Genomic DNA, 72,089 nt, shown 5'->3' with positions numbered 1-72,089 from the left:
CTACTAATGCATTTGCGTCTTTATATTTCACTTATACCTTATCATACAAACATGGACAACAATACAACATCAATAGAAACCTTTTGCGTGGATCAATATTTGAGAATGTTTCTATTATGTTTCTGTTATATAACACACTTCACATCACTAGGAATATGGGATCAAAACATATTACAAACAATCCATTGTTATGCTCGACATTCGCATGACATTCCGCGATAAATAGAAACAGGATCCGAAATGATTGCTAGTGGTCAGGGGTTCGAATTGTTATTTCCCTTTGAAACGAACTTTTTAATCTGAATCACATATGTATAATCTGTAAGAATACAGACATGTTACCTGCTGATGTTTTGGGTTAAAATTGATCTTCAGTAACCCATGCTTGTCGTAAGAGGCGACTGATGGGATCGGGTGGTCAGGCTCGCTGACTTAAATTGGTTGATGCATGTCATCATTTTCCTATTGCGTTGATCGATCCTCACCATGTCAGTCACTGGATTGTCTTGTCCAGACTTGATTAAATAATCGCCGTCATAAAGCTGAACTAACAAAACAGATATGTTCATATCACTATGTCCGAGGACTATTTGCCATTGTTTTGATAACATAATATTGGAAATGATTTTACATTATTTACCACCAATAAGCGTTATTCTCTCCCATGTCACAGCGTATATAAATGCAGTAGAAAAGCATAATTTTTGCAGTCGTGCTTGGCAATGAAGACAATAAAGGGAAACCTCTCTAATCTGGATTGTAGCAGCGAAGTTGTCCGGATTTAACGAATTAGGGACACGTGACTATATCCCATTAATACGATATAATTGATTCCAGCTGTACATGTCCACCATGACGAAATCCGGACTCACGAGGTTACATTGTACCACGAAATTTCAGCCATAACGTGCATGTATAAATCACCTGTGGAATTTTGGAGATGGATTCTTAAAATGCAATGATTAACGTAAACGCCGCTGAAAATCACAATCTGCTGTCTTTTATTTATTTCATATGGTAAATAGCTACATTCCGGCAACATTCCAGCAACATTCACGCAATACCACTGAGGGGTACATCATGGGCTTTACACATTCTACTAACGTGGAGAGTCGAACACAGGTCTTCAGCAATACGAGCGAAGACCCTAATTATCAGGCTGCCCCAATTCGGCCAGAACAAAAACCTAAACACATATGGCTATATCTTTAACACATATGCTATTTGCAAAACTATTCATTTGTTCATTCCTTTTACATTATTGCGTTCACTGCTTTCAAATAAGCAAGCCACAGCGTATATAAATCAAGTAGAAAAGCATAATTTTGTACATGTAAATATATGTTATCATATAAAAGTATGAAAATAGGTATATTTTAGCCTCGTATATGCGACCTCTCAGTGTACATATATAACGTCGACACCAGAAATAACCAGTCTCGATTATGCACTGAAAAGATTCCATTGGACACTACAGAAAATAGAAGTGAAAATTATATGACCACCGAAAACCAGAAATTCGTCCCAGCTGATGTGCACAAGCCACCAATGTCTCAGGAGGAGCTAAATCAGAATGCACGAAATCTCATTGACAATGATTACTTATCTTGTAAACAGATGATGGTGATCAATAGAACTCATTTAATCTAGTCTGCAATAAAACTAAAGTACTTCAACAGTTGATGGACAATCGATGGACAGTTTAATGACTGGCTTGGAAATCAGATTATTACTTGTCAACATATACAATTTTGTATAATTTTTCTATCCAAAATATACAATTTTAATTATTTTGAATATCCAAAAGATACACAAGGTTTGTTTATGTGGATAGATTTAACATTACTTCATTCAGGTCTTTTTACGTTAGTTAAAGATTATTTGGTTACGCACAGTATGTGGTTGATTGTTTTTTTCATAAATAACTTCTTTGAAAATGTCACCGATAATTACGTACCGGGCAATATTCTTGTTTATTACCCAATGGTGAAGATACAGGTGGTAAGATACTAAATCCGTACGACACACGTGTGTCATTCAAGGTTGACCTCGACTTATTCGTTTTGATTGGATAACCGCGACGCCTGTCACACCGGGACTACTTTTTAATTCACAAACAATCGCGAGACGTCAGTCATTTTGCAACTACAAGGCAGAACTGAAGCAATCTCAAGAGAGCGAGAGATATTTATAAACGCTTAATTAAACCAAACAAAATAGTCACTCGCATCAAACTCGGTTCGCATTCAATATAAGTTATGCATACAGACATTATATAATTGAGCTACAATGTATATCCATTTACAATGTACGACTACCGATCAAGAGATTAGGGTCCCCATGAGCGTGACGCACCCGAACACTTTCGCAACTTTCAATTTGATTTAACGTAAAGGGATAAGCGTGGTAAAATGAAGTCAGTTTAAACTATCTGGACAGATATCTAGACATACTTGGGATGATCCGGTTGTGTCATCAGTGTCCCCTTCGGGACACTGTTTCGGGAGTTGTTTGTTCACGACTGCACGACCAGATCACTCAAAGTGAACATTTCCGGTATAAATCATTCGAAAACTCCGTAGAAGTGTGTCTGACTTCTGATTATGTGGCCCAAAATATCCCAAATGTGAACAATAACATTCCCTGTCACTAGCTAAAACGTTGGGAGTAGATCAGGGTTGTCTTTTCTTATTCCGACCTTGCCCTTCATTCGAAGCTGTCACTGACATGCAAGCAGACTTGAGTTTGTTGATTTCCACGTCTCCAGTATAAGGTCGTACAGATAACATGAACGTCTTTGACGAACATTCTGATTTCCCTCTTCCAAAATGGTACGGACATGATATAAAGGTCAAGGAAACCGAACCATTTTGATTCCACAGCCGGGACCCCGACTGTTGGTCCAATATTCGAAGCGCGGCGCTCATGTGGCTTTTCATATTTTCTTGTTTGTGTCCTGAGTAGAAAGAACATGGCGCTTGAATTACCATTAGTTGAAGAAATTCTTCAAAAAGGATGTGCAAACACAACTGCTGGCGCATGCTGTTAATGCATATGCATAAAAATGTCAACAATGCCCATATTTGGGCATATATCAATATTCATGCGCAACCAGATTTTGCAACCGGTTTCAATTCAGTCTGTCAACGAACGAAAGTTGTTATGTATTTACACTTAAATATATATTTAACGTGGGTAATAAATAAAATACCACACTTATTCTCGTTAGATACCATTTTTACGAAACTCGGGAATTTTCTATGGTATCTGATCTTATTTTCGCTCGGTCAGATACCATAAAAAGTCCACTCGTTTCGTAAAAATGGTATCTAAAGAGAATGAGTGTAGTATTCTCTATGTACGTGACAATAATATTTTAATACTTTTTTCATTTTCAGGCCATTTTATTTAAACCATCACAAAAGAAGAAGAAAAATATTGTATTTACATGTACGTGTCACATATAAAAAGCAAACAATGCAATATCCAGCCGCAGGGACTATAAGAACGAACATTCACTATTTACATTTCTTTAGAAAAACATAATTGAGCAATGTAACTTGCAGAAAACAGCCGAAATGTGCTTAACATTATATTAATAAGTTTATCATACAGGGCGCGGAGCGCTTATTGGATGATTTACAACTTCTTCATACACCTGCTGCGCTACACGCTTATTAGAAGAAGAAAAAGAAAAATAGTTTATTATTGTGTCACATATTATATGTTAATGATGTGCAACAATAGAGGACAAAATTAAAAAAATTGATAAAATATACAACATCCGGCCAACAGGCATATGAGACACACAGCACAATACAGTGCATAATAAAATGAAAAAAATAAAGACGATACATACAAAGACCTAATCGCAGTACAATCTGTAATATGATACTAATATAATGGATATATAAGGCAAATATTACCTGCTAAGGCTACTCCTACGGCGCTGGTACATTTGCCTTCTAGGGCGGCTAGGGGTTTAATAAACGTCTTTCTTTGTAAAAGGAACACGGCCTGGTTAACAGGAGATAGAGTAATAAACAATAGTTCTGATCTAATTATTTCCAGCCACAAGTCGTACCTTAAATCTGAGTAAAAACTACAACAGATCAAAAAGTGAACTTCATCTTCCACACAATCAATATTACAAAACTTACATGTCCTATTTTGCAGTGGTGTCTTAGGGCTAGTAAATCTACCAAGTTCTATTTCTAAGGCAAAGTGCCACAGCGTAATTTACCGAGAATACTGCGTTGGGATCTATTCAGTATTGTAGTTACATGTGCTTCAACTGACAAGAAGCTTTTAAAAAGCCTGTAAGTACGGAGTTTATTACCGTTTTCCTTGCCTCTATCATTCCATAGCTCTTTATACCACTCATTCTGATCTGATGAATACAGCCACGACTTTGCACAATTGAAATCATATCCGGATAAATGATAAAGATCGGGAACAGGCAGATGGAGACTGCTTTAGAACGCAAACACTCTGTTATTCCAAGACTTGCGGTAATTAGCCGACCACTTGCTAATGGCATTTAGTATCCTGTCTTGATCAACGGCACACAGCCTGCGCCAAAAACGTAAAGTTTCAATTTTCTGTCCAGTAAATTGTGAAATCCAGCCCATTTCGCCCTGTACTGACAAATTTGGAGCCTTAATACCCACAGCTAAAAAGAAACGAGCGGCTCTATGTTGTACAGCGTTGATACAACTAAACTGTCTGATGCCCCAAATTGCAGAAATAGGCTGGACTAAATTATCAAGGAAATTATTATAAACGTCGTACGGCATACCGCGAACAGATTTGAATTGGCATATCAAAACACCAAGTGCTCTATTAGCAGACTTTGCAATCTCTCTTGCAGTGAAATTCAAATTAAGATGTTCATGCAACCAAATCCCAAGATATTTATAGGACTGCACAGTATCCAGCTGATCTGAATAAATAGAACATATTTATTAGATAATATACAACATCTTCCATACACACAGCGCTAAACGCTTATTGGATAATTTACATCAGCTTCCTCTTACCCAGCGCAGAACACTTAATGGATAATATACAACATCTTTCTCTCACATAGCTTTAGAAGCTTTTTGGAAAATTTACGAAACCTTCCCCTCCCACAGCGCTGAACGCTTTTTAAATAATATACACAATCTTCCCTACACAGCGAAAATCGCTTATTGGACAAAATTCAAAAATCTTTCTCACACACAGCACTGAACGCTTACTGAAATATAATTTACAACATCCTCGCACACATTGCGGAACACTTATTGGGTACAACAACTTTCAAATATACACACTGCGCTTAACGCTTATTGGATAATCATAACTGTAGTAGTGCATGTATTCTATGTTGGAACATGTGTAATATAGAAGCGGCTAGGGGTTTACAGAGCTTCTCACATTGCAGCATAAATATAACCTGATCACTTGGAGATAAATTAGGAAATGATGAATTTAAAATACTAGCTTGATTATACAACTCATACCTAATATCTGAATGCAAAGGCAGATGGTAAGGAGGTGACACCTCGATATCCCTGAGATTATAATATTCACACATCCGTCCCTCGGCAACACAAACATCACATCTTTCTTTTCACACTTTCCGAGTATCTTTATGAATTTACTTTTGGTACGTTGAATTGGAATGAACGATGCGGGACCATTGTCAATATACATTGTCGGATGCCATGCACCACGTGGTATATGGGTACCGATGTATGTCATGGCCCACTTGACATGCCGGTGTCACGTGACAAGCAATTAACCAATTGAATTGCAAAGCCAAGTCCCTTAGCTGATTGCAAATAACCGCATCCACAACAACAATGCGCGGCTTTAAAACCCCTTTCTTATTTATTACCTGTCTGTATATTTTTATTCGACTTTTCTGATACCTTATTTATCATTTATCAAGTCATCTAACTCCAATATTACAAATGCAAAATAAATGTAAAAGTTTTGTAAATTTAACATGGAATAACTGATTAAATCATAAAGAGTTGCTTCAATTATAATACTTATGACCTGATATATCTAAGCTTTGCTCCGTATTACATTTTAAATAAGGGTATATGTATTCTTCTTGTGGCTTAAACATCTATATTTCTATATTTTCATTATCGATGGAATACCGTCCGGGTATACATGGACTTGACAGTCATTACGGTACCAATATCAATAACCAGTAGCTTTTATATTGCATGGGTTCTGAGAGACAAAAAACCCGGCAAATATATTTATACTTATTACAAGCATTCGTAAAACACTAATCCATATGCCAATGTGATTTAAAGATTTAATTTCTAGATAGATAAGATTTTAGTGGACGGGAATCGCTAAATAGGGATGCCCTATTTGGATGTCTCTCCGTTGACAATGTCGTGAAACAGTGAAAAGAGTGTGGTTGTTGTTGCTTTAAGTGTTTATGAGGTCGCCTTCTGCCTTAGCAATTTCGGCTGACCTGTCCCTCTTTCGAATTCATGTGTGTGAGTAGGGTACACATATCTATTGCGAGTTTTGGTATTCATTGAATTTCTGTTTTTGTATTGATATGATATTTCAATTTCCGTATATTTATACAATTCATTTCTCAGAAATAGCGTTAGTTTGGCCTTTGCTATTGTATCTTGCGGCTTTACTGGATCTACGGCAGACAGCGGATCTAACTGCAATTCTTGTTTTAACTGACCCCGGGCTGGAGCATGGTCTTGACATTCCAGTGAGTAATGGAATCAGGTTGATTGCAAGATGGACAAGACTTGTCATAATGCTTTTTGTGACCGAGTCTTAGGCGTGAGATGACAATTTCAACTCACCTTTCATTTGAGTATGAATATGGTTTTGGTGGATCTTTGGTTGAAGGTTGTGTAGCTTTCTGCCGTTCTTACTTGCGTCCCACTCGGCTTGCCATCTTTGTGTGACAGGATCCGATAATTGTATATATTTTCAGAGTTTTATTAGTTTAGATTTTTACTGAATTAAATATTCAGTCAAATATGTTTTAAACATGATATACTTCACACTTCAGCTCTCCTAATTCTCTGTTTCAGCTTACTGCATGAGTACTTTGCCACAGCCTCAATCACCTAGTGCACTATCACACAATAGCCTGCCCAAGCGCGCCCCTCACAGCCCCTTTGTGTTTCAGGTTCTAGCTTACTGTCTCCAGTTTTAAAGGGTTTAGTTTTACTACAGTTTAGAGCACATTTGATGTTACTGTCAAACACACGTATATCATTGGAATTCACAATTTGGACAATTTGGACTAATTGTGGTGTTTGATCTATTGGACATTTTGGAATTCACTTCTAAAGGTTGGTCTTTTGATGATATTTTATTGTTTGTGCGTATTCCTAGGATTTGTAGGTATATTGTGTTTATGCTCTTGATAATTTGGCTGTTTTGGTCATGTTGTAAATATTCGCCAGATCATAGTAATTAGTTGTATTTCTGTATGCATTACAAGTGTTATTATTTACGTAAGGTAAATAATTCAGTAAGTGCTAAGTTTAGGCTTAAAATACTATTTAACTAAATCTTCAATCACTGTGAAGCTGATGTATGAAAGTATGAAGTATGAAAGTAAGAATGTGAAACATATATGTTGCTAGGTAACATATTGGTATAAATGAATGTGTAATGTATGAATGTATAATGTATGAATGAATCAGGGTTTTACTATTATATTTTAGAATTGTTTTAAGTTACTCTGCAATAACACTATGTTTCGGTTTGTAGTAATATTGCTGCTATCAGATTGGTCTGCACAGTGTGTATATATATTCATTTATTTGTCGTGCAGATGTAGCTGTAATACTTGTGCAGAGGTCTGTGTCTGGACTGATGAACCCAGGTCCACACACTTGGTGGGTTTACTAGGTTTTATATATATTCTCATGTATTGCATATTGTATGTACACATAGTAAATGTATCATGTCACGTCTATCTTACTCTATTTATATGATACACATATATAAGTATATATGCGGGTTAAGTAGGTTTATAATATAAGATTAATTAAGTTTTTGATGAGATGTAAGTTTATCAATTAGTAGTTATAGCATTTTGTATATATCATCAAATGTAATGAAATATTTGATGTCAGCATATGTTTATATTTTGTGTAATGAATGTTTTACAATTGTTTCAGGGTTCAAAACATTTATCAGTAATAAACTTGGCTATAATTCGAACAACACCTGCGTCTGTCCTTCATGTCAAGAAGCAGTCCCGGTTTCAATGGAGCCCCCAGTGAGGACTTTAGCCTAGAAAAGACACAGACAGCTACCTATTGACTTCATCGTCCCTTGTCCACTACATGTGCTATGACGTCATTCTGGGAAACATCGTAACATGCCGTTACACGCGTGTGAGACATTTTTTGTGATTTTGAATTATATAGACTCAATATCAACAGCTTATAATGTGCCTCAATCCTCTATTTCATCTGAACTCTGTCAGTGGTTATGCGATCGGACGATATTTCAGCGTTCAGTAATATGACATTACAGAGACGTTTCCGATCTATTCATTATGCATACTGGATCTAGCAATGTAACCTTGTGTTACACGTACCCGGGTTGTGTTGTGCACGTATGCACATAGACCATTTACCATGTTGTAATCTTTGTCAAGTGATATCACTAACATTATAGTTACAAGTTTATTTTCTGGCTTTATAGAGCTTTATTGTACATATGCTTGGGATATTCCTGTGCCTGCGTGCACATATTATTTAGATGTATTGTTTCTTTTAGTGAGCGCTCACACATTTGATATTTAGTTAGTTTAGATCATATGTTTTTTGTGTTACCCTGTGATTGCAAGTACAATGGCTGAGAGTACCATGTTGGTATGATGTGTGTGTGAATAAAGTGAGATAGCTAATCTTACATTTAAACTTTAGCAAATGAATAACTAGGCCTTAATACACCTTTCAAATTTCATCATGTAGGGCTGGTGTTGTGTTCCAAGTTCAGTGGTATTTGTATTATTGTTGTTACTTGTCTTGTGGTAGATCAATACCTTCTTGTTTATTCAGCTGCAGTTATGTCTTCATGTGTGTCAATATGGATTGTATTCGGGTTTTTTTTTTTTTTGCGTTTTGCTGGGTTTATAGTTAACTTTGGTATATAAGCATTCCCCCCAGTCCCATTATATTGTCCCCGCGCGCGTAGATATACACTGTATGTGCACATGAACACAGCTGTTTGCACAACTTTCAACTTTTTTTTCCCTCGGTATCTTCTACACATGTGAAGTAATATGATGTTCTTTATCTTCACGTTTTAGCTTTTTTTGGCCATTTTCTTTCAGGTATTTCTCATACATCTCAGCTTGTTGGTCATTATGCCATGAGCACACACTCATTTGCATAATGTTTTTTGTTGTTCAGGTTATCCTGAACATACAATCATATATTTGTAGTATCACTTGCTTACACAAGGGTATCCTGCGTATGGTTGTTGACACAACATTTATGTTATCCCCTATAATTTCCTTATCACTTGCTCATGTTATTGCATCATGAGTAAACCACTACCTGAAGAGTTCGAGAAACTTATTTCTTCTTTTCAGGCTCTTGGTACCTGGCCTACTGTTGATAATCCAGAAGACCTGGTACAGTGGATGCGAGCATACACTCAGACCAAGGTCAAGGCTGAGGGTGGTTCGTCCATCCCGCCTTCTATCCAAGGTACTCTAGCACCTGTTACATTATCACAGGCACCAAAGGTTCCATCATTTTCTGGTGACAAGAAGGGCGAAACATCTTTTGATGTTTGGAAATATCATGTTGAGTGTTTGTTTCAAAACAAGTCTCTTTCACCACAGGCTGTTGTTAACATAGTCCAACAATCCCTACGTGGTAAGGCAGCAACGGTTGCCATGTGCCTTGGGCCTGAGGCTGATATCAAGCAGCTCATTTCAAAGCTAGAGGCTACGTTTGGAAGTGTAGATAGGGGTCAATCACTACTAGCTAACTTTTATAGCTCACGTCAAGAGGCCACAGAAGAAGTTGCTTTATGGGCATGCAGGTTGGAGCATTCACTCCTCCAAGCAGAAGCACAAGGACCAGTTCCCCAGGCAACCAGGAATGAGATGCTTCGCACACAGTTATGGTCAGGGTCAAGGCCAGAACTTCGGGATCATACAGCTCATATCTATGACCAGGGAAGCACCGTTGATGATCTTCTCAGAGCCCTGCGGAGAGCTGAAGTAGATTTGCAGCTGAGAGGAGCTGGAGCCAAGAAGAAGATTTCAACTCCTAATATGGCTGCTGTAAGCACACAGGACACTGAGATGAAGGAGATAAAGGGAATGTTGAGACAGCTGTCAAGCGAGGTTGCAGATCTGAAGAAGCAACAGATTACTACACTCCCTGTTCCCTCTGTCCCTTGGATGAATAGAAACCCAGGACCTATAGGACCATCACCGAATCTGCAGCCTCCACCTGAACACTATTGGCCACCTCCGCCAGGAACACCATCATGGTACCAGGGCGAGAGAGGGGATTCCAGGAATCAGCGACCCTCTAAGGATTCCATTACTGGAGAGCCCATTTGTTTCAGGTGCAACCAGCCAGGACATCTACAGTACGGCTGCCGTGTAATTCTTGACCACAGGCGCACTTTAAACAGGAAGAAGCCTATGGGACGGGGCAAGCCATAGGCTATAGGAGGAGGCGCCCCATCAATAACCAGCAAGTTGCCAAGCTAGTAGGTCAACCAAATGAAGGCACAGTTTACATTAATGGAGTTAAAGCCACAGCTCTTTTTGATACAGGTTCTACTGTGTCAACTGTTTCCCACAGCTTTTATACAAAGTTTCTCTCAGAACTTCCCATTAAGCCTTTGGATGTATTTTTACAAATTGATTGTGCAGATGGACAGCATCTTCCGTATTATGGCCACATCGAGGTTGAGTTGCAAGATACAGGAGCCATATCTTCACTGCCATGTATCTTACTAGTCGTTCCAGATACACCCTACCACTCAACAGTTCCTGTGTTATTAGGTACAAACATCTTGTCAACTTGTATGGACACCTGCAAACAGCAGTATGGAATTCGTTTTCTCCAAGAGGCAGATATTCATACAGCCTGGTACATGGCTTTCAGGAATATGATGCTGCAGGAGAAACAACTGGCAAGAAACAACTTCTCACTTGGAAGGATAAGAAGCGCTGAGACGGAACGAGTTATAATACCACCCAACACTGAAAGAGTTATTGAAGGTTATATTTTTAAGCCTCTTGTCTATAGGGATACATGTGCCATGGTGCAACCAACTACAGGATCTGCCATACCATCTGACCTCGATATAGCACCAACTATCATCAACTACCATCATGATGACAAGTTTATGGTACAGGTACATGTTGCCAATGTAACAACTAGGACTGTGGCTATTCCATCCCGTTCTGTACTGTGTGAACTCCAGGTCGTTAATGTTGAGGATGTTCCTGAGGGTGAAAGTCAAGGTGAAGGTCAGGATGTTATCAACCTCATGGACTTCAAGGAAGCAGCAGTCACACCTGAACAGTTGAAGATTGGCAAGCAGGTTATCTCACAGTACTTGGATGTATTTTCCAATGGCGAGACAGACTTAGGACATGTCCCTAATGTTAAGCATCGGATTGACCTTGAGGATGAACGACCTTTCAAGCAGAGACATAGAAGGATTGCACCATCAATGTACCAAGAAGTTAAGGAACACCTTCAACAACTGCTTGCATGTGGAGTCATCCGTCACTCATACTCCCCATGGTCATCTAATGTGGTTTTAGTCAGAAAAAAGAATGGGAAACTACGTATGTGTGTCGACTTTAGACAGCTGAATCATCGGACTATCAAAGACTCTTACTCTCTGCCACGGATAGACGAGATGTTCGACGCACTTGCAGGATCAAGATTCTTTAGTACACTGGACATGAAGTCAGGATATCATCAAGTCGAAATTGAGGAATTGCACAAGGAAAGGACAGCTTTCACCGTAGGTCCTTTGGGGTTCTTCGAATACAACCGTATGCCGTTCGGTCTCTGCAACAGCCCTGCAACGTATCAACGGGTGATGAACGAATGCTTCGAAGGACTCCACCTCAAGATTTGCCTTATTTACATGGATGATATCATCGTCTTTTCCAGCTCATTTGAAGAACATTTAGAACGGCTTACCCAAGTACTGCAACGATCCAGAGAGACAGGAATGAAGCTCAGTGCCGACAAGTGTTCTTTCTTCAAGAACAAGATCAAGTTTCTTGGACACATTGTGTCTGAAGATGGTATCGAGACAGATCCGGACAAGATACAGAGGATTTTGGACTGGCCTACACCTGCAAACCCAGATGAGATACGGAAGTTTCTTGGATTTGCAGGTTATTACAGGAAATTTGTCAAGGACTTCGCCAAGATTTCCAAGCCTCTATCAGCTTTGATGCCAGCCACAAAGACCAAGACACGAGGAAGGAACCATCCAGCTAACAAGCCAGACAAGCCATGGCAATGGGGACCACAACAGGAAACTGCGTTCAAGACAATCAAGACATGTTTATCAACACAGCCAGTTCTTGGGTATGCGGATTACACCAAGCCATTCGAAGTCCACACTGATGCAAGTAGCCAAGGACTGGGAGCTGTCTTGTACCAAGAACAGAATGGATTGAAGAAGGTCATCAGTTATGCAAGCCGTGGACTGAGCAAGGCAGAGAGCAACTATTCAGCTCACCGTCTCGAATTTCTAGCTTTGAAATGGGCGGTGACTGAAAAGTTCAAGGATTATCTGTATGGCAATACTTTCAGTGTATATACAGATAATAACCCTCTGACCTATGTACTCAGTTCTGCAAAGTTGGATGCTACAGGTCACCGCTGGCTAGCGGCCTTGTCAGCATACAACTTTGATATAATCTACAGGCCAGGGCTCAACAACGCAGACGCTGATGGACTCTCCAGGCTGCCTGGAATAGAAGCTGAAAGACAACAGATAACATCAGAGTCAATAAGAGCTGTTTGTCACACTTTGCAGGAACATCCTTTGGTACACAGCCTCTGTTGTTCAGCAGCACCAGATTTAGAAAGCCTAGAAGATCATGGAGAGAACCTTAAAGTGATGACAGACAGGGACTGGAGAAAGGCACAAGCTGCAGATGTCATTCTTAGGCCATGGATTAACTTGGTGAGAAGTAACAGGAAGCCAAGACGACAGGATTATCCCCCTTGTCAAGCCAATACCTCCATGCATAGGAACTTTGACAGCATGTTTCTTCAAGAAGGAATCCTTTACAGGAAAGTTAATATTAACGGCCAAGAACGACATCAGCGTGTTTTACCATCAGCCTTGATTGAGGATATGCTCAGAGGACTTCATGATGAAGTGGGACATCCTGGAAGAGAGAGGACACTGTCACTCCTAAGAGATCGGTTCTTTTGGCCAGGCATGACCAACGACGTGGAAGATTGGATCCAAAGATGTGACAGATGTTTGAGAAGGAAATCCCCCGCCAATGCACGTGCTCCTCTGGTCAACATCATCACCACACAGCCCTTAGAGCTCGTCTGTCTGGATTTTCTAACCTTGGAAGCATCAAAGGGAGGTCACCAGAATATTCTAGTCATCACAGACCACTTTACGAGGTATGCACAAGCAATCCCAACAAGGAATCAGACTGCAAAAACAACAGCAGAAGCCTTCTACAAGAACTTTATAATGCACTATGGGATTCCAAAGCGCATCCACAGTGATCAAGGCACCAACTTTGAGAGCCGCCTTATGAAGGAATTGTGCAGCCTCTTGGGAATGGAGAAAAGCCGGACAACATCCTATCACCCTATGGGCAATGGTATGGTTGAACGCTTCAACCGGACACTGCTTAATATGTTGGGAACACTCCAACCAGACCAGAAAGCAGATTGGAAGACCTATGTAGCTCCCCTTGTCCACGCCTATAACAGCATCCGGCATGAATCAACAAACCAGTCTCCATTCTTCCTTATGTTTGGTCGTGAACCTCGTCTGCCTGTAGATCTTGCTTTTGGGATCGAGACCAACAAGAATCATCAGTCTCTGACAGCTTATGCAAAGTCTCTGAAGAAGAAGCTCCAAGAAGCCTATGACCTGGCGTCAAAGGCATCAAAGACTGCCCAAGTCAAACAGAAAGCCAGCTACGACTTGAAGACTAGAGGGGCCACTGTACAGACAGGTGATCGAGTTCTGGTGAAAGCCTTAGCCTTTGATGGTAAGCACAAGTTGGCAGATCGCTGGGAGGAAGATCCTTATGTTGTTCTCTTGCAACCAAACCAGGATATCCCTGTGTTTGTAGTGCAGAGAGAATCTGGTGAAGGGAGGAAGAGGACGTTGCACAGAAACCATCTCCTGCCCATTGGATCAGTACCAGCGATCATGGATAACAGAGTACCAGCAGCCAAGAAGCCAACTCCAAGACCAAGAAAGACAGTGAAGAAGACTATAGAAGAGGATATCCAGGAGGATAAAGAGTCTGACTATGATGCTCCATTCTATTTTCCAGCAGTTGCTGAGGATGCTACCATCATCAGTGAAGACACTGTGGAAGAGAGTGCGGCTACTTCAGAGACAACAGGTGACGATCTACAGTCTCTTGGAGTAGCAGGTGATGCTTCTGGTGGTGACGACCACATACCTGAAGAAGACAGCAGCACAGAAGCAGATCCTGAAGCAGTGCAACCACCAGAAAACACTGAAGAGGAGCCGGAAGACTCAGTCAGAGAAGAGCTACCTCCTCCTGTACCACCTGATACTAATCCCCAACCCATACCTGCACCAAGAAGAACTGGTAGACTAACAAGGAAGCCTGCCTGGCAAACCTCCGGAGATTATGTGATGTGCCAGACTTCTGACCCAGATTGGCAGCAGAGGAGTCGACGCCTGGAACAACTGGCAGCGACCGGCATTTTAGGACACATCAGCACCAGCATCTCCAAGGCATTGCTTTCCCTTGTTGACGAAGAACCGGAATGACGAGGACGCCATTATTCAAGGGAGAGAAGTATGTGACAGGATCCGATAATTGTATATATTTTCAGAGTTTTATTAGTTTAGATTTTTACTGAATTAAATATTCAGTCAAATATGTTTTAAACATGATATACTTCACACTTCAGCTCTCCTAATTCTCTGTTTCAGCTTACTGCATGAGTACTTTGCCACAGCCTCAATCACCTAGTGCACTATCACACAATAGCCTGCCCAAGCGCGCCCCTCACAGCCCCTTTGTGTTTCAGGTTCTAGCTTACTGTCTCCAGTTTTAAAGGGTTTAGTTTTACTACAGTTTAGAGCACATTTGATGTTACTGTCAAACACACGTATATCATTGGAATTCACAATTTGGACAATTTGGACTAATTGTGGTGTTTGATCTATTGGACATTTTGGAATTCACTTCTAAAGGTTGGTCTTTTGATGATATTTTATTGTTTGTGCGTATTCCTAGGATTTGTAGGTATATTGTGTTTATGCTCTTGATAATTTGGCTGTTTTGGTCATGTTGTAAATATTCGCCAGATCATAGTAATTAGTTGTATTTCTGTATGCATTACAAGTGTTATTATTTACGTAAGGTAAATAATTCAGTAAGTGCTAAGTTTAGGCTTAAAATACTATTTAACTAAATCTTCAATCACTGTGAAGCTGATGTATGAAAGTATGAAGTATGAAAGTAAGAATGTGAAACATATATGTTGCTAGGTAACATATTGGTATAAATGAATGTGTAATGTATGAATGTATAATGTATGAATGAATCAGGGTTTTACTATTATATTTTAGAATTGTTTTAAGTTACTCTGCAATAACACTATGTTTCGGTTTGTAGTAATATTGCTGCTATCAGATTGGTCTGCACAGTGTGTATATATATTCATTTATTTGTCGTGCAGATGTAGCTGTAATACTTGTGCAGAGGTCTGTGTCTGGACTGATGAACCCAGGTCCACACACTTGGTGGGTTTACTAGGTTTTATATATATTCTCATGTATTGCATATTGTATGTACACATAGTAAATGTATCATGTCACGTCTATCTTACTCTATTTATATGATACACATATATAAGTATATATGCGGGTTAAGTAGGTTTATAATATAAGATTAATTAAGTTTTTGATGAGATGTAAGTTTATCAATTAGTAGTTATAGCATTTTGTATATATCATCAAATGTAATGAAATATTTGATGTCAGCATATGTTTATATTTTGTGTAATGAATGTTTTACAATTGTTTCAGGGTTCAAAACATTTATCAGTAATAAACTTGGCTATAATTCGAACAACACCTGCGTCTGTCCTTCATGTCAAGAAGCAGTCCCGGTTTCATTTGCATTTTGGGTTATGTGGGCTTTGATTTTGCTTTTGATCTCGTTTACCAATGGAATAGGCTGTGTCACCGCTTTGTCTAGAGTTAGCATCGTCAGTGTGTCTGCTGTTGTCAGAGTATAGAGTGTATATCTCTTGCTCTATTTGCGTTACCGCACAACACCGACTTCATATCATATTGTATAAGTACATATTGCTTCTTGAATGTGGGTTATTTACACATGAGAAGAATAACTGATTGAAACGGTTCCATCTGCAGTAAGGCTGGTTTTTAGTATACTATTCCTACACTATGAAAAATGCACCCCTTACATTATTCGTGGACTAGTCCAAGGTATTTTGTTTGTTATTATTACTTGACTCTCTGTTGAAAAACATGTTGTTGTTTTATATAGTCAACATACCTCAACATATATAGTCTCAACACCCAGTAGATGAAAGGGAAACTCTGTTATTAATCCTTTGAAACAACAGTTGTGTTCATAGTCAAGCTATTGTTCAATAAACCCTATGAGCAGCTAGTGAGCAAGACAGTTAAGGAAAAGATTGAACAAGAATAAGAGGTACTCCAAAATAAGTAGGAGATTAAAATATTTAGTAAGTATTGTGTTACGTTAAGAGTTTTTACAAAAAAATGGGTGCGTTCATAATCAAGCTATTGTTATCTAACTCACATGGGCAGCTAGTGAGCAAGCCAGTTATGCAAAAGATTGAAACAAACACCAAATTGTAAAACATAATAAGCTTAACTTAATGCTTAACAAGATTGGCTTAGCTACTCCATACCCGTAACAGAATATTACATAAAAATTGAAAAAAGTAAATTAATGGTTATGCAGGTTGATGATGGTTAACTCACAGCGTGTCGGAAGATCCGGGGTAGAATAGGTCTTCAGCAACCCATGCTTGCCGTTAAAGGTGACTATGCTTGTCGTAAAAGGCGACTAACGGGATCGGGAGGTCAGGCTCGCTGACTTGGTTCATACATGTCATCGATCCCAATTGCGTGGATCGATGCTCATGATGCCAATCACTGGATTCTCTGGTCCAGACTCGATTATTTTACAGACCGCCGTCATATAGCTGAAATATTGCTGAGTGCGGCGTTAAACAACTAACAAACAAACAAATCATGTTCAAGATTTCGTGTTTAAATTCCTAAACTGCTAACTCATGAAAACTTTTGAATTATGGACGGAAAAGTGTCTACGTAAAGGTATTGCTATCATATTCCCTTTGTTGATAATTTGCATTTGTAACATTTTTATTTATTTTCTTGTGTGTTCTGAAATTAATTTACAGTCGTAGAACACAACTTGATTTCTGTATAGTAATAACAAGCGAAATTCCACGGCCATTGCATCAGAACATGATGACTGTTCACATACAATGTTTTCCGTACAATTAAGCTCAGCACAAACTAAATTCAGCACGTTTAAGTGATAATATTGAAGCTTTCACCGCCTAAGCCTGTGCAATCCACAACGCTGACATTCTGCTATGTGCACAAGAGCATGTTACTTATCACATAGTGGCACACAGTACAAACCAATCCAAGCTAAGCACAAACCAATTTCAACACTTTCATGTGGACAAGGCGTCCGACCTCTGATCAGAAGGTCCGTGGTTCGAATCCCATCACGGGACTCGGAAATTTTATGGCCGCTACATTGGCGCCCAACGTGGGGCTGAGCACGTTCATATTAAATTTTAGCAAAATAAGCCTCATTACCCTACTATGCGGCCCGGGACGTGCCTTCTGTTGACGGGGGAGTATGTAGCAGGGCGTGGAGTTATCCCACAGATGACATCCTTACCTTGTCAGCTTGCTGACGGGGTTAACCTCTTTGGTCATGTGGACAAGGCGTCCGACCTCTGATCAGAAGGTCCGTGGTTTGAATCCCATCACGGGACTCGGAAATTTTATGGCCGCTACACTTACATGAGTCCAAATTGATATGTGTGACACGTTTTCACCAACGAAAACAACAGTGCAAAATGTTAACATAATCAGTTAGATGAGTTCAGGATATTGTTGAAATACGTGTGCACATATACCTATCCAATGACGGTATGAAAGTTATCATCTAGCCAGTTTGATTTAGTGCCAGTTTGAAAACTAACCAAGTATTGAACACACAACGATATAACATTTGTTACATCAACCAAGTATTCTTTGTAATGTGCAATTTCACTACGAGGTAATACAACTTTGCACAGATTCAATAAATATATCACCAAAGGTTCTTTGAATTCAGGAGTCTGGCTTGGAGGTGCTACTCAGTACCGAATAATGATAATGAGTAATGTCATAAAAGTACGAATTAAACATCTCAGCAAATATTTTGCATAAAGAAATTTGAAACCAGGAGTCTAACTTTACCGCGCGACTCAAACGGTACTTGTGAGTACGTTTGTCCGTTTCAGTACAATGGGTGCTCTTCCCGTGTCTTTAACGGAGCTTGCCCATATGTTATGGGTGCTATGCCCAAGGAAAATAATAATCCTTAATTCCGACATCAAAATTCTGAAATGCTGAATACCGCTGTGCTGTTAATTACTTAATACTGACATACAATATACATGTGTGTGGGTGGATAACCCAAGAAAATCCCTAATCTGAATTCAAAGTCCAAGACAATACATTCAATTTTGTACCAAACTGTGCACATTAAAAACTTGTAACGAATGACAAATTTGGTCGTTTAGATTTTTGAAATTACGAGTCTAACTTTCAGGTGTGACTCGATAACCCTGCAGCTTAGGTTTGTCAGGGCCCTAGCTGTATCCATATGTCTGGCGTGGCCTAGAGACATTTCAAAGATTCCCTACACAATAACTTCAAAGATCTAGCTTGACTAAACATGTAATTGGAGTATATTGCACATATAAAAAATAATTTTGGAAAGACACATTTTGGCATTAATATACTGGCTTTGATTAAACATACCTGGTTGCACTTATCAACAGTCACACATCATATATCCTGGATTGAGTCCATGTAAGTAAACACAAATTAGTAAGTCCCAATCAGATATCTTTTACACAGTGTCCATCTTGTAGGTGCCCGTGAGGCGGTTTCTGTATGATCTGCATCATGATGGCTGTGGTCAGGATCACTGTGGGATAGGCGTTTATACTTCCTTGGTCCTGTGTATGAACGGAATCTTGAGAGATTCGGAGAGATTCCTGTTGTTTTCTTCAATCTTGTTTCTTCATGGCTTGCGTTGATGATTGTTCTTCAGGGTGGTAGGCATACAGAGAGGTTACTAGATCGGGAGTTAACTCAAGAGTTACTCCAGCCGGATTCTAACACCAGTTGTCAACGCGCATGTTGACGGGGAATTAGCTCTTGGGGGAATAAAGGACAAAATCGACATCACTGTCCCGGAACGCTTTATGCACAACATGTTAACAATAAACAACAACTGCACAATGAGCGGAATACCTGCTCTGACAACACAAACACAGCGATGAGCGGACCTTCCAGCTCAGGCGTACAAGAGGTGAGCGGAGCTCCAGCTCACCTCAGGGCGTTTCCTACGAGCGGCACATCCTGCTCGAGGTCGTCCCTATGCCAGCACTCGGAATACCAAGCCTGACTAACAGTAGTAACTGTGTAATGGTAGCACATATATAGTAATGAACAACAATGGACAGACAAAGAGACAACGACGTTGCTTTGGACATTGGACATGTGGGCGTGATTAACCAACACAGTTCATGGGATGATCAATTAGGGCAATAAATGCCATACTATAAAAAGCAGTAGTTAAAGGGAAGTGATATGCTAGTCCAGGCTGACTGACAGTCAAAATACAATGAAATGTTGGTGAGGATTAACAACGGGGATTAGTGTCTTATAAATAATGACAATTAAGTTACGGAGACATATACATGTCATGGCTAAAGGGTAATTAGCCTTTGCAATCAAATGTACTTCAGACAATGGTAGTCGTAAATCAGTCGCTATGACAATAATATAGATGTCTGCTAATCTGCTGAGTGCATTAGACAATAATGCTACTCACATACCAAGCAACGCACCAGGAAAAGTACCAGACGCCCTAATCACTAACCTGTCAATATCATTGCAATTATCCCCCACACTTTACTAACATATACAAAGAAACAGATCGATCAACTTAAAACACTGCAATCTGCACATACCTTGCAAAAGTAACGTCAGAAGCCGACATTGATGACCTGCACAGGATCTACGCCAGCATCCCAGGGGAAGCAAATAAACATAAGTAAGAGACATCATGTGTTCGACTATAGACAGTTTGCATCATAAAATATGGCTACATTGGCTATGAATAATGCTGCAGCAAATACGTACAGACGTCCACAAACGTCCGCAAGACGATATTTCCATTCTAGTGGTATCCTGTCTAACGAGCTATAAATAGTATTAAACTGTGAAAAAAGTACCTATATTGAAACATTATTTAAAGTCAACAATAGGATCGAGCCTTGTTCAGAAAATCAAGTGAAAGATCAGACAACCCAGTAACAGAGATTCTACAGCTTATAATTAAAGAGAAACGTTTAAGTAATACGTTCGGGAGCAGTTTTAATGTCTTGCCAAAACACTTCTTTTGTAGTTGACTCATAATTGATAAATGTTGCTGAGCTTATGATGAAGCATCGACCTGGTTCAATGCAAGAGAGTAATCAGTCTCGATTATCTGCCGAGAAAGAGTCGATTGAGCGTAAAGGCAAAAACTAAAATCATAACTGTAAGTTATGTCCATAATAATAACGTTCTGTATTTTTAAATAAATTATATACACGAAGGTCGGAACACGCATGGCTCGGTCTTCTCTACAATGGTAGCGAGTTCCTGTGGGCTGACGGGACCCTGGTACAACATTATCGCTGGAACGTCAACGTCAGTGAACCAGATAAGATAGAAACCGAGAGATGTGCGGTGTTGAAACTAAAGGCGCTTCTTTGGCATTCTAAGCCTTGTACTGAGGAGCACCCTTTACTGTGCGGCCCGTATCCTATCTTAGGTGAGACACGCCCCCTAACATAACCCTAACCCTAACACTTACTGGACATCCCGTAGACTCAACCAAGCGAGACATGACTGTACCATTCCTCATGTGAGACACGTCCGTACCCTTCTACACGTGTGACACGTTCGTACCCTTCCCCAGGTGAGACACGTGCATACCCTTCCCCAGGCGAGACACTTTCGTACGATTCCCCAGGTGAAACACTCTAACATTTATTGTTCTGCTCTCTTCAAACGCAATCATTGAGGCTGCCAACCTCTCCTTCGCTGAATCCTGACTGCCATATATGAGTCTCATCCCTGAATCCCGAGTACTAAATGCACAATGTACTTTTGCATAGAAAAAAAGGGTTCGAAGTCAATTAACTGAAAAAAACCCGCCGAAAAATAGTAATATATAAGGAAAAAAATTATTTGCGCCCCGCCTACACCACTGCTAAGTCGCGAATACCCTCTAAATATGCCCCAAATACCACGTGTGAAAACGGGGTGGCAGCCTCATCAATCCATTGTGGCGTTAAACACACATGTAGCAGTGGCCAAGCTCCGCATCACAGGGATTGTCCGGGCAAGCGAGTAATAATTCTCATTGAATACAAAATTATTTTTAAAAAGTGAAACTTAAAAGTGCCTTGGTTATGTTCGTTCTGTAAATCGAAAGTATCGTCTGTGGGGTAAATACATTTTGTGTTTGTTTTCATATTCGACACCAGAACCTTAGTTAATTTCCTTCAAAAAGTGGCGTGAAAGGGTGGAACTTCTAAGCAATGCCACGTTAATCAAACAGCGGACGTCATCTCGGGCATGTGCAAAGGATTGCTCGAAGCTAAATAACTGTATGTTTTACTCGCTAGGGGGCGCCTGGTGCCAAATGTACAGTGACATCACTTCCTTTTTGACACAGACCAGAATTGGTACTGTGGTGTGGAAGAAGCAACAGTCGCAGTGGACTAAATCCTTGAACCTAGGAACTGACAAAATTGGTGTGATGGTATAGAGATTTTCACCCGAGTTTCTTTTGATATTACACGTTAGTGTCATCACGGTACATTACATGTTATTTGTGATTCATCGACCAATGTAACTTCACTGCAATAGATAACGGCAGTTGCCGTAAATCAATAGTAAACATTTTACATAACTAAATGGGAACGGAAACATGGACATCGATACATTATCAACAGAAACCGTTTGTATGGAGAATTATTGGAAAAGTATTCATTCTATGTATCTGTAAAGCAAGATGTGCCAAATAACACACTTCACATCACAAGGGATAGGTGATCTAAACATGTCATGTACAAGTTTATTGGTATTATTATTGAATAAACGAGACAGTAATCCAAATGCAAGAGTAGTTATGACTCATGAGGACAATAATGAAGTTATGTCTCATAAGGACAATAATGGTTACCGTATTGGACGTAATAAGCGCTCCGCTCTAATAAGCGCCCACGGCGATATTTGCTAATATACTGGCTCGTGAACAATCCCAATTAGCACCCCTTCCGATTGATTAATGTACACAGGACTTATTTATTCGTGTATAATACGTATGTTATTTGCATTCTTAATTATGGGAAATTAAATTCTGGAAAAAATATATCTGTCGTATATAAACATTTCAGGCTCTCAGCATAAACCACGAAATGTACGATCTTTCAACTCTGTTGGTTTTCACCAAAATAATATTCTAATAAGAGCCCCCTATTTCTAAATTTGAGAGCGCCCTGGGGGCTTATTATGTTGAATACGGTATAATTTACCAATGGATCCTAGTGTTTATGTATTTTGAGGAAACGCCCGTTGCCACGTGCATTTCACACCTGCAAGGAGTCATGAAGTACGGGGTCACGGGTGGCCCACTCGTCTAAGGCGCCGCGATTCGCTGTGCAGAGTTGCGTCCCTTGGACACGCCAGAAACCTCTGATTGTGGGTTCGAATTCCGGTTCGCCCCGATTATGTTTCTAAGTTTGTCAGCACCATACCCGTGCTCGTGGGTTTCACAGAAGTGGTAAACGTCTGAGACCTGCATCACTTTGGGCTTTCCCCCCACATTAACCTGTCACGCTGTGATATAACTGGAATAATGTTAAAATCGGCGTTAAACCCAACTCACTCATACAGTACGATCGCAACACAAAGTGCTGTATGTATTTGGGTAGCATGAAAGAATGCTCCATCAAATGAGTATTGTCGGCGAAATATGAGACACACCCTAAGGCCATATCAGACCACCTCCTCCCCGCCCCAGCTTCCGTCCCTATAATAAATGGCGAATCCCTTATTCTGGATACCCCGTCTGTACTGAAACCCCTTTAGTAAGGAATCCCAGTTACTACGACAATCCCGATATTCTGGAAACCCCGTTGGCCTGGAATCTTCTGGATGATTTGATGTGGCAATGTACTGTCCGGAATAAGGGGTGTTCACTCTATATACATCATAATGTCATTACGGTACACTTTGTGTTATTTCTTAGATAGAATGTACAAGCTACAAAAATATTTACCCGTATTAAAATAATGATGACTCCGAGAATACAAACCATTAATGAACAGGGGAGTTACGTTTGGTATCTCCCGGGTATTCTCACAATTTTCACGTCCATGCTATGTACTATACCCTTTTCTCCCAAAACAGATTGGCATATCTCGCCCTCATTTGAATGCGACCGCTCAACTGCGGTTCCCAGCTACATCTATGGGGAACATCTCACAAGCCACTTCTCTCTCAAAAATAACGTTATTCAATTTACAATGTCATCGAGTTTGATTCTCCATAAATACGTCATGGTAGAACAGTGTTTTATCGTGAATTAAACCATGCTTCGTTCTTCACAATCTCAGCAGCTGTATGCAGGTTCTCCCTCGCATACCGTCATGTCATCCCGATGCTTGAGGCTTGACTGATGCTCAGTCGTAATAGTAACATGAGAATCCCCTTAACCCCAAATTTATATTGTGTTAAGGTATGTGCTCTATGTATAGTTTTAGCCGTTACGATCACAATAAATAGTCTGTTGCATGTCTGTGTTTTATTGGCATTATTTACTGATGCATTTGTGTCCTTATATACTGAACCGCAAAAGAAACGTCACACCCCATGTAACATTGCATGAAAGGTTTTCATTTAAATATCTGGGTAATATTTGTCAAAGTGTCTAAAATTTAACAATACCTTGTCCGAAAAAATGAAATTTGATGATAAAAAAACCCTAAGCAGATGACAATAAAACCAATCGCCCAAACGCATCACAGCAACGGCCAGGGTAACCCGATGCACATGAGTTCCGTGCAAATTGAAATGCACATGCGTTCCCCCATTTCTTGCCCTATTAAAAGCTTGACAATCCGCCCGGCAAGTAGCCAATGTATTTCAAGTCCACGTAAGGACCATATACAGACTCCAGCAACGGTACCAGACCACCGACACTACAGATGACCGAGTGGAAGACCAAGGGTCACTACCCGACGTCAGGATCGTCAGATTGTGCGACAGCATCTTCAAGATTGCTTTGTTACTGCTGAGGAAACTGCTTGACAGTCCATGGGGACACACCAGCGACACATCAGTGCGGACACCGTGCGACGACGATTGACGAGCAGACACCTCCACTGTCACAGGCCACACCGAGGACCCATTCTGACACCACGTCATCACCGGGACCGTCTTCAGTGGGCAACACAGCACGAGCATTGGCGCCACCAACAGTGGAGAAGAGTCCTCTTCTCAGACGAGAGCCGTTACTGTATCTAAGCAGCAGCTGGCAGAGAGAGAGTCTGGCAACGCCGTGGGGAACGTTATTCGGTTGCTTGTGTTGTTGAGAGACACTCGTGCGGTGGTCCGAGCATCATGGTGAGGGGTGGAATTGGTCTTGCACAGAGGGTCGGCCCTGTGGTCTTCCAGAACATCGGTCCTGGGAGAGGCAATGGTGTCACAGCAGCTCAGTACATTGATTAAGTCTTGAGACCACACGCCATACCTCATTTGGCACGTCGCCACAACCACGAGTTTTTCAGTATGATAACGCCCGTGTGGCTTTGGCAAAGTTAAGATGTGGCTCACATCGTCTAAAATTAGAAACTGGTAGATACGTGGGCATGCCAAGAAAGCAAAGAATATGTGATATGTGTAGCTGCGGATATGTTTAAAGTGAATACTTTTTAATATTAATATATAGTGCATATGAACACCTACGGCAGTTGTATGTCACCAAGAAGTATTATCTATTTCCTAGTTTACATAAATTTAAGTTTATTTTCTACACGAATAATTTGAGAAAAGAAATGTTAAAAATTGGCTGTAGCACCGTTACAACATGTTATGGGCCGATGGCCTATACTTATTGAATAAATGATGATGAGAACACTGTGTCCGAAGAATCTTTGCCATTGTTTTGATAACATAATATTAGATATAATTTGACATTTTTCACAACCAATAATCATTATTACATAATGTAATGTGCCAGGGGAGACAATACAGTGAAACCTCGCTAATCTGGATTGTAAGATCCATAGGGAAATTGTCCTGATTAACGAATTAAAGACACGTGACTATTTCCTATTCATAAGATATAATTAATTGGATTCCAGCTGTACACGTCCGCAATGACTGAATCCTGCACTGTACCAGGAAATGTCACCCGAACTTGTCATAAATCATCAGTTGCATTCTGAAGATGAACTCTTAAATGCAATTTTTCACATAAACGCCGTCAATGCAAGGAAATAACCAGTCTCGATTATGCACGAAACAGATTCCATTGGACGTACATGGCACAAGCGGTGAAAATTATATGACCACCAAAAACCAGAAATTCCGTCCCAGCTGATGTGCACCAGCCGTCGCTGTCTCAGGAGGAGCTAAATGATAATGCACGAAGTTTCATTGACAATCATTACTTTCCCTGTAAACAGATAATATTCCAATGGTGATAAAAAGTGTTATTTTATATAACTGCAATAAAAATACATATAAAAATCACAGATACTATACAATAGTGACCAATATAGCTAGTGTCTAAAAAAACTTCAATCGTTTGATGGACAATCGATGGACAGCTTAGTGACCGATTTGGAAATCAGACTTATACTTTGTATTTGGACAAATGATTGCAAACACCCCTTTCTCCTAATTTATCGACTAACATCGACTTGTATTTTTCGCGAGTGTGTAGCAACACTCTAGCGACAACACTGCTGGAACATTAGAAATGTTCACACGCCCATTTGGGTATCAAACCTAGGCCTTCAGCAGGACGAGAGAACACCTTCTACCACTGGGCTATCACACCTCCCTCATTCGACTATAAATAACATGAGTTCATTTCTGTTCGGGTGGGTTCATATCACGATAATTTATGAAGGTATATCTCACACAACACGATGCAAATACATTATTTTTTAACTGTTTTGTATTAATCTCTTTATGGTTCATTCGGATCCTGATGCATTTGTTTGCTGGCAAAAATAACATGCGGTACATTTATGATTTAGTCGGTGGTCTACTGCTCACACTTTTTGTCAATTTGTGCATCGCAAATCTCGAAGGTAAACCTTTTTAATTTGGAAAGTGTTCGTGTGATTTCATTAGTGAATGTGTTGATAGAATTAATTATCAGTCTCAGATTTAATAAAAACAAACTTTCAACTATCTAGCAGAAAGCAATCACGTCAAGCAGATCAATCGAACGTAATGCTCGAGACAATCACTTTCTAATCAGTTTATAGATTTTAAAATATAATAAGAAGCTCGGTAATATGCGTGTCTTGCACAAACGAGATTATTTACAGACACGAAAAGGCTGAAAGATTTAGTCACTCACTTGGTAGAGAGTGGAATCAGATATAGCAGGACTCTGCATGAGATAGAGCTGTCTCAAGACGGTATCGATCTGTCGGCGTCTTTTAAGTCAGTTATACTAGCGGGTAGCGGGTGATCAGCACAGATTGTGAAGGTGTGGTGATTGTGACACACACAAGGTGCTCGGTGATATAAGCGGGTAGCGGGTGATCAGCACAGATTGTGAAGGTGTGGTGATTGTGATACACACAAGGTGCTCGGTGATATTAGCGGGTAGCGGGTGATCAGCACAGATTGTGAAGGTGTGGTGGTTGTGACACACACAAGGTGCGCGGTGATATTAGCGGGTAGCGGGTGATCGCCACAGATTGTGAAGGTGTGGTGGTTGTGACACACACAAGGTGCGCGGTGATATTACCCGGGTAGCGGGTGATCGCCACAGATTGTGAAGGTGTGGTGGTTGTGACACACACAAGGTGCTCGGTGATATTATCGGGTAGCAGGTGATCGCCACAGATTGTGAAGGTGTGGTGGTTGTGGCACACACAAGGTGCTCGGTGATGACGGGAGGAGGTGATCGCCACAGATTGTGAAGGTGTGGTGGTTGTGGTACACACAAGGTGCTCGGTGATGACGGGAGCAGGTGATCACCACAGATTGCGAAGGTGTGGTGGTTGTGGTACACACAAGGTGCTCGGTGATGACGGGAGCAGGTGATCACCACAGATTGCGAAGGTGTGGTGGTTGTGGTACACACAAGGTGCTCGGTGATGACGGGAGTAGGTGATCACCACAGATTGCGAAGGTGTGGTGGTTGTGACACACACAAGGTGCGCGGTGATATTATCGGGTAGCAGGTGATCGCCACAGATTGTGAAGGTGTGGTGGTTGTGACACACACAAGGTGCTCGGTGATATTATCGGGTAGCAGGTGATCGCCACAGATTGTGAAGGTGTGGTGGTTGTGGCACACACAAGGTGCTCGGTGATGACGGGAGGAGGTGATCGCCACAGATTGTGAAGGTGTGGTGGTTGTGACACACGCAAGGTGCTCGGTGATACTAGCGGGGAGCGGGTGATCAGCACAGATTGTGAAGGTGTGGTGGTTGTGACACGGTGATGACGGGAGGAGGAGATCCCCGCATGTGGACGTGCTTGGTGTACCTGACTGGACTACTTCCGGCTATTCAAGGTAAACAATTGAATACCTCCCATGTATGAAACCCATTTGCAATTTAATGTAGGAATGAAATTTATGATTGGGATATGAAGAAGAGCAACTTGTGTTGGTTTGTTGTAACAATGTCCAATGGAGGTCTAACAAACTTACAAACAGTAAATAGAAAAGCGTATTATCCAACTAGTCTCCAAGCCTAACCACTCCATCCATTGTTGTGTTCTCTTGCTAGGGCAAATCAGTTAAATGGAGACATATTCTGACCAGGGTGTCCGAGGGTGCAGTAGAGAAACTAACATGCAAACTGGCTCAGTGACGACAGTGCAATTCGTTGATATTATCTTCTTTGAAACCAGTGACGCCAGTTTAAGATTGTGCTGCTCAATGTCAGGACTGTCCGTTATTAGTAATTTGGTCAGGAGAATAAGTGTATCTTTCTGAAAATGTGTCATTTCCAGTTTTGTTTCTAACTTTGGATGAACTCATGTATTCTTTTTTACTACTACTACTAGGGGTGACTGAAACGTTCTGAGCCTACGTATGAAGGATGAATAGTGCACCTTTACCAGTCTGTATGTATTAAGTACAATACTTACCTTGCTTTGAGGCTGCATTTGAACCAAACAGACAAACAGACAGCATATTTGTGCAGGTGTTAAAGTGTATCCTTTGCAGATAAAAATGAACAAATTGGCTTCTGTACTGTCAACAAGTATCTCCAACTGAAAGGGCTAGCTCCAACAGCCATCCATGCAGACATGGTGTCAACTTTAGGGGATGATAATCCTTCCTTTGCCACTGTAAGGAGGTGTTTAGAGGACTAAGAGAGGGCCTCGAAGATGATCCAAGATCAGGAAGACCTGTGAAGAAAATGTTGATAAAATACAAGAAATTGTTATGGTTGATCAACGACTACACTGGGAAAAAAGTCGAGTGAACTTAATTAGTATCTGCGACCTGAAGCTTAAGTAAACAGCGAATTTGCTATCGTGCTTAGTAGATTCCACGCGTTCGCAGCATTGAAGAGACGGCGCCAAGGACTTCGGTCACTGTTCTGCTCGCCATTTTGAGGAAACAATGCGATGATATGACTCAGAGTGCTCGGTATATAATGGCCTTGTAACGTGGTCAATGCTATTTTTTCATGACTGACAAAGTTATGAAGTTTATAGCTTGTACTCTATAATGAAGTGTGGTTAGCGAAGTTTGCAAGTGTAAAATAAGACAATTTTATGTTAATCAATGCATTTAACGTACTTGTGCTTTGGGAGCTTTTCATTCAAAGAAACGAACAGATAGAAAAGAAATTACTCTTATCTGATCAGGGATATATGATTGCTGACAATAAGCTCATATGCTTCTCTGACTAATGGTAGCTATGGTTTGATTATGGAAATGGTCAGTTAAACCCCTCGGCGTTCCCAGCCTTGGGGTTAAACTGACCATTTCAGCGATTAAACATCGGATCTAATATTGACTCTTTACTTAAAATGCAACTGCATTAGTAAACCTACGACAGATTAGTCCTACTAGTCTAATTGGCAAACATTTACTAACTGGATACTAAAGTCTACTAACGTGTTGTTTTGAAGCAGATCAAGCTGACATTGAGTCAAACATTCACCACTATCAGCCATAGACTAAAACACATTTAAAGCAGTGGAATAATTTAACCTCTCCACCGAAAAAGAAGGCAAAGTTTGTTTGAGGTCTAACTGCTACTAGAATGTGAAAAAAGAATACATAAAAAAGTTTATTAAAATCAACAATACAATCAGTGACGACAAAACATATAACGTCAAAACCAGAGAATATTCATGGCACTGAATATATATGTGCATATATTTTTCAATTTTGAAATTTACACCCTCCTGGATTTTGTCCTTTCCCTGTTGTTCTGTTATACATTCTTTTGTCCCATATCCCGCTTTTCCAGAATACTTTATGGAAATCTATATCACTCCAACGATTTCCTTGTTCTGCCTGTGTTTTCCAGTGAATGTGGTCAAATGTCATTCCAGATGATACGGTGTGGGACTGTAAATAGTCGCCGATACAGGCTGTGTACTCAAGGTATTCACACAGTCCCTGGGAGTCTAAACGCCCTTCTCCATGTAGTCGAGATAATATTCTTGAGTTCGCGGAGATCCACTGTGACATTGCAATTTCTTCAGGCTTTAGTTTACTATTCTCTCTCATTATGACAAGTTGGCTACTACCTGACCTGAGCACCGGGTCGGCTGCGTTTTTGTTCTTACCGAGTTAAAACAAAATAAAGCTTTACTCATTATTTAGTGCAATATTCAGTCTCGTTTATTTGCCAAAACAGATTCTGTTCCGTGTAAAACGTAAAATAGCGGTGAAAATAATAAATTTTGCTGAAAAAATATTCATAGGTTACTGAAAATTAATGATAGCAAGAAAAGGGTTCGCATGTCCTGCCCTACCGGAAACACCCGCCATTCACACAATTTGCATAAGAAAGTAAGCGTTTGTCGGTTGGCCAACGCCACAGCAGTACTCCACCTATACAACGGCTGCCTGGAAACAATCGAGTCTTGATCAGACAATCGAGTCTTGATCAGACAATTTTTAATTGCTTTTATTGAAACTACACACGATAAGTACATTTTGAATAACGCCTGCTGTGCACAGGTGCAGAGATTCTACTGCTTATAATTGCAGAGAAACGTTAAGTAAGACGTTAGATTTGCAACACATTAGGGGGCAGTGTTAATGTCTTGCCCAAACACTTCTTTTGTAGTTGACTCGGCATAATTGATAAGTGCTACTGAGCTTATTATGATATATCGAGCCAGTTCAAGGCCAGAGAATATTAAGTCTCGATTATCTGCCGAAAGGAATTCCATTGAGCGTAAAAGGAAGAAGAACATAACTGTAAGTTATGGCCATAATAATAACGTTCTGTATTTTTTAATCATATTCGTGAAGGTCGCAGGTGGCATGGCTGGGTCTTCTCTACAATGGCATCAAGTTGCTGTGGCCTGACGGGACCCCGATACAACGTCACAAATAATGAACCGGATAATATCGAAAACGAGAGGTGTGCGATGGTGAAACAGAAGTTACTCCTTTGGCAGAATAGGGTTTGTAGCAGAGTGTACCCTTCACTGTGCGGCCCGTATCCTATCTTAGGTGAGACACGCCCCTAACTTAACCCTAAAACTTACTGTGCAGCCCGTATCCCATCTCAGGTGTGACACGCCCCTAACTTAACCCTAAAACTTACTGTGCAGCCCGTATCCTATCTCAGTTGTGACACGCCCCTAACTTAACCCTAATCACTTACTGTGCAGTCCGTATCCTGTCTGAGGTGTGACACGCCCCTAACTTAACCCTAAAACTTACTGTGCAGCCTGTATCCCATCTCAGGTGTGACACGCCCCTAACTTAACCCTAAAACTTACTGTGCAGCCCGTATCCTATCTCAGTTGTGACACGCCCCTAACTTAACCCTAACACTTACTGTGCAGTCCGTATCCTGTCTGAGGTGTGACACGCCCCTAACTTAACCCGAAACCTACTGTGTAGCCCGTATCCTGTCTCAGGTGTGACAAGCCCCTAACTTAACCCTAAAACCTACTGTGCAGCCCGTATCCTGTCTAAGGTGTGACACGCCCTTAACTTAACCCTAACACTTACTGTGCAGCCCGTATCCTATCTTAGGTGAGTCCCGCCCCTAACCTAACACTAACACTTACTGTGCAGCCCATATCCTATCTTAGGTGAGACACGCCCCTAACCTAACCCTAACACTTACTGTGCGCCCCGTATCCTTCTTAGGTGAGACGCGCTCCCTACTTAACCCTAAGACTTACTGTGTAGCCGTTTCCTATCTTAGGTGAGACACGCCCCTAACCTAACCCTAACACTTACTGTGCAGCCCGTATCCTGTTTAAGGTGAGACACGTCCCTAACCTAACCCTAACACTCACTGTGCAACCGTCTCCTATCTTAGGTGAGACACGCCCCTAACCTAACCCTAACACTTACTGTGCAGCCCGTATCCTGTTTAAGGTGAGACACGTCCCTAACCTAACCCTAACACTCACTGTGCAACCGTCTCCTATCTTAGGTGAGACACGCCCCTAACCTAACCCTAACACTTACTGTGCAGCACGTAGCCTTAACCAGGTAACACAATCGTGCCCTCTCTCACGTGAGACAAGTGTGAACTCGCAACCTTTCCCCAGGTGAGACACGCCTGTACCTTTTCCAGGTGAGCCACACCCCTAACCTCCCCAAGGTGAGACACGTCCGCACCCTTCCCCAGGTTAGACACACGACTAACCTCACCGTAACGCGTACTGAGAGGCCTTCTTCGAACGCTAACACTCTATTGTGGCGTTAAACACAAAGTTAGCAGTGGCCAGGCTCTGCATCATAGGAATCGTCATGGCAAACGAGTAATAATGCACATCGAATACAAAAAAAAGATTATTTAAAAGTAAAACAATAGGTGCCTTTGTTAAAACCAATAATGTTACATTTATGAGCAAAAGGTACTAAAATAATAACAAAATATTTTTTCTGTAAATCGTTCGCCGATTATCGACAGTTGCGTTTGTTTGGTAAATACAGTTTGTATTTTTTTCAGATTTGACACCGGAACCTAAGTTAATTTCCTTCAGAAAATGGCGAGAAGGGGTTGAACTGCTTACCAATGCTACGTTAATCAAACGACGGACGTCATCTCGGGCATGCGCAAAGGATTGCTCGAAGCTGAATAACTGCATGTTTTACTCGCTAGGGGGCACCTGGTGTCGGATGTACAGTGACATCACATCCTTTCTGACACAGCCCAGCACCGGAACTGTTATGTGGAAGAGAACAATTGCAGTAGACTAAATCCGTGAACCTAGGAACTGACACAAATTCAGTGATGGTATAGCGATTCTCACCCTTGTGTCTGATATTACACGTCAGTGTCATCATGGTCCATTATGTATTGTTTGTTATTCATTGACAAATGTAACCTCACTGCAATAGATAAAAGTGAATTTTGAGATAAACACTGTTTTCAATGTAGAGCTGGGTCATCTGTAGATTATCTGGAAGTAACCTAGCTTTACATTGGAAACTGTTGATCTCCTGGGTGAACATGCCATGTAACTGATGTAAACACAAAGATGAACATCAGTACAATACATAATCAATAGAAACCATTTGCATGGGCCATTAGTGGAGAACTGTTCATATTATGTTTCTGTTAAGCAAGATATCCGTTGGCAGATAACACACTTCAAATCCTCAGGGATATGTGATCCAAACATGTTACATACAATACATTGCTATGCTCGATATCCGCTTAACATTCCATCACAGGATGAGAAATGTTAGTTTTCCAGACACCTTAATTGGCGTCTAGGGATAACATTGTTTGTTGAACGATTATTTCACAATGTTCTTTCTTCAAAGATGATGATGTCATATTAAAACTGGATTACTGAACCGCAAATGAAACGTCACCTTCGATAGATATATGAGAAACCTTATTTGTCCAAACACTGTGAACATACTCTGAGAGATGAAACTTGGCAAAACTGATCATCAAGGTTTAAATTAAAGTGTCAAATGTTCTTAAAGTGAAACTCGACACTTGTCTCTGAGAAGATGGCATCACCAGTCAGTATCTCGTGTGTCCCCCATGTGCATTGATGACTGCCGTGCAACGTCGATACATGGAATGGGTGAGGCGGTTGATGAAGGCCATAGGCACTTAAGCCCACACTCTGAGGAACGCCTGACGCAGTTCAGCTGTGGTTCTCAAGACTTGATCAATGTTCCGAGCTGCTGTGACACCATTTCCTCTCCATGGACCGATGTTCTGGAAGACCACTAGGGCCGACCCTCTGTGCAAGACCAATTCCACCCCTCACCATGATGCTCTGACCACCCCTCGAGCCTCTCTCAACAACACAAGCATCCGAATAACGTTCCCTACGGCGTCGCCAGACTATCTCTCTGCTATCTACTATTGATATACAGTAACGGCATTCGTCTGAGAAGAGGACCCTTCTTCCGGCGATGACGTGGTGTCAGAATGGATCCTCGGTGTGGCCTGTGACAGTGGAGTTATCTGTTCGTCAATCGTCGACGCACAGTGTCCGCACTAATATGTCGCTGATGTGTCCCCATGGTCTGTTGAGCAGTTTCCGTAGCAGTAACAAAGCAATCTTGAAGATGCTGTCGCACAATCTGACGATCCTGACGTCGGGTGGTGACCATAGGTCTTCCACTACGTGGTCGGTCATCTGTAGTGTTGGTGGTCTGGTACCGTTGCTGGAGCCTGTATATGGTCCTTACGTGGACTTGAAATGCAGTGGCTACTTGCCGGGCGGTTTGTATAGCTTACAGTCGTCCAAGGGCGTGTGTCGCTGATTCCTTATCAATCTTGGCATGTAGTAGAAATTTAATCACAAATGAAAGTTGGGTGGATTATTATAGGGCAAGAAATTGGGGAACGCATGTGCATTTCAATTTGCACGGAACTCACGTGCATCGGGTTACCATGGACGTTGCCGTGATGCGTTTGGGCGATCGGTTTAATTGTCATCTGTTTGGGTTTTTTATCATCAAATTTCATTTTCCCGGACAAGGTAATGTTAAATTTTAGAAACTTTGACAAAAATTACCCAGATATTTAAATGACAGTTTTTCATGCAATGTTTCTTGGGGTGACGTTTCTTTTGCGGTTCAGTATATATCCCAGCCTCGTATATGCGACCTCTCAGTGTAAATATAAAACGTCAACGCAAGGAAATAACCAGTCTCTACTTGTCCGATCTCTACTTGAGCGAGGCCAGGAAGTATGAAGAGGGGAGATTACTTTGTCAGAGGTTTGACCTTGACCTTGCAAAAGTAACGTCAGAACCCGACATTGATGACCTGCACAGGATCTACGCCAGGACTGCAGGGGAAGCAAATACATATCCGAAAGAGACATCATGTCTCCGACCATTGACGGTTTGCATCATGAAATCTGGCAACATTGGCTCGGAATAATACTGCTGTAAATACGTCCACAAAGAGAACGTCCTAAAGAAACGAGGCTTCCGATCTAGTGGGGTGTCGCCTAACCAGGTCTAAATAGAACTAAATGTTATTAAAGGAGAAAAATAATTGAGCGTAATTTTATTTTTATATTTTCCTTTGGCATATAATCCATATTACGATCAGTGATGATACCAGGTGTTCGTGAAAAGGGAAAGCATGTCCTGCTCTACAGGAATCACCCACCGCTCATACAATTTGGATACAAAAGTAAATTTTTGTTGCCCGACGCCGTACAGCAGTACTATATATACTAGTAGTAGTACTATAGACTCATATATAACGTTTTGTCAATCAATAAAAAGATCAGTGACGATAATGCAACGTCAACGCCACAGAATAATACGTCTCTATTGTTTGCCGAAACAGAAACCACTGGATGAAAAAGGTAAAAGAGCAGTAAAAATTATAATATTGGTGAAAAGTATAAGAATGGATAACTAAATATTAGTGATGGCACAGGGTGTTCGCACAAAGCGTTAGCCTGTCCCGCTCTACCGGAAGCGCCTGCCACTCATACAATTTGCATAAAAAAGTAAATGTTTGTCTGTTGCTCAACGCCACACAGCAGTACTCGGCGGCCTGTAAACAGTTGAGTCTTGATCAGACAATCAAGTGACAGGCCAGACAACCCAGTGACATGATAGTGCATTTACTGTTTTTGTTGAAACTACACACGATAAGTGAATTTTTAATCACTCCTGCTGTGTACAAGTGCATAGATTCCACTGCCTATTATTAAAGAGAAACGTTTAAGTAATACGTTCACAGCAGGGGGCAGTTTTAATGTCTGGGTCAAAAACTTCTTTTGCAGACGTCTCAGCATAATTGATAAATGCTACTGAGCTTATGATTAAACATCGACCCAGTCCAAGGCAAAAGAATTAACTGCTTTCAGCGTAAGAGGAAACAAATGAAAGATAATATCTGAAACTTACACTGCTGCCTAGAAGTTCATTCCCCTTACACGAATGGGCAACGCGTGACACAACCCGTGTGCAACCCGTCCGCCACGCGGGTGTGTACCCCGTTCGCCACTCGTCTGCAATGCGTAACACACTTATTAGGGAGGGAACAAACTTTTGACCAAAGGAGGACCCATGTTAAACTGAGATTGGAAGAAGGAGAGCATTTATTTATGTCCTGACGATTTATGATGTACACTTGCTGATGTCTCCTTTTCAGATGTGATTTTGTTGGAAAATGTGAGTTCCGTTGTGATCAATCTGTTCCATCTTATTTATACAACCATTGGCTTCTACTGATCTTTTGCGATGGTGTTGATCCTGGAAAATGTTATTGTTATTGAAAAGTGTGTGTGATTTGACATTAAACGTCTGTAGTACGACTTCCAGTGATCATGTTTATAAGGTGTGGTGGAGCATTGTTTTTATTGGACCCTAATTACTTTATGATGGTTGGGTCTCAGCTCGGTAGCCGTGACGCTGAGAAAGAGCAGCATTTACTTAGTGAGAGTAGGTTATATCATGGAGATTACATTTGAGGAAGAGGGTTCTACTAAGAGAGATACGTTATCTTTTGTGTAAAAAAGTGCTTACACTAGAACATCGTACTGATTACGAAATGACACATCATTTTGACGCATTTACATGTATATTCAACGACAACACTTTGATTCTATAGCACAGAAAATCGTGCCCAGATTATTGCCATATAACGGTTCACTCCTTCTTTTCAGACGTGCCATTCAAACAAATAAGTTCACGTGTAACAGTAATCACATTCTCACCGTTAATGGAGAAGCCTAACTGACTATATTGGTGATTTTACATGCGCTTACGCAATTTGGTTACTACCGTCACCTACATCACCGAGGATTTCGCACACGGGGTTGCACTTATACTATTTGGTGGAAAAAATGCGTCAAGAATAATATAAAGAAGTGCAACCCCCCATATACTTAAACGTTTACGGAACTAGTCTAAAACTGCTCGTTTTTTTTGGGTTGGCTGGGTGTAAAGGAGGTGTAATAAAAGATATAATAATTGTAGAAAGGTTTGGGCTTGGGTTGGTGGGGCTGGGGTCAAGCGGTTGAAGGCATGGCGTCGGCGGGCGAGCGTGTGGGGGACGAGGACCTTTTGAGCGGCTAGTAGAGGAGTTGGGGCAGGAGCGTTCTCGCTGTGCACTCTTCCACTTCGCTGAGGGTCTGGCACGGTCTGCTGGTCAGTCAGCAGGGCGGCTGTGTTCGAGATGTAGGCTGAGCTGGTCTTGATAATTCAGTCCATCAGGAAGTCAACGAGGTCCTGGTATCTGTGAACATCGTGCTCGAACTGTTCCTCCTACATAAACTGAACCGTGACCAGCGGTGGGCGTGGACGGGCGCTCGCGTCAGGGATTGCCTAAAAGTCGGGCCAAGAAAAGTCGGGCCTGGCCGGGCCAGCGGGTAATGCTAAAAATGGATTGCAGAACAATCAAACGAAACATGCATATCTAGGCAGATCGCAAATGTCCACAAACGTATAGTTTTGCTCATTTAATTGAGTTTGAATCAAAATGTATCTTCAACAATGTAATAAACTGATAATTATGACTATATACCGCGAGTCAGTGTCTTGACTGTGTTTTCTTTGATGAGAAGGTTTCTCACCGACCTTAGCGTGTAAGGGGTCTGATGTCCTGGGCAGGAAACGACAGTGTTTTGACTACTCTTCTTTCATTAATTAACGTGTTGGGCATCCCTAATTAACCTTTACTAATTCATGTTAAACCAACACAGGATGTTTTCTTGAAGTGGATATTCGCGAATGTCATGGCCCCATTCCCGTGTCTTCCAACATGTGCTGGCACCCAAATACTATCGCATCCATTAAGCTTGAGTAGCTGCAGAGTACTGGAGTCATCCAATTGATTATTTGATATGCCGCGAAAGATGATCCTTGACAGTATGTGTAGGCAACAGTCTTTATGATCCGGGTAGAGAATAGATCTTTAGCAACTTAGCAACTTGGTTGATGAATAAATATATAATTGCTCATGATATCGATCACTGGATTGTCTGGTCCAGACTCGATTATTTACAGACTGCCTTGATATAGATCTTTGAAAGGCATTCAGAAATGATACACATAACGAAGAGAATATATGGATGTCAACTTCTTTATTAAGAGGAACACAACGTTTCCCTTAAAATCCCAGAAATAAGGTAAAAACCTACCCATCTCCAAATCAGAAATTAAAAGTGTCAACAAACAAAAAATCACCAAAACATGGCATAACCTAAATCAAACCTCAAATAGCCAAATCTAAAAAAAAACCTAACCAAACCAAAAATAACTAAACTCCAAACAGGACATACCAACCTAAATAACCACCTCAAAATAATAAGAAAACACGCAACAGGAACCTGCCCACATTGCAAACAACAAGAAAACCCAGAACACGCACTCATACACTGCTCCCACTGCCTAACACACCGAACTACACTACAAACTACCCTAAATCTAAATAAGGCTCTTACTCTAGTAGCAATCCTAAACAAAATATAATAGAAAAATTCAAAGCCTTAGGCCTATACTTAATCAAAACAGGACTAATAAATCGCATTTAAAACCCCAATAAACTACCAAAACCAAACCACATAATCAAACTAACAAACTTCCATACTCAGGTCCCTTAGTTCGCCCCCCAAACCCTTTTGGCATTTTTTCCAAATCTCAAAATTTCCAAAATTATATATAAGCAACCACTAAAACACCCCTACTGGATTGCCAAACAACTTTTTCCTCTTTTCGGAAACACATTAAATGGCTTGCATTGGCCGGGCCCGTGTGCGAAATACGCTGCAGTCGGAAAGCGCACGTAAAATCTCCAATATAAGTAAGTATGGTTCTCGGTAGGAAGTGACAACTTGGAGAAAACAATTTTAAAGGTAGATATATACATAAAAAAACACTATTGGCCAGGTCAGCACATAGTGGTAGTGGTTGCTGGAGCACCTAGCTTAGTCGTAGCTAGGCTCAGGGGAAGACCTTGCTCTCTCTTTCATCTCTGGACCAAGGCTTATATAGCCAAGGTCATCTGACATTTAGTAAGTCATAAACATTGACAACAGTAATTCATCATACTTGCACATCTCGTTCAGGATGGCAGACAGTTGATGTACAGTACATTGACGATTAACAATTTGGATTAGAATCTTATAAATAACGACAATTAAGTGTTTCAAGGCATATAGATGTCATGGCTACGGTGTAATTAGCCCTTGTTTAGGGTCTAAACGCATGAAATGAGCTATCGCCTCACAGCCTAAACACAACATCCTCATAATCCAAACATGTTTAGAATTTAAACACCTTTAAGAATTTAAATTCATTTAGAATAAAATATGTTTAAACAAATTCATATCATCAGGCTATAAGTCAAATATGGATGAGATGTGTAATACATCTGTATATATATATATATATAGATATATGTTAAAATTACATGTGCCCATCAGATTCACAGGCACTTGCATAACACATATATCACAAGGACTTACAACTTGGTACAAGGTTAATATAAAAACGTACCAATAAACCAAGCTAATGGTAAGAAAGATAATGTATGGATATCAACTTCTTAATTATGGGGAACACAACGTTTCGGAGTATATACTTACTCTTTCATCAGGTGAATACATGCTATGAGGAGTAAATATATACTCTGAAATGTTCTGTTCTCCATAATAAAGAAGTTGACATCCATAAATTATCTTTCTTATGTGTATCACTTCTCTGAACTAGGAAAACTAGGTGACTAGGAAACTGACCTTGTGACGTCAACAGTCTCCGTAGCGCAGGTGGTCGCGTGACGAGTGAGTGAGTGCATGAGTATAGTCTTAGCAATATTCCAGCTATAATCATGGCGGGGGTCACCAGAAATGGGCTTCACACATTGTACCCATGTGGGGAATCGAACCCGTGTTTTCTGCCTGACGAGCGAACGCTTTAACCACTAGGCTACCCCACCGCCCATCGCATGACATTTTCAAAATGTCTGACATGGAAGAGCCTAAACCTTTTAATCAGATCACGAATGTTGGTACCTCATTGTGTCAACATTGTTCTACATTGTATTTATTAAGATTATTTGTATGGAATAAAAATATTATTTCTCCTGACCTCGTTTGAGGTTGTTATACGACCAGGAATGGCAGCTGTTTCCACAGATGTCCGACCACACTTTGGCGATGCCAGTGTTTAACAACGTCATATGATGGGGCATCTTCCCCATAAGTTGCTTTCATTTCATCGAAAGTTTCTTTTGGTGTGCGACCTTTCAAATATAAAAATCTAATCACTGCTCGGTATTCTACTGGCTCCATTGTCTTACCCTACTCGATCATAACACCTGTAAAAGTGGTAAGATTAATAGTTCGGTGCTTGCAAATTCAGACATAACCCATAGATACATGTATCATTACACATGTGAAATTTCAACCAAATATGATAACCCTAAGTGGTTTAGGGGAAATCTTTAATGAACACCCCTCGTATTGTAGTGGGTGAGGGTGACCCAGTTATCGGCCAACTCAGCCTTCATTTGGTGAGTAGCCAATCAGCGATGGCCCAAAAGTGTGGTGATATGTCAGATACACCATATGGGGTATTTGAGATATCAAGGACTGTTTTCTAGTAATTATGGAAAATATGCCTGCTATTGTTTAATGAGTGATTGTATACACATATCGGCTAAAGAGACGACGTTTGCATCAGTAATAATATATCTCTTTTATTACTAGCTTCTACAACTCAGTGAATTCAGGTAAAGAAAATACATGCACCAATTACACCATTTCTTTCATCGCCTGTTTAACTCTCTGTGGCAATTCGGCCTCAAATCTCAGAAGAGAATCATCAATAACCGAGCCTGGAGGGAAGCAGACGCTCTCTTTAAGATGGCATGGACGCACGTGATGAATAACGCCATCACTTGGGGACACACGAGGTCTGAAAGAACGAATTGAAACATCAATGGCAGAGATAAAAGATAAGGTGACATCTCTTTTGTAAAAAAATATATTCTTGAAAACAAGGTCACTATCAATCAATAAGGAATTGGTGTGGCGTCTCTCTGCGAAAACAAGCCAGTAGCAATTCTGTCGTTGAACATATGACATGCCAACATTTTCATATCAGATACAACACAAAACGATAATTATTACAAAGAAAATTTTCAAATAATAATAATAATAATAATAATAATAATAATAATAATACGACCCGGAATATGTAGAGGGCGTCATGGGAAATGATAAATACAAAATTCTTTGGAATAGGCCCGTATACAGCCTCAGACGTATCCAAGCCAACAAGCCTGATCTTGTCTTTTTTGATAAATCCAATGAAATCACGTATGTCACTGAATTTTCTGTCCCTCTTGACAATAATGTGATTGACAAGATTGAAGAAAAACATGGCAAATGTGCGGACCTCGCTTTCGAAATGTCACGCTTGCATCCCCAGTATCAAGTTGTCTGACCCATTGTTCTCGATGCCTTAGGCTTGGTACCTCCCAATCTGTTGACTGACAATGGGAGTGTACCCGAGTTTGCTACCAGGAATACAGCCCTTCTGACAATCTGGGTAATGCAGAAGGTTGCAGTGTTGGGGAGTCTTCACATTCCTGCCTGACAATGCCTTGACAACCCACACCCTGTTTGCTGCATTTTTTATTTTAATCTGTACTGATAATAAAACTCTTTGGAATAGGCCCATATACAGGGGCCAAGTTTGTCAAGTATCAAGTTCAAGTATCAAGGGCTCAAGAATATTTTATGATAAACTCATAGCTACAACTAACTTTCCTGTGATGTGTGATAAATGGGAAAATGAACTTAATCAAAGCATTTTATGGAATAATGTTTTCTCTGATTGTAGAATGTGTACAAATGATATTAAACTAATATATGTCCAGTACAGATTCATATATAGATCCCTATATACCAACAAGGAATTATTGAAAATAAAGTTAATGGATGATGATATATGCTCATTTTGTGTCTCTGAATCTGAAAACTTGTACCATGTGTATGTAGAATGCGTTATTGTAAAGGAATTTTGGTTAGAAATTGAAATGTACCTGTACACGAAATTTGCATATGATATTCATATTACCTTTCTGGATAAGTTATTTTGCTACAACAAAAACAACTACTTTTTCAACCACAAGCATTAAGAAAACTCCATTATGCTTTCCTTTTTCATAACAATATTGAAAGATGTATGTAAAATAGAAAAATGTATCGCAATGAAAAATAGTAGTATTAAGAGATTCGACAGAAAATGGAAGGCATTATCAGCCTACTTAATATAATTTCGCAATCAATCAACATATACATGTTACATTTATGTCTACTGAATTGAAATATAAATATTAAAAATTAAAAAAACTACACCGCCAATACCTTGAATCTATCAACAACATCGCCTGTATACTGAATCTATCAACAATATCGCCTGTATACTGTATCTATCAACAACATGGCCTGCATACTTAATCTATCAACTACATCGCCAATCCCTTGAATCTAACAACAATATCGCCTGTATACTGAATCTATCAACTACACCGCCAATACCTTGAATCTATCAACAACATCGCTTGTATATACTGAATCTAACAACAACATCGCCAATGTACTGAATCTATCAACTATATCGCCAATATACTGAATCTATCAACTACATCGCCTGTATAAAGAGAGAGAGAGAGAGAGTAAAAAAAAAGTTGTTTGACTTCCGATTGTTCTTGGTGCTTTAGGTTTGATGAGTATCATGCGCCAAACCAAGAAGCAAACATCTAAATTGTGCGCCATGCATTGACACGCACGTGCAAATTGTGAATCACGACCGTAAAGTCGTGGTGATGTCTTTACGAATATGTACAAAAGATTCATATTATTGTTTTAGAAAAAAAATATATTGAACATTATATGAAGCACATTTACTTTTCCCATAAGGTTACAATAAAACATTTTTTATTTCAAATATTATTTTATTAGCAAACACGAGTCTCCTTGATAATCCATATATCATGTCAAGACCGAACAGTGACAATTCATGTATCATGTGATCGACCTGTCATGGCCGAACAGTGCTCGTCCATGTATCGGTATTACAATTCACTGACTTTTTTAACATCAAACACTTTCTTTCAGACTCTGACTACTTACACTGTGTAAGGGGCTTTGGCGTTGACCAAATGAGTCGAAGGAATCACCACTCTGTCGGGAATATAAAAGTACTTGTAAGCCTTCCATTGAGGTGGGGTTGACCTGGAGTATTCTAAGTGTTCCATGCCAGAAGAATGGTTCCTTGTTTTGCCGTGGCTGGTGTAGTGGAACATGATGTAGAAGTGGAACCCTGCTGCTTGTGGGTACCTGGCAGTTAGTTCCTGAGATTTGAATATCAGCAATGTTAAGTTATGAACGATGTTTTATCTTAATGGTGTAGGGGCGGTCGGGTAGCCTAGTGGTTAAAGCCTTCGCTCGTCACACCGAAGACCCGGGTTGATTCCCGACGTAGGTACAATGTGTGAAGCCCATTTCTGGTGTCCCCCGCCGTGATATTGCTGGAATATTGCTAAAAGCGGCGTAAAAGCATACTCACCTTGGGGGCACGGGTGGCCCAGTCGTCTAAATCGCCGCGTCCCTTGTGAACACAGGAGACCTATGATTGTGGGTTCGAATCCCGGTTCGCCCCGATTATGTTTCTAGGTCTGTCAGCACCATACCCGTGCTCGGGTTTTCACAGAAGTGGTCAACGGCTGAGACCTGCGTCACTTCGGGTGTTCCTCCCACATTCAACTGACATGCCGCGACAAAACTGGTATACTGTAAAAAGCGGCGTTAAACCCAACTCACTCACTCATACTCACCCACTCACTAATTGAGTAAATATCACTTTGGAAATGGTAATTATCGTTGTTCCCCATCTATTTAACTCAGACAGAGTACATTACCTCATGGTGTTATTTATTCACTGTAAATGAATAGGCAGTTAAATATTCAGATGTTTTGTTATGTTTGTTTGTTTGTTGATTAACGCAGCACTCAGCAATATTCCAGCTATATGACGGCTGTTTTGTTATGACAGAAAATAAGGAAACTAAAGGATCATAAGGTCTTGTCTCACCTTAATGAAAGGTTTCAAAGTGACATTTTTCCTGGGAAGAATGGTCTCATCAGCATCAATACCCATCACCCAGCTGTATCCCGATAGTCTCTCTCTGCAGTCTAACAGGACAAAACTCTCATCTTGTCCAAACTGCCCATCATGGTCATGGCGGTGTTTATACAGATCCCGATAGGCGACACCTTCAAATAGAAGAAGAATTAGCTGTATACTTGTAATGCTTATAACCATCTTTGAAGAAGCCGTCCTAACATCCTCCCTCTTCCAAGCCACATGCTGGTATACACGCACAGATGATACGGTTACAACCAGAACCCTGATATCCTACTGGGCAGCCTTAACATTCAACACCAGAGAGTCAAGTTTACCATGGAGACAGGAAACATCCTCTATATAATCACACATAACCCTTCCTCGATACAATCACACATTCCCCTTCCTCGATACAATCAAACCTTACCCTTCCTCGATGCAATCACATCTGACCCTTCCTCAATACAATCACTCATTATCCTTCCTCGATAGAATCACACATTACCCCTCCTCGATACAATCACACAATACCCTTCCTGGAAACAATCACACGTTACCCTTCCTCGATACAATCATACATTATCCTTCTTCGATACAATCATACATTATCCTTCCTCGATGCAATCACACAATACCCCTCCCCGATACAATCACATATTACGCATCATCGATACAATCACACATTACCCTTCCTCGATGCAATCACACATTACCCTTCCTCGAAACAATTACACACTCCCCTTCCTCGATACAATCACACAACACCCATCCTCGATACAATTACACATTACCCTTCCTCGATACAATTACACTCTACTCTTTCTCGATAGGAATATCACATTATCCTTCCTAGATAAAATCACACATTATCCTTCATGGTACAATCACACATTACCCCCCAAGTCCAATCACAAATTACCCTTCCTCGATACAATCACATATTATCCTTCCTAGATACCATCACACATTACCCCTCTTAGTCCAACCACACATTACCCTTCCTCGATACAATTACACATTCCCTTTCCTCGATGCAATCACACAATACCTTTCCTCGATAAAATCACACATTACCCTTTCTCGAAACAATCACACATTACCCTTCCTCGTCACAGTCAAACCTAATCCTTCCACCATAAAATCATACATTATCTTCAAGGATACAATCACACATTATCCTTCCTCGATACCATCTAACATTACCCCTCCTAGTCCAATCACACATTACCCTTCCTCGATAAAATTACACATTCCCTTTCCTTAATGCAATCACAGAAAACCCCTCCTCAATACAATCAGACATTACCCTTACTCGATACAATCACACAAAACTCCTCCTCGATACAATCCGCATTACTCTTCCTCGATACAATCACACATTACTCTTCCTCGATACAATTGCACAAAACCCTTCCATGATACAATCACACATTACCCTTCCTCGATAAAATCACACATTACCCTTCCTCGATCCAATCACACAAAACCCCTCCTAGATACAATCACACAAAACCCTTCCTTGATACAATCACACAAAACCCTTACTCGATACAATGACACATTATCCTCCCTCGATAAAATCCCACATTACCTTTCCTCGACACAGTCACACCTTATCCTTCCTCGATGCAATCACACATTACCCTTCCACGATGCAATCACACATTACCCCTTCTAGTACAATCACAAATTAACCTTCCTTGGTGCAATCTCACATTACCCTTCCTCGATACAATCACACAACACCCTTTGTCGATAGAATGACACATTATTCTTCCTCGATGGAATAACACAGTACGCCTCCTCGATACAATCACACATTATCCTTCTTCGATACAATCACACATTACCCTTCCTCGATACAATCACACAATACCCCTCCTCGATAAAAGTCCACATTACCCGTCCTCGATACAATCACACTTTAACCTTCCTCGATAAAATCCCACATTATCCTTCCTCGATACCACCACACATTACCCTCCAAGTCCAATCACAAATTACAATACAATCACACAAAACTCCTCCTCGATACAATCCGCATTACTCTTCCTCGATACAATCACACATTACTCTTCCTCGATACAATTGCACAAAACCCTTCCATGATACAATCACACATTACCCTTCCTCGATAAAATCACACATTACCCTTCCTCGATCCAATAACACGAAACCCCTCCTCGATACAATCATACATTATCCTCCCTCGATAAAATCCCACATTACCCTTCCTCGACACAGTCACACCTTATCCTTCCTCGATGCAATCACACATTAGCCTTCCACGATGCAATCACACATTACCCCTTCTAGTACAATCACAAATTTACCTTCCTTGGTGCAATCACACATTACCTTTCCTCGATACAATCACACAACACCCTTTGTCGATAGAATGACAAATTATTCTTCCTCGATGGAAAAACACAGTACGCCTCCTCGATACAATTACACATTATCCTTCTTCGATACAATCACACATTACCCTTCCTCGATACCATCACACAATACCCCTCCTCGATAAAAGTCCACATTACCCGTCCTCGATACAATCACACTTTAACCTTCCTCGATCAAATCCCACACTATCCTTCCTCGATACCACCACACATTACCCTCCAAGTTCAATCACACATTACCCTCCCTCGATACAGTTACACAATTCCCTTCCTCGATACAATGAAACCTTTCCCTTCCTCGATGCAATCACATCTGACCCTTCCTCAATACAAACACTCATTATCCTTCCTCGATGCAATCAAACAATACCCCTCCTCGATACAATCACACATTACCCTTTCTCGAAACAATCAGACAATAACTTCCTCAACACAATCACACATGACACCACCTAGATACAATCACACATTACCCTTCCTCGATACAATCACACATTACTCTTTCTCGATACCGTCACATATTATCCTTCCTCGATACAATCACAAATTACCCTTCCCCGATAGAATCAAATCCTACCCTTCCTCGATGCAATCACATCTGACACTTCCTCAATACAATCACTCATTATCCTTCCTCGATGCAATTACACATTACCCGTCCTCGATTTAGTCACACAATACCCTTGTCGAAACAATCACAAAATACCATTCCTCGATATAATCACACAGGATCCATCCTTGATACAATCACATATTACCCTTCCTCGATACAATCACAGACTACCCTTCCTGGATACAATCACACATTCCACTTCCTCGATACAATCACACATTATCGTTCTGTGATACAATCACACATAGTCCTTACTCGATACAATCACACATTATCCTTCTTCGATACAATCACACATAATCCTTCCTTGATACAATCACACAATACCCTTCCTTGATACAATCACACATTATCATTCTTCAATACAATCACACATTACCCTTCCTCGGTACAATCAAACCTTACCCTTCCTTGAAACAATCACAAAATACAATTCCTCGATATAATCACACATGATCCTTCCTTGATACAATCACACATTACCCTTCCTTGTCCAATCAAACCTTACCCTTTGTCGATAAAATTACACATTATCCTTCCTCGATACAATCACACATTACCCTTCCTCGATACCATCACACATTACCCTTCCTTGTCCAATCACACATTACCCTTCCTCGATACAATCACACATTACTCTTCCTCGATACCATCACACATTACCCTTCCTCGATACAATAATACATTACCCTTTCTTGATACCATCACACATTACCCTTCCTCGATACAATAATACATTATCCTTTCTTGACACCATCACATATCATCCTTCCTCGATACAATCACAAATTACCCTTCCTCGATACAATCAAACCTGACCCTTCCTCGATGCATTCACATCTGACCCTTCCTCAATACAATCACTCATTATCCTTCCTTGATGCAATTACATATTACCCCTCCTCGATAGAATCACACAATACCCCTCCTCGATAAAAGCACACATTATCCGTCCTCCATACATTCACACTTTAACCTTCCTCAATAAAATCCCACATTATCCTTCCTCGATACCACCACACATTACCCTCCTTGTCCAATCACACATTACCCTCCCTCGATACAGTTACACAATTCCCTTTCTCAATACAATGAAACCTTTCCCTTCCTCGATGCAATCACATCTGACCTTTCCTCAATACAAACACTCATTATCCTTCCTCGATGCAATCACACAATACCCCTCCTCGATACAATCACGCATTACCCTTTCTCGAAACAATCAGACAATACTCTTCCTCGAAACAATAGCACAATACCCTTCCTTGATCAAATCACACATTACCCTTTCTCGATACCATCATATATTATCCTTCCTCGATACAATCACATATTACCCTTCCTGGATACAATCAAACACTTCTCTTCCTCGATACAATCACGCATTCTACTTTCTCGATACAATCACACATTATCGTTCTGCGATACAATCACACATAGTCCTTACTTGATACAATCACTCATTATCCTTCTTCGATACAATCACACATAATCCTTCCTTGATACAATCACACATTACCCTTCCTCAATACAATCACAAATTACCCTTCCTCGATACAATCAAATCTTTCCCTTCCTCGATGCAATCACATCTGACGCTTCCTCAATACAATCACTCATTATCCTTCCTCGATGCAATTACACATTCCCGTCCTAGATATAATCACACAATACCCTTCGTCGAAACAATCACAAAATACCATTCCTCGATATAATCACACATGATCCATCTTTGATACAATCACATATTACCCTTCCTGGATACAATCACACACTACCCTTCCTGGATACAATCACACACTACCCTTCCTGGATACAATCATACATTCCACTTCCTCGATACAATCACACATTATCGTTCTGCGATACAATCACACATAGTCCTTACTCGATACAATCACACATTACCCTTCCTTGATACAATCACACATTATCATTCTTTGATACAATCACATATTACCCTTCCTCAATACAATCACACATTACCCTTCCTCGATACAATCACAAATTACCCTTCCTCGATACAATCAAATCTTTCCCTTCCTCGATGCAATCACATCTGACGCTTCCTCAATACAATCACTCATTATCCTTCCTCGATGCCATTACACATTACCCCTCCTCAAAATAATCACACAATACCCTTTGTCGAAACAATCACAAAATACCATTCCTCGATATAATCACACATGATCCATCCTTGATACAATCACACATTACCCTTCCTTGTCCAATCAAACCTTACCCTTCATCGATAGAATTACATATTACCCTTCCTGGATACAATCAAACACTACCCTTCCTGGATACAATCAGGCATTCCACTTTCTCGATAAAATCACACATTATCGTTCTGCGATACAATCACACATAATCCTTCATTGATACAATCACACATTATCCTTCCTTGATACAATCACACATGATCCTTCCTTGATACAATCACACATTACCCTTCATCAATACAATCACACATTACCCTTCCTCGATACAATCACACACTACCCTTCCTGGATACAATCACACACTACCCTTCCTGGATACAATCATACATTCCACTTCCTCGATACAATCACACATTATCGTTCTGCGATACAATCACACATAGTCCTTACTCGATACAATCACACATTACCCTTCCTTGATACAATCACACATTATCATTCTTTGATACAATCACATATTACCCTTCCTCAATACAATCACACATTACCCTTCCTCGATACAATCACAAATTACCCTTCCTCGATACAATCAAATCTTTCCCTTCCTCGATGCAATCACATCTGACGCTTCCTCAATACAATCACTCATTATCCTTCCTCGATGCCATTACACATTACCCCTCCTCGATATAATCACACAATACCCTTTGTCGAAACAATCACAAAATACCATTCCTCGATATAATCACACATGATCCATCCTTGATACAATCACACATTACCCTTCCTTGTCCAATCAAACCTTACCCTTCATCGATAGAATTACATATTACCCTTCCTGGATACAATCAAACACTACCCTTCCTGGATACAATCACACATTCCACTTCCTCGATACAATCACACATTATCGTTCTGCGATACAATCACACATAGTCCTTACTCGATACAATCACACATTATCCTTCTTCGATACAATCACACATAATCCTTCCTTGATACAATTACACATTTCCCTTCCTTGATACAATCACACATTATTATTTTTAGATACAGTCACACATTACCCTTCCTCGGTACAATCAAACCTTACCCTTCCTCGAAACAATCACAAAATACAATTCCTTGATATAATCACACATGATCGTTCCTTGATACAATCACACATTACCCTTCCTTGTCCAATCAAACCTTACCCTTCGTTGATACAATTACACATTATCCTTCCTCGATACAATCACACATTACCCTTCCTCGATACCATCACACATTACCCCTCCATGTCCAATCACACATTACCCTTCCTCGACAAAATCGATACCATTACACATTACCCTTTCTTGTCCAATGACACATTACCCTTCCTCGATACAATGACACATTACCCTCCGTCGATAAAATCACATCTTACCCTACCTTAATGGAATCACACATTACCCTTCCTCGATACAATGACACATCCCCTTCCTCAACAGATTCACAAAATTCTGTGACATTGACATTCTGTTGCTGTTAATCTGCTGCTTATCACAACATATCCGAATGATGACAGAATCGGACTTTCTGTGAGGGAAATTATAGGAAATATAAGATTCGTAGAGGGCGATATTTGCTTGACGGTGACCATGGCCTTATTGTTTCATCCAAGTCAAATGATCAACACCCAAATAATGATGGACTCGATATGGACTCGATATGTCGCAACAACGTCTTATGAGCCAGATTATGTAATAGATGAGGATGTTCCGTATTTACCAGTTGGACAAGATTATAATTCAGATTAATTTGACCATCCAAGACATACAACCGGTAGTGTTGTAAACACAAATGGAAGACGTCTTTTTCAGTTGTGCAAACCTTTCAATATCCATATACTTAATGGGCGCACAAAAGGAGATACGCCCGCAAATTATACATGCATATCCCATCAAGGATATAGTATTTCCTCATTTTAAGTGACAATTTTCACAATCACTCTGATTTTTTGGTTTACTTTGTACGGAATGTAACCGTATGCCACTTAAATGTACCATAAAGGTATATTACAGCCGTTTCAATCAGCAACACCAACAAATAATTTACAACTGATTCCCACCATATATATATTTTTTAAATTGAATTGAACCTCCGAGAATTAGTACGATGTAATCTTACTGAACAGGTTTTTGAGGAATACCGAGGATTAGTTGACAGTGACATAAATGCAGCTACGTGGAGATTAACGGATATCTTTTCGTATTGTGGCAGTGAAACGTTTCTTCAAAACTAAGAGGAGGCGTATTTTTCGACAACAACCTGATTGGTTTGATAAACAGTGCGCAATCCTAAAAGGACAAAAATACAGGTACTTAAATCAATCTAGGAAATACAAAGGTATTGAAAATTTACCGAGATACTTAAATGCAATATCAAACTTCAAGGAGTGTTGTAAACATAAAAGATCTAACACAAAGAGAAGATAAGTGAAGATATTAATGATGCTGTGAAAAGTAATGGCAGCAAAAACATTTGGCACACTGTGAAACATTTTTTACGAAATACATGTACCCATCATTCTTCTACTGTGGATCCGTCTGTTTTATCGCTATTTCAAGTGTCTATTCCATCAAGGATCTACAGTCATAGTTTCAGATTTTGAGCGTCAAGTAAATGACTTTGTTGATAACTACAAATGTGATGCATGCATTTATAACCCACTGAATACAGATTTGTTGTCATCATTAACTGAGGAAGAGATAACTTAGGGACTGAAGATCTAAGGAATGGGAAAGCACCAGGGGTGGGTGGCATTCCTGCAGGATTCTTAAAGGTTGGCATTTATTGCATTGTTCCACATCTAAAACTTGTATTTAATCAGATTCTGGATAATTTAGTTTTCCCTGAAGCATGGCATATTGGCATGATTTTACGTTTGTTAAAATCAGGTTACAAAGATGATCCTAATAATTACAATGGAACATCTCAACTAAATGTGACTGGAAAGTTGTTTACTGCTATTATTGGAAGAGGACTAAGAACATGGATTGAATTAAATGATCTATTATCAGAATCACAAGCTGATTTCCGAGAACATTATTCTAGAATAGACAACCTATTCTCTTCACAAGCATATACAATAAGTATCTGTGCAGACCAAAAGGACGTTTCTTTTGTGCGTTTATAGATTTTAAAAAGGCATTTGACCTTTGACCAAGAAAAAAACTTTTATACTTATGGTTACAGAAAGGATGTCATGGAAAAATACACAGTAGTCTCAAAAACATGTACGGCTCCGTTAAATCTTGCTTGACAATTAATAGTGAGATAACCCCATCATTTCAAACATCGTCTTAAGTTCGTCAAAGATGCATCTTAAGTCCGCTTTTGTTTATCTTCTTCATAAATGAATTAGTGACAGAAATGTAACATCTTGTAGCCATTGCATTTTTATTTCACAAAGTATTAAAGACTTGATGCACCTTCTATTCGCGGACGATGTTGTGACATTTTCATATACTGTGATTGGCCTACAACGACAGTTTGATTGTGTTTTGTAAAAAGTGGGGACTTGAAGTAAATTTTTGAAAGAAAATGCAATTGCAAAAGACGTGAAAAATCTTCCCTCTCGAAATGTCATTATTCCAATATATAATATATTTCAACAATACAAACAGTTTTCTTGTGCGTGCAAACTATTTGACTCTAACGTTTCACCAATCTTATTACATGCTTCTGGGGAATTAAATATCCAGAAAGTATTGAAGAAGTCCAAGCAGCCTACTTCAAGCGAGTTGGAAAGTTTGCTGCTGACAAAGCTATCCTTGGTGAGACAGAACGGCATTGTCTGTATATATCTACTCAGATGAGAATTGTTAAATATCGGATTAGATTATTAAGAATGAATATAGACATGCCCATCAATGTTATATTATGCTAAGAAAATTGGATGAAATTGGAAAATACAAATTGGACATCAGAAATATGCTATCTTCTATTCTTTTGCGGATTTTCTCATGTATGGATTGCACAAGACGTCAGTGATGATAAACAATAGATCAAGACAATGTGAAAATGTAGATAAGTCCGACTCTATGTACACTTTGTAATTTAGCTTTTGTTACTGATGAGTATCATATTATGTTATATGCCCCAAGTACTCAAGTATTAGAAATACCTCACTATAGCTCTACCAGCACTCAGTCAATGGTAAAGTTGCCGAATACTAGAAACGTACAACTCCTTAAATCTTTTGCTTAAAACTCTCACGTGACCACTTATCTTGCCACGTAAAACTGTACTTAGGCCATGTGGCCGTACTACGGAATAACCTACTACTATATGTTATTCTGCGTTATTTTGACTTATGTTATTTCATGGTGCGATGACACCATATACGTTGTGCACAGTGACACAACCTTAGCACCTGGAGTAACCAAAAAACGTTACAAGAAAATTGTTTAATAATATTACCGTCTATTCTTCCTGGTAATTCGAAGGGCTGAACTTCCAGTATTCCTTGTTTGGAGTAATACCGAAATATCTTTCGTATACTTTCTGGATTGTCCAAATCAAATATCAGAATCTTGTCAACTCCCAGAAGCTTTTGGATTTCTATCCATTCCATTAATCGCTGAGGCCGCAGGTCTTTTCCAAATAGGGTCTTCCCACACAGAGCTAAACCTCCTGGTCGTTGGACTGGTCTCTTCACTGGAATATAATCCTGTACGTCATGGCTGCACGAGGACGACGTCAGGGACATCTGTACCACATCTGTCCCAAGCGGTAATGAACAAGTGTATTGTGTAGCGTGGTAATGACCCGCACGTGACATCTTGTATGGTTCGGATGCATTGGTTATCAACAACGTGTGGTTGCTCAGTATGATGCAACACTTCAAGGTCACATGGGCGCCATCAAAGGTGTTTATGTTGATGTTCAAACGACCATTTATTGGTCGGTCATTTACTGCAAAAGCAGTTAAGAAAAAGGTTGAACTTCTTCCAATCTGTCTGAAGTAATGAAGTGGTTTTCCGCTGTTTTCAGATTGAGTAGCTGGTCGAGGTATCTTGTTAAACGAGAATGGCTTTCCATCACTAGACATGTACAGTTCCCCAATGTCCAGCTGAAACATTGAGTTGAGATAAGAAACACTTAATGCAACTTAACAATGTTCCTGTTATATGAATGTATGCCAGATCATGATCAGGTTAAATTGTGAGGAACGCCAAAAGGGATAATAGGTCTTTAGTTTTATCTGGGAGTTTTATCCTTTTTATGAAAGTTCGGGTATGGTCCTGGCAAACCATAAATCACACACAGGAGGAATCTTGCATTTCGGGTCATGACAGGATACTGTCGCGCAGGCCCGGACAGCGATTCGCGGAGCATTAGACGGCTTTGCGACCAGTGACTGCTTAAGAAAAGGCATATGGTACAATTCAAAATATGTCAATTAATTCTTGTCACTTACGCGTCAAATTTGTCAACTGAGGAGCAAAACAAGTTAACCTTTCACTTGATTTTATCATATGTTTGATTTTCAAATGAAGATATCTTAAGTTAGATATATTATTTCCATAAAGTCAACTGCATTGGTGCTAAGTCAGCACTCATCTATTTTATAAAATACTATTTGATTTAAAACATTAAAAATGAAGAGATACATTCGCATAATACCCAACTGCTGGTGGGTATCTTTGAAAATAAACAAATTTGCCTTTTGTGGCACACATTTACAACTCATCAAACATGGTAGGGGGAATGTGGTTGCAAATTTATTTCTTACCCCAGTCGTCATTGAACCAATATATTTTTACACAAAATCACCCAGCCACAGATTACTTTTTACAAAATGTTGCCGGAATAAGTGGTGGTTAAATAGACATAATCAAATTTAACATTTCTTTCAAATTTCAATTACATAAAAAAAAACAACTCAGTATACTGTCTCTTGTCCCACAGTTTACATGTATGCCATAAAACGTTTTAAATGCTTCACTTGTGCATTGAATGCTAAAACCCTCAAACCCTGAGTAAGAGTCGTATGATGTTTGCAATCGTAGACGAGCATTTCAGTCCAAAGGCTTGACCTGCTGGAATAGTGGTCGACATGAAGGGAAGGCTGACTAAAAGAAAGTTTTTAATCATAAGAAATGTGCACATACACACTGTGTGTCCTTTAAAGAGGAAGATAAAAAGAAATATATACTCAATATGAATGTTCGTGTAAATATTTACTCACATATTGATCACTTCTCCACCATACAAATCCAGGTATTGAAACAAGAAAAATAATTGCACACAATGCTGCAGATCTGTGGCGGTTCATCCCGCTATGCCCAATCAGTTAGGTATCACTTGAATATGCTCTCTGAAAGAAAATTAAATTGACACTTTACAAAAGACTCTAAATTACACAAAACGTCAACGCCAGAGAACAATCAGGCAAAACATTAGAGCAATAAATGCAATGCTCAAGAACGAGTTTGTCTTCTGCTAAATATAGGGAGAAGTGGGATATATCTAATCAACTGTAATTTAGGAAAACATTCTTTTTGTCCAATGTATCTATTTGTTTCCATTGTGTATATTTTTAAGTGCTATTACCATGACATTCGATGTAAGTTACATAGCTAGTAAATAAGTATCGCAGTATCGAGAAGACGTGTATCTAGCATATATGCAACTGGGGATGTTATTTGCTTTTTTAGCTACCTTGTCACCATACTGTTAACTAGCTACCATACTGTCCAAAGATAACTCAAGCTGAAAACAATACAAACAAATCTAATTAAGAAAGTTGGTCTTGCTAAATGTTCCAATTGTGTCTACCAACATTTCAATTCTGAAAGTCATGCCATTCTTTGCATGAAAGTAAGGATATTAGCGAAAATATTCCATCCATCTAGCATTTTTGAATGCAGTCGACCCTATATGACAAAATAAAAGACTTTGAAGTCTTTCCTACCAAAGACGTGCCAACGTTAATGTATTGAGTCTGTTTCCAGCATCCCAAAGACGTCGACGTAGCCATGGTCACAAGAAAGGCCAAAGGCCAAATGATACCATTCATTTGTTGCCTCTCCTTGAGGATCATTGGGACTGCACAAAGAAAGACAATACTTTACTCTGTGTCAAAAAAAGAAATTAAACGACTCCAGCAATTTTTGCTGATGGGTGGGTCTACAGTACAGAGAGTAAAGTTCTTGATGTCGGTTTGAAACGTTTGGCCAAAACAGAAACAAATCTCCACTAAATCAAAGACTGCATGTCCTTGAATTTGAAAGTTGCAAAAAGGGAATTGTTGCCCTAAACTTAAGTAACATTCTCAGTCAAAAATAAGTTTACCAAAATGTCCGACGATATTCCAAATTTCAGGAACCACCAACAATTTCATTTTCGTATATGAACACCATTTCACCCAGGTTGTTCAATTATAGGAAGGTGTTCCAGAAAGTCAACTTGGCAGCTAAAGATGTAAATTCCACTACTTGTGGCTGCCAAGACTCATCATACTTCTTTAAGCCTGTAGGTCATATAATCACGGGTGACTTCTCTGTTGTTGACAATAACAACCTTTGTCAGATATTCAAATATGGATCAGAATATCGTGAGGAACCTGCTACGATTTGGGAGCACAACTTTAAACTCATTATGGATGCTGTCGAAGCATATGCCAAATAATTGGCCAAAAGAGTAGAGGAATCTTTTGAACGTCTTTCAGCGTCTTTTTTGCGTTATGTTGTCATTGGTAGAGAGCACAAAAGTATTGACAGGAAACGGAAAGTCCACAAGTAATCTCGATTGTACAATTCCGACTGTTGAGAATCACTATCAAATAGTGATGGTACCAGGTGTTCGCGAATAGGTGAGCGCAACCTGCCCAACTGGTGGCATTCGTCACAAACACATGCAAAGGCTAGTTAATTGTTCACCTGAAGAATACACGGGAACATGTGGTCAAAGTCAAAAGAGGAAATAGCAGAGGGCATAATTTTGGTCACTGATGCTTTTGCTTTCCCTTGATTGTCCTGAACCTCTGCAGATAACCAGACAATCAAGTGATGGACAAGAAATCACATGATAACGAATTCACTGATTTTGTTCATACTGAAAACGATACAATAAAATTGAATTGAATCTGTCGTGTACAGAGATTATGCTGCTTATAAGTAAAGAAATAAAGCGTTTTAAATATATGTTCGTTTTGCAACACAGTAGGGGAGCGGGGTCGGGGGCGGGGTCGGGGGCGGGGACGGGGACGGAGGCAGTTTCTGTCTCAGCCCAAACACTTTTTTTTGTAGTTGTCTCAGCATATTTGATAAATGCTATTGAGCTAAAAATGAAATTCGGGGACTTCAGAACACAGGCAGAAATATCGACCCATTTCAAATAAATATAAAACGTCAATGCCAGAGAAAAACCTGTCTCAATTATCCAATGAAACAGATTCCATTGACTGTAAACAAAAAGCTGGTGAACATTATTTGAATGGGTCACTGAAAATCAGTGATAACACCAGGTGTTTGACATGAATAAAGTAGGAGTTTATACATAAAATATAGTGAAACGCCATTAAAATATAGTTTTGATAGACAATGCAAAACATATACAGATAACATAATTACATGTATAAAATTTCTGCGTTTTAATATTGACCAACTCGGCAGATAATAACTGGTCAGCTAACGTACTTATATAAGCAGCCTAATTGCTGACATAGCAAATGTCAGGTACTTATATAAACAGCCTAATTGCTGACATAGCGCCTTTCAAGTTAATCAGAACTGACTAGCTCAGCAGAATAAAGATCGGTCAGCTGCCTTTAAAAGCAGGCAGGTTGTGTTAACTGTAACTCACACCTCACTATCAAATCACTGCCCCCACAGATACATCCTCACACAACAGGCAAACAAACACATAGACATCGACACAGCAAAACTACAAACAAGAAAACCAGCACTACGCACGTCCAAACCACTTTTCCCCAGGCCACAGCCAAACATCATACCACTACCTAAACCAACACAACAACACACACAACATCTAGAAAACATAAAATCTGTTTGGGACACACCCAACGAAAATACCTTCAGTGCACCCAACACAACAACATCCAGGAGATCTCTAACGGCAAAGTTCTCCAGACACAACAACGCCACAAAATCTACACCCGCAGGGAAAACAAGCCACAGAGCAAGCAACATACCCAGACCGACCACCCAAAACACCACAGCCACTAGGGCAACATCTACCGGACCCCAAAAAGCACAAGAACCAAACATCGCAGCCTCCAAATCCACCATCACCAGCAAACAAACACAACAGCAACCCACAACACGACAAATAAACACACATCAAACCAACATGGACACCTCAACCAAAACCATAAGCGTAAAATACTCATTCACAACAGAATATGACCCTCTCTACACATCGATTGTCTTCTTCAAAACCCTCCAAAAACATAACCATAAAACACCAAATCAGACAGGATTCAAAACCCTAAACAACCTTACAGTGTTACTAGCATATATACTCAAACAAAACACCCTCGGCGCCAACAATAACATTAAGTCCTTTCACACAGTGGCTTCCAAACTAAATCTTACTAGTCTCTCGTTTGAAAACTTCAATAACACATTAAAAGAAATCTCAAAATAGAAACCACAACAATCTGCGCCTACAGAAAATTTCAACCCCAAACTCGAAACCCTCTAAATAATGGAAGGTCTACACATATTAAAGTGGAATGCCAATGGACAGGCCGCCCGCGGCCACGAATTAAAAATTATGTTTCGGAAAAACCTAGGTCCTCATATCATATGCGTTCAGGAAACCCACTTCTCCCCAAAATCTAAATTCACCCTACCTAATTATTACTCGGTAAGACTCGACAGGTAGAGCAGGCGGTGGCCTAATCATATATATCAGGCAGGACATAAACCATAAAGAAATACCAATTAAAACTCCAACTCTAATGGAACAAATAACTCATCACAACCAAAAAATAAACATTGTTAACATATACAACTGGACAGCGAAACAAATTAAACCTGAAGACTTAGAAACCCTAAATCAACCATCTTCTTAGGGGGCTTTATCGCCCACCACCCCTCCTGGAGTGTTAAAGATAAAACAGACCAAAACGGCAAACTCATTGTCGAATGGATAGAACAAAAAAAACTAGTATAAATACTACTCAATAACAACCAACCAACTAGATATGAAAAATTAATCAAAATATATCGGCTATAGACCTAACTTCGTGGGAAGTGCATGAGGAGCCACTCGGCAGCGACCACTTTCCAATCCAAATAACCATAGGAAACATAATCATGCAAACCCCAAATGAACCACAAGAACCAAAATTCAACATAGCAAAAAAAAACTATCCCTTTCACAACACCAATAAAAGGCAAAGCCACAGTATCATGGTGAACGAGGAAATAAAAATAAAAACTAGGAACAAACGCAAAAGCGCATTTAATAATGCTAAACGAGACTACACATATCTAAATATAGCACATCAATTAAACCATGAAGTACAAAGCTTACACTGGACAAAATATCATCCATTCCAAATAATCCAAAACTTTGTCAAGGTCATATTTCCAAGCTTGGATTTGTTTGGATTTGTTTGGATATGTTTGGATACAACATGTCATAATCATATCTGTTAAACGTTGTACAACTTTTGACCTTATGTGAGATTAGTAATGACATGAAAGTAAATAATTAAGAGTATTTTGGCGCTATTTACCACGAAAAGACCAAATCATGAGCAAATTTAACTAAAAGAATTTCTGTCATTTAAAGTGGCTACTCTTTATATTTAATTTCTTATCTTCCTTGTCTATAATCATATGACATTGACTATGAACTTTGAACAATTAAACAAATATTTTGTTTTCCCATACCGACTTACGGTTGTCGTAGAACAAAGACCGTTTCGAGAATAGAGTGAGTCATTATTATAATTTGAACTAATATACATATGTACATAATAGTACTAGGTATAAATGAATTTTGATAAATGTTCGTACAAGAATATGAACTTCGAATTATCTCGGAATTATGCGCAACACATAGCGCTGGAAATTTTATTAATTGGTCTGGAACTATCTGACGGTTATTCAAAACAGGGAACAAGATTTCGTCAAATGAATCATTGAGCCAGGAATGCAACGATTTAAATGCTGACAAAATGAATAAACATATCTGGAACAGAGTAGACTGTTCATGCGGACAATTATATGCTACGTCTATTGCCAATGAAGTTTATCACCCCATGTTTCATATAAAAGATAGAAGCCAAATAAATGGGACAATTAGTTGTTATGAATTAGATTTACCTCTGTGACATATCACGCAACTGAATATCAAAAAACCAAGTACAGTAATTAACCTATACATGGACCATGTCTGCAGTGAGTTCTTTATACAGAGAAAAGTGAAATTCAACAGTTGGCAATAGTTGACCATTTCAAAGCGTAAACAACGACCATAAGAGCTTTATTGTGATTTGCAGAGTATTTGTTATGGTTGAATAGTACAACTTTCGGTGAAAATATCATCCCTGAAAGCCTAACATGACCCGAGACCGCCTCCGTGGTCTTGTGGTAGAGCGTCCGCCCGGAGAGCGGAAGGTCCGGGGTTCGATCCCGGGCCGCGTCATACAAAAAGACGTTAAAAGATTGTACTTGTTGTTACCCTGTCTTGCACTCGGCATTAAGGGGCTAAAACAAGGACTGGTCGGCTCTGAGTCAGTATACTGTGTCTGAGTGGGGTATTCATGTTAAACTGCGGCATGGTATCTCAGTGAGCTAGCACTATAAATCGGCATCAGTCCGGACTAGTACAAGCAGCCACACACACACATACACCTGCATGCACGTCGCTATATAAGTGCAATAATCTTGGACGCGACGTTAAGCCCAATTTCACCTTTCACCTCACCTAACATGACCCAAAAATGATTGATGTACACAAACAGTTAATGTACATATGAGGGAAATTTATTTCTCTTCAATTTTGTACTTGACCACTGAATAAGCAATACATTCATATCAGCAACGAATTACTTTTACCAATGTTGAACGCAGAGGGTAATGTGTTTTTATTGCGTATTCCAATGGGACTATGATCAACATTCAAGACCATTGACAAATCATCAGTAGCTTGTAGCGCACACAATAACTTAGGCTTCACCTGTATGTACTTTGTTTGTGAGTGTGATTGAAATGTGTTGTGGGTGGTTCACCACTTAAAGTGAGATCAAGGCGATGTTAATAACGTATGCTATCCCATGTTCTACGTTTGAAATATCAACAAAGATAACAGAGAATATCCTTACTATTGAGACCCGTGAAGATCAGATGTGAAGATTAAGGTGTCTTGCAACATCGCGTTGACTCGATCCTGCTTCAAGAATTCAAATTGCTCGAAGACGCTCATTTTCGGACAGACGTGGCATTTCGCAATGTTGAATAATTGCGTAATTTTGTTGTTTTTCTGAGTGGTTGTCAGCACGATGCTAAACAATGCATATGGAATCCCGTTCACGCACATGTTTTCATACCCATTCTTGGGTAGTGAAATGCATGGGGCTTGCATAAAAGTCAACTTTTGCATGGAATGCATACTTTTCTATAGCAGATTTTGTGACTTGATTCCATACATGTACTACAATATTGAAAACCAAACTTTACTTGTTTGAAAAATACACTGATATATTGGTGTGATAGGAAGTTTGTTGTTGAGTATACTATTCACAACAATTATATTTTTTAATTGGGACCGCCTCCGTCGTCTAGTGGTAGAGCGTTCGCCCGGAGAGCGGACGGTTCGGGGATTCCCAGCCGCGTCAAATCAAACTACTTTAAAAGATGATACTTGTTGTTACCCTGTCTGGCGCTCGGCATTATGGGTCTAAAACAAGGACTGGTCGGCTTGGAGTATATTTTGTCTGAGTGGGGTATTCATGTTAAACTGCGGTATGGTATCTCAGTGGGATAGCACTATAAAGCGACATCAGTCCGGACTAGTACAAGCAGCCACACACACACACACATGCAAGCACGTCGCAATATAAGTGCAATAATATTGGACGTGCAAGCAAACCCTATTTCACCTCACCTTTTAAAGTGTCTACTTAATAGTCGTTTAACGTCCATAAAATTACCATCAAACAATTCACTTCATTGACAAGGATACGCAACTTGGTCGTTATGTGATGTCCGCAGCAAAACATTATTGAATTCCTTGTGAGGCTCCAAACGTTTCTAATCGCTGCCGTGGTCTATTAGTAGAGCTTCCGCCCGGAGAGCGGATGGGACGGGGTTCGATCCCCGGACGCGTCATACCAAAAGACGTTATTATAAGATAGTACTTGTTGTTACCCTGCCTTACTCTTTGGGGCTAAAACAAAGACAGGTCGTCTCAGAGTCAGTATACTGTGTCTGAGTTGGGTATTGATGTTCAACTCTGGCATGGTATATAGGTTGGTTAGCATTATGAAATATAAGGACTTGTACGAACAGCCACACACACAAACACGCGATAATTTAACGCGACATTTAACCCTATTTTACATCACCTCACCTCAAAACTTTTCTGTCAACACTCATATGTCCTTCCAAACAGAATGCATCAGTTGTTTTACTAAGTGTCAGATTAGTCCATTTCCACATACAAGCTGATGTGACCGGAAACAAACCTTCAGCTACACAATCAAGTCTCGCAACAACCACCACCTACCTACCTCTCCCCTTCTCCCCCTACCCTCCCTCCAGCTACACAACCAAATCTCGCAACAACCACCACCTGCCTACCTCTCCCCCTCTACCCACCGCCCTCCCTCCAGCTACATAACCAAGTCTCGCAACAACCACCACCACCCTACCTCTCCCACCACCATCCCTCCGGCTACTCAACCAAGTCTCCCAACCACCACCACCACCCTACCTCTCCCCCTCTACCCACCATCCTCCCTCCAGCTACACAACCAAGGCTCGCAACAACAACCACCACCCTATCTCTCCCCCTCTACCCCCCACCCTCCCTCCAGCTACATAACCAAGTCTCGCAACAACCACCACCACCTTACCTCTCCCACCATCCTCCCTCCGGCTACACAACCAAGTCTCGCAACAACCACCACCACCCTACCTCTCCCTTTCTACCCACCATCCTCCCACCAGCTAGGTAACCAAGTCTCGCAACAACAACCACCACCCTACCTCTTCACCCCTACCCACCACCCTCCCTCCAGCTACACAACGAAGCCTCGCAACAACCACAACCAACCTACCTCTCCCCCGACCCTCCCTCGAGCTACAAACCAAGTCTCGCAACAACCACCACCACCCTACCTCTCCCCCTCTACCCACCATCCTCCCTCCAGCTACACAACCAAGGCTCGCAACAACAACCACCACACTACCTCTCCCCCTCTACCCCCCACCCTCCCTCCAGCTACATAACCAAGTCTCGCAACAACCACCTACACCTACACCTTACCTCTACCCCCCACCCTCCCTCCGGCTACACAACCAAGTCTCGCAACAACCACCACCACCCTACCTCTCCCCTTCTACCCACCATCCTCCCTCCAGCTACATAACCAAGTCTCGCAACAACCATTACCACCCTACCTCTTCCCCCCTACCCACCACCCTCCCTCCAGCTACACAACCAAGCCTCGCAACAACCACAACCAACCTACCTCTCCCCCGACCCTCCCTCGAGCTACAAACCAAGTCTCGCAACAACCACCACCACCCTACCTCTCCTCCCACCCTCCCTCCGGCTACACAACCAAGTCTCGTAACAACCACCACCACCCTACCTCTCCTCCAACCCTCCCTCCGGCTACACAACCAAGTCTCGCAACAACCACCACCACCACCCTACCTCTCCTCCCACCCTTCCTCCGGCTACACAACCAAGTCTCGTAACAACCACCAACACCCTACCTCTCCCCCTCGACCCCCAACCCTCCCTCCAGCTACACAACCAAGTCTCGCAACAACAACCACCACCCTACGTCTCCCCTTCTCCCCCTACCCTCCCTCAAGCTACACAACAAAGTCTCGCAAGAACCACCACCACCCTACCTCTCCCCTTCTCGCACCACACTCCATCCGGTTACACAACGAAGTCTCTCAACAACCAGCAACACCCTACCTCTCCCCGCACCCTCCCTCCAGCTACACAAACAAGTCTCGCAACAACCATCATCCCCCTACCTCTCCCCCCACCCTCCCTCCGGCTACACAACCAAATCTCGCAACAACCACCACCAACCTACCTCTCCCCCGACCCTCCCTCGAGCTACAAACCAAGTCTCGCAACAACCACCAACACCCTACCTCTCCCCCCACCCTCCCTCCAGCTACACAACCAAGTCTCGCAACAACCACCAACACCCTTCTCCACCCACCCTCCCTCCAGCTACACAACCAAGTCTCGCAACAACAACCACCACCCTACCTCTTCCCCAAACCCTCCCTCCAGTTACACAACCAAGTCTCGCAACAAATGCAACCACCCTACCTCTCCCCCCACCCTCCCTCCAGCTACACAACCAAGTCTCGCAACAACCACTACCACCCTACCTCTCCCCCCATCCTCCCTCCAGCTACACAACCAAGTCTCGCAACAACAACCACCACCACCCTATCTCTCCCCCTCTACCCACCACCCGCGTAGTATCCTCTTGCATTGAATATGTGAAATACGTGAGTGATTGAATGTTATTTTAAACCAATACCTGCAATAGTCCAGCTATATGGCGACGATCTGTTGATAGAAACTGGATCAGGCCAATCTAAGTGATATTTATGTTCAAATATAATAGTGTCCATCCATCAGTCGCCGTTTACAGTGCATTAATCTACAAGACAATGAAGCGATTTTCCGTTATTCCAGGTGTATTGAAGACGCAAAATGAGATATTGGGTTGCGTACGGGTGTACTAAGCAATAGTACCAAATGCCATTTCTTCAAATATTCAGCGAAAAGGCTGATTTAGCGAGGAGGAGAAAAGAAGTGGAATCCGATTGGACATGCCATTTTGTGTATATTGAATTGCATTTTGAAGGATGTGTCTATAGGCTGGAGGCTAATATAAGTCCTGTTGGGGGCTTAGAAAAACGCCAACCACATAAAAGCAAGGGTGAAATGTCCCTTTGGTCATTTACTGGCTACGTTTCAACAGAAGTTCCGTCAATATTCAGGAATATATGTGTCACAGTTGTCAAAAATTCAATTTTTAATATTTCACAATAATACACAACAAACATCCCGCTACATGAATACATGCAACAAACATACAAGACACAGGCCTCACCTCGACACCCTGGATTTATAACACAATGGACGAGCAGGGGTGAGACTTCCCTTTGGTCGTTTTCTGGCAACGTTTCAATGATTTGTTTCGTATTGGAGAAAACACGCTCACGAGGTTTTGGTAGACAGAACATGCCCTGGGGGTCGGGAGAAACCGCGGGGGCAAAACCGAGGGAAAGTGTTTTTCCATGCTTATAAACCGAAAAAAAGAAACTTAAAACAACATTTATCAACATTTTTATGTTTCGAACATACTTTCCATGAACCTTAGGAAACGCGCGTAAAATATCTGTTGCTGGCGTACGGATCTTGAAAAGGTGAGTGAGTGAGTATGGTTTTACGCCGCTTTTAGCAATATTTCAGCAATATCACGGCGGGGACACCACAAATGGGCTTCACACATTGTACCCATGTCGGGAATCGAACCCGGGTTTTCGGCGTGACGAGCGAACGCTTTAACCACCAGGCTACCCGACCGCCCCATCTTGAAAAGGACATTCTAAAAAGCAGTGAGGCTTATCAACACCTCTGTAGCCTCGTGGTACACTCACTGGGCTACAGATATGAAGGTTGCGAGTTTAATCCTCGGGAATATAAAGAAAACATTTGTCATTTGATTTTACATTTCATTACATGTTACAATCTGAACGGAAGTTATATAGATAAAATACCCAGGACATTATATAAAATCCCTGGGATATTATATAATATCCCTGGGATGTTACATAAAATCCCAGGGACATTACAACGTCCCTGTTTATGAGATTTAACCCGACCGGAAAGTGAAACCTCACAATAGGTTTTAATGCCTATAGAAAGAAGTCTCTTACTTAATAGCGTTCCCAATGAATAGGTTTATAACATTGCATTCAGTACCATCTGCGTCGCTGTTGTTAAACATTGAATCTTCCGCACGTAACTCTTGACACACACGAGGTTGATGACTAACAGATCCCGAATACATCCCCACCCCTCCCTGGAAGAAAGGGGAGGTGTGATCCCTGACCTCCAAGTTTCAATGTGCCATGTCCGGAGGTCGAGTGATTATTCACAACTCTTACTGCAGTACTTCTCTCGAAACAAGGAAGGAGATTTGACAGTGTTGAAAATAAATCAGCAGATCAGATGAAACATGTCACGAATGAATAGCCTTGCTGTGGCTAAACAATTTGTAACATTTTCGGAAACTTTGATATGTAAACATCAAATATAATTCAGTTTAATGTCATCTTAAGATGTTAGTTTAATCCTGCTTATCTTGTGGATACCATAAAAATAAATCAAAGTCTATTTTGAGCTGGCATGAATATCATAAAACACTTAAAGTACTCACGGAAATGAAAAAAAAATGTTTTTCTCAATTTAAAAATCGACACAAAGTGTTACGTCACTGTAAATACGAAATAACAAAACAAGTCGAAAAGTACTTGTCTGGATTTGCTAGTTTGATCTCAGTGAACAATACAAAATGTACTTTACAGGAGGTAATTTGTCGTCACTTTCAACATTCAAAAATAAAACTAAGTCCAAATTGACATAGCAGAAACAGACTATAGGCATTATGCACCTGTTCTCACCTGTCGTCAAGGTGTCATAGGTCATGGACATTCACCTTGATCTACTTACACCTGGTTATGCCCTGTTTCACAATAGTCTGTTTTATTCACATTTTTACACACTTTTACTTGTAAAAAGGCATAAAAACCTGTGATATGCTGTATTTGTGCCAAGGCCCAATTAGTACTAATTGAGTTGTTTGAATATTTACATATTTTGTATATTAACTGCATTTATTTAAGATCTGAGGTCGAAAAAACAGTTTTTTTCATTTCGGTGAGTACTTCAGTAAGTCTATCCTCATAATTTTCTCTATTCCACCATGCGTCTGGTCCCATAGAAAATATTCTTCATGAATACTGTAAATGGTGAAATTAATGCAATGATGAGTCACCACATTAATGCGAGTGTCCATCCCTGTCCTAAAATACGTCAGGAACTTTATTAGAGTAGCCTTGTACATAGCACCCAGACTGTAGACTCAGAATTCCATAAAGGAGTTCTGGCTGACGTTCGACCGAATAATATCATTTGCTATCTTCACAAACTTAACTTCCATTAGTGTATGTAAAAAGTTCATATGTTCATAGGCTTCTTCACCGAGTGTATACTGTAGTGGACGTTTTCAGTTAAGGATTAGTATTATATCTTGAAATAATTAGGATATTATTGTCATTGTTATTCCTTCAGATTATTACAAACACAACTTATTTTATGTTTCACAACAGTGAGTGAGTGAGTGAGTGAGTGAGTGAGTATGGTTTTAAGCAGCTTTTAGCAATATTCCACCAATATCACGGCGGGGGACACCAGAAATGGGCTTCACACATTGTACCCATGTCGGGTATCGAATCCGGGTCTTCAACGTGACGAACGAACGCTTTAACCACTAGGCTACCCGACCGCCCCACATGAAACAGAGAGAGGTATGGAGATTAAGGTGATTTGGGCATTATTAACATTATTCTTAATTCTTGAGGATATTATGTTTTGTTTGTTTGTTGTTTTATGCCGCACTCGGTAACTTAGGGATATTACAACATACACACATGTAAGTTGAGTCTGTATTATTAAATTTGTATTGTTTTGCAGAGACTTGACAAAGTGATAATGAATGAAAAGTCTCTATTCTGAAAAGTAAGCATATAATAGATGAATCTACCAGAAAGAGTGCATAACAAAGGATAATCATATGTCACGACTCTTTTGTACGTCAAAGTCCATGATATTTGTGATATGTTATAGCTACACCATTGGTTGGACACGGACTGGTCATGATACGGCAATGAGAAATTGACATATTTTTGATGTTACAAGACTAGACACTGATATTATCTCTCATGTTTATCAGTTAACAAAAGTGACAAGAGCCCAGCCAAACGTCGACTGCACGATTCCTACCGCATCAGGAGCGCGTGTCATGATTCACTATCAAACAATGATGATACTGGGCGCTCGCCACCTGGGGACCGCCACAATCACATGCAAAGGCAATTGTTTACCCCAATAGGTACGGGAACACACAGTACATATCAAAATAGGGAATTGCATTGCACATCATTTCGGTCACTGATACGACAAATCTGGAAATGCCGTCTACACGTCCAACACAAAACCTTTGGAAAGCCCCATGCACCCAGGCCCTGAATCCCTTGAACACGACCAAACAACCCCCGAGCACGACGCTTGTCGAACTCCAAAGTTATGATAATTACAGACATTTTCCCCTGACCCAAAGTAATCTATTCTAGTTCTGGAGTAGATCGTATTTACCCGTATTAATCGTGGTATGACATTTAGTGCCAGTTACAGGAGCCCGCGATAAACAGAACATAATAAGACACGCAACAAACCTATTCTCTTGATGTATAGGTTGCTCTTATTTAAAAACTGTTGGGTTAACAAGATACGCGTATTATGCTATGCTTTCTTTCCTGCTGTGCTATCATTCTGATTTGAAATAATGACATAAATTGTTACCGCTCATCTTCCCATATAATTTAAACAAGGTTGGGTTCATGACAAACATATTTAAATATATACAACAACTATACTTACTTATACTAAATTTGATACCTTATTATTTAAAGAAAATACCTGTGAAGATCCGGGTTGGAATACGTTCCAAGCAACCCATGCTTGTCATAATCGGCGACTAACGGGATCGGGTGGTCAAACTCACTGACTTGATACATATCCCAATCGATGCTCATGGTGTCAATCACTGCATTGTGTGGTCCAGACTCGATTCTTTCAGACCACCGTTATATAGCCGGAATATTGCTGAGTGTGGCGTTCAACAACAATCAAACAAAAAATATTATTCAACACCCTCCGACATTTAAACTACACATAATATAATCAGAGAATAGAAAAGACTATATTTTATGGTCTCTGGTGTAAAATAATGATTCGAATGCCTGTAATGGGCATTGTTTAAGAAGGAAATATAAGCGGATTTGTCCTCTTGATCAGATATGCGCTTCAGTAGTGGTTTTGTATATCTCCAGGTTGGTGTTTACAGTGTAGCTCTAATTATTTGTTGATAATTCAACAAGCAAAATAAAACAAAACTATTCTACCATGGCGAAAGGTGAGGTGAGGGTTAACGTGGCCTTCAAGATTATTGCTCTTTTATGGCGACCTGCATGCCGCACGTGCATGTGTGTGTGTGGCTGCTTGTATAGTCCGGAGATTTTAGAGTGCCAGTCGACCGAGATACCATGCCACATCATGAATACCCCACTCAAAAACAGTGTACTCCGAGCGGACCAGTCTTTATTTTAGCCCCTTAATGCCGAGCGTCAGGCAGGGTAACAACAAGTACCAGCTTTTAACGTATTCTGGTATGACGAGGCCGAGGATCGAACCACCGACCTTCCTCTCTCCGGGCGGACCTTCTATAGCTACCACTGGACCACGGAGGCTGTCGATCGCATATTTCGCATAAATGTCATGCTCGCATTAATTTCATGATTTACTGAAGATAGATTTGAACATTTCTGAGCAACGATCATGTTTGGGTAAGGGAAGTAAATCTTGTCTCCGCTTGCAACTGGATTCAATCGAGCAGTTCCGAGATCGCAGCTTGACTGTTACGGCCGAAAGGCGGCATCCATGTTGTTCACGCTCCGCTGATCACGGGGCCTCATTTGTCTGTATTCTGCTTATGAGCCGGGATGCGCATGAAACACGGGTATCAAAACGAATATATTTACCAATTATATGTACGGTCAATTAGCCAGTGCAAGAGACAATACCCTGGTTCTACCACCTTTAGGTGTAATTACGTGGCATGCCCCTGGTTCACGGTTCGTCTGATCTCCCGTCATAAAACCACGATGTTTATTTACCTGGAGCCTCAGATAGCGCCGACTTCCTGTGTACATGTACGTACATGGCAATAAATGGTTTGACAGTTGTTTGACGGAATCAATCAATAATTATTGACAGAGTGATGTAATTTAATTTTGTCACTATTCACAACTCCTATTTTGATTTTCTATTGTTCAGCTGTATTTTCGATCAGTTTTATATGTATAAAAAATCTTCTCTAGTATTTATAAACCAAACCTAAAAACATTATATAAGAACAATTGTGCTTTTAAAACGTAAGTTTTCTATTAAAACAACCATGCAAGTAACATTTCAGCCGTAATATTACTTTAGTTAATCCACAGATTACACATCTTATATGCTGCAAACGCAGCGAATGTAATGCTACTACGTCACAGCTGCCTCGGTAATTAAGGGCTGGAATGTTTTTGTGAAGGCAGTTAGAGCAGACGAATTCCCCCCCTCGCTGTATAATGACGGTCGCTAACCATATATATATATATATGTATATATATATGTATAAGCCCGAATTAATAATTCTGAGGAAATTTTAGATATACCAATTAAACCTGACAATCATGTAAACATTGAAAACACGCACAGCACGTGCACTAAACAGGCGTCGGGTAACGCCGAGATTCTCGCTGCAATTGACAATATGAAGCAGTTTTTCAGTAATCAACTCAGTGAGAGTGAAGCTAGAGTTACGATATCTCCAACAGCAGTGTTGAAGCAGGAGACTGAGAAATTGAAGAAAGAACTCGATGCTAAAATAAAGATCCTTAGGGATAAAGTTGTGTATCTTGAAAAATCTCAGAGAACGGCTAATGAAGATAACTCTAAGAAGTGTGGTGTGGTGGAAAAAACTCTAACAAATCTAGAAAAAAAATTCTCGGAAGTTGTAAAAGGTAGAACTGCAGAAGATGATCTGGCTTGTAAAGTTGTTGTCAGAAATTTGGCTTTTGATGAACGTGAGAACAGTGATCCAACCCTCACATGTCAACTTGTGACCCATGTAATTAGAGACGGCCTGAAACTGACAGATGTACGCGTGACACGTGCGGA

At 40.5% G+C, this 72,089-nt stretch overlaps 1 protein-coding gene across 1 annotated transcript; it reads right to left on the bottom strand.

Moving 5' to 3' along the window:
* Positions 1-40,934: 40,934 nt before the first annotated feature.
* Positions 40,935-56,145, bottom strand: LOC124134481. The gene is made up of 5 exons (XM_046499324.2): positions 56,023-56,145; positions 54,252-54,903; positions 44,590-44,771; positions 43,629-43,849; positions 40,935-41,403 (listed from the first exon to the last, which is right to left on the bottom strand). The coding sequence occupies exons 1-5, from the start codon at positions 56,107-56,109 to the stop codon at positions 41,241-41,243; spliced, it is 1,305 nt and encodes a 434-aa protein (XP_046355280.2). The 5' UTR covers positions 56,110-56,145; the 3' UTR covers positions 40,935-41,240.
* Positions 56,146-72,089: the final 15,944 nt, after the last annotated feature.

This window comes from Haliotis rufescens, unplaced genomic scaffold (assembly GCF_023055435.1).
Source record: "Haliotis rufescens isolate VD_foot unplaced genomic scaffold, xgHalRufe1.0.p SCAF_35, whole genome shotgun sequence".
Classification (NCBI taxonomy): domain Eukaryota; kingdom Metazoa; phylum Mollusca; class Gastropoda; order Lepetellida; family Haliotidae; genus Haliotis; species Haliotis rufescens.
Note: the sequence above shows the minus strand (reverse complement) of the source record. Positions and strands in the feature narration are given on the sequence as shown.

Excerpts from the sequence above, each read along its gene's own strand:
- LOC124134481 (XM_046499324.2), bottom strand. The coding sequence starts at position 56,109 with ATGAACCGCCACAGATCTGCAGCATTGTGTGCAATTATTTTTCTTGTT. Across the intron at positions 54,904-56,022 it reads GGTGGAGAAGTGATCAATAT|CTGGACATTGGGGAACTGTA; the intron begins GTGAGTAAATAT and ends TCAATGTTTCAG. Across the intron at positions 44,772-54,251 it reads ATTACCAGGAAGAATAGACG|GTGTCGCCTATCGGGATCTG; the intron begins GTAATATTATTA and ends TTCTATTTGAAG.